This window comes from Glycine max, chromosome 8 (genome assembly GCF_000004515.6).
Source record: "Glycine max cultivar Williams 82 chromosome 8, Glycine_max_v4.0, whole genome shotgun sequence".
NCBI lineage: Eukaryota > Viridiplantae > Streptophyta > Magnoliopsida > Fabales > Fabaceae > Glycine > Glycine max.
In genome coordinates, this window is record NC_038244.2 from 36,169,058 (window position 1) to 36,241,146 (window position 72,089).

At 36.1% G+C, this 72,089-nt stretch overlaps 1 pseudogene; it reads left to right on the forward strand.

Moving 5' to 3' along the window:
- Positions 24,739-28,347, forward strand: LOC102670445 (probable mannitol dehydrogenase; annotated as a pseudogene).

The following is a 72,089-nucleotide window of genomic DNA, read 5'->3' on the forward strand; positions in this document are numbered from 1 at the left end:
AAAATTCTAACAATTATATAGTGCATGATGCGATTATCAAAAGTTAATGATTCGGCCAGCAATCTATCGGTCATTTCAGCCTGATCACTGCAGACCATGCGGCGAGCATCATGACTAGAATAATCAAATTTCCAGTCATCAACAATGGTGCCCTCAAAAGGTGCACCTTGACTGGGTAAATGAGTTAAAGAAAAGAATAAAGACTAATCAATGATCATAGGAATACCATGCACCTCAGAGGAAATAATGTCATCTTGAATTTTCAAATTGCAGTAGAAGACCTTTACAAGTTCAGGATAATGTGGCAATTTTAATGACATGAAATTAACAAGGCCAGAATTTTGAAACACTTGATAGCAATCAAACGTTTCATCATTAAAAAACTCTACATCTAGGTACTTAGGGTCTAAGATGATCCTAGAAGAAAATTGAGAGAGGTACCGTAGACGCTGATCATCAGAAGAAAACAATGTAGATGATCTTGGAGATGATAAAGATGGATGAATAGGTGTTGTGGATGCTTCAGATGGTCCGTGGCGGCGATGGGCAGCAGCAGCAGCGGTGGAGGATGATCCCTTTCTCTTCTTCGATGGCTCTTCCATTTGATGAAGTTTTAGTGGATTTTAATCAGTGGAAGTCAAAGAGGAATGAAAAAGAGGAAGATTGGGCTTTACGGGACGTGATTTGGTGAAGAATTGAGTGAGATTCGAAGATTTAAAGTTTTAGGTATGAAGGAGGCGTGAGAGGAGGCCGTAGCTGCGCAGCAGCTCTGATTTCGTGAGTATTTATAGACGAGGACGAGTTGTAATCGATTACAAGGCTTGGTAATAGATTACAAGAGTAATGAGCCTTCTGGTAATCGATTACAGGATGTTGTAATCGATTATAGGCTGTCTGTTCTTGTGTAATCGATTACAATGGATGGTAATCGATTACCAGAACATAACCTAGGCTAGTTTCTAAAAAAAAATATCTATGTCTATTCTAAACACATCTAATATGATTAATCATCACTACTAATGCACTTTAAATCAATCATTCAACTATACAGCACACAGGAATACATAAATTCTATCATAATAACAAGAATTTAAGCAAAATTAATCAAAGTAACATATAAACAATCAATCATAAGAGTAAATTAATCAATCAATCATAAAACTTTACCTATCCAAATCACTAAGGTCTAAAAGTCCTAATTCTCTTCTTATTGAAAAGAATATATCCTTTGTGAGAGGATTTGTAAAGATATCAGCAAGCTGATTCTTTGTATCAACAAACTCTAGCAAACAATCTCCCTTTAGAACATGGTCTCTTAGAAAATGGTGCCTAATTTCTATATGTTTCATTCTAGAATGTTGTACAGGGTTTTAGGATAGATTTATGGCACTAGTATTATCACACCTAATAGGTATACGATCAAGAAGGATACCATAGTCAGATAATTGTTGCTTCATCCATAAAATCTGTGCACAACAACTGCCGGCAGAAATATATTCCGCTTCTGCAGTGGATAAAGCAACACTGTTTTGTTTCTTACTATGCCATGAGACAAGAGCGGATCCAATGAATTGGCAAGTTCCACTTGTGCTTTTTCTATCAGTTTTAGATCCGGCAAAGTCAGAATCAGAATATTCTATTAAGTTACATGTTGAGTTCTTAGGATACCATAATCCTAAATTTATTGTACCTAATAGATATCTCATGATTCTCTTAACTACACTCAAATGTGATTGTTTGGGGTTGGATTGAAACCTAGCACACATGCATACACTAAACATAATATCAGGTCTACTAGCAGATAAATAGAGAAGAGATCCGATCATACCTCGATACTGTTTCATGTCTATAGATTGACCAGATTCATCTTTATCTAAGTAACAGCTAGTGCTCATCGGTGTAGCCATGTGTTTTGCACTTTCCATCCCAAATGTTTTGATCAATTCCTTGCAGTACTTAGATTGATTGATGAATATACCTTCTTGAGTTTGCTTGATTTGTAATCCCAGGAAGTACTTTAGTTCTACCATCATTGACATTTCAAATTCACTTTGCATATCAAGGGAAAACTCCTTGCACAATGAATCATTAGTGGATCCAAAAATTATATCATCAACATATATTTGAACCAACAAAATATCATTATGCTTTCTCTTTATGAATAATGTGGTATCCACTTTTCCTCTAGAAAATTCTTTTTCTAAGAGAAAATTACTTAAACGTTCATACCACGCCCTAGGGGCTTGTTTCAAACCATTTTCAAACCATAAAGAGCCTTTCGCAATTTATAAACATGATTTGGTTTATCTGGGATTTCAAAGCCTGGGGGTTGTTCAACATATACTTCTTCTTGAATTAAACCATTTAGAAAAGCACTTTTAACATCCATTTGATAGAGTTTAAAATTCATTATGGATGCATATGCTAAGAGCATTCTAATTGGCTTCTAATCTTGCAACTGGAGCATATGTTTCTTCATAGTCTATTCCCTCTTCTTGATTATACCCTTTTGCTACTAACCTAGCCTTATTTATAATAATTATGCCATGTTCATCTAATTTATTTCTAAAAACCCATTTTGTTCCTATGATAGGATAATTTTCAGGTTTTTCTACCAATTTCCACACATTGTTTCTTTCAAATTGATTCAGTTCTTCTTGCATGGAAATGATCCAGTTATCATCTATTATGGCTTCTTTTATATTTTTAGGTTCAATCATAGATACAAAAGCCATATTATTGCATAAATCTTTAAGAGAATGTCTAGTTGTTACCCCTTTTGATATATCACCAATAATGTTGTCGAGGGGATGATCTCTTGAGGCTTTCCATTCTCTTGAAAGTTCATTATTTGCTCTAACTTCATTATCTTGAGAATCTTCATTGCTTCCTTCATCTTTTTCTTTAGAGTCATTTCCATGAATATGTGTATCTTCTAAGGAATCTGAAATATCATCTAAAAAATCCTTCCTTGGAAGAATGGCATTAGACTCATCAAAGGAAACATGTATAGACTCTCAATTGTCATTGTTATTTTATTATATATTCTATAAGCTTTACTATGCAGAGAATATCCAAGGAAAATACCTTCATCTAACTTAGCATCAAATTTTCCTAAGTTATCTTTTCCATTATTCAATACAAAACATTTACAACCAAAGATATGAAGATGTGAGATGTTTGGTTTTCTGCCATTGAACAATTCATATGGAGTTTTCTTTAAAATGGGTCTTATTAGAGCCCTATTTAAAATATAGCATGCAGTGTTAACGGCTTCAGCCCAAAAGTATTTTGGAAGAGGAGTATCATTTAATAAAGTTCTAGCAATCTCTTCCAAAGATCTATTTTTCCTTTCAACAACACCATTTTGTTGAGGGGTTCTTGGTGCAGAAAAGTTATGCTCAATCCCATGCTTATCACAAAATAATTCAAATTCTTTATTTTCAAACTCACCCCCATGATCACTGCTAATAGATATAATCTTGAGATTTTTCTTATTTTGAATGATTTTTGCAAGTTTTCTAAATGCTTGAAATGCATCATTCTTATGAGTGATAAAAAGAGTCCATGTGTATCTAGAATAATCACCAACTATAACAAGAGCATAGTAACTTCCTCCAAAACTCATGATTCTAGAAGGACCAAACAAATCCATATGTAGTAATTGTAAGGGTTGAGTAGTTGAAACAATATTTTTAGATTTGAAAGAAACTCTAGTTTGTTTTCCCTTTTGACATGCATCACATAGCCTATCTTTTTCAAATATTAGTTTTGGCAAACCAACAACTAAATCTTTTGATATTAATCTATTTAAGTGTTCCATGTTTATATGTGCAATCCGTTTATGCCACAACCATGGATCATCATCTTTACTAAGAAAACATTGATTATTATCTAGTTTTTGACTTAAATCTATCATGTAAACATTGTTGACTCTAAACCCTATATGCTTTATATTCGTATCATGTTTATGTTCAATGACACACTTTTGAGAATCAAATGATACCAGATAGCCTTTGTCACATAATTGACTCACACTAAGCAGACTATGTTTAAGACCTTCAACAAGTAGAACATTTTCAATGGAGGTTGAAGCATTTGTACCTATTTTTCCAACTCCAAGAATTCTACCTTTGTTATTGTCACCATAAGTTACATGTCCGCTTTTCTTGGGAGAGATATGTGTGAATTTTGATTCATCTCCCGTCATATGTTTTGAGCATCCGCTATCTATGTACCACTTTTTCCTCAAGGGTTCCTACAAAATCAAGGTTGTGACTTAGGTACCCAAATTTTATTGGGTCCTTGTGTGTTAGTATGAATAAAGGATCCTTTTGGAACCCAAATCATTTTAATATTGTTACAATTTCTTCTAAAATAGCATGTAGATGTGCCATGCCCTTTTCTTCCACAGTAAAAACATGTGATAGAACTAGAATTATATTTTTGTGTGGAAGTAGAGAAGTTTTTATGAAATTTTTGTTGTTTTTCAGATTTATATCCTAGTCCAGCCTTATTAGAGACATGTCTTTGTTTTCCTAATATGACATCTAAATTATTTTTACTATAAGAGAATTTTGCAAGTGAGTTTTTCAACTCTTTGATTTTTTTTTCATACTTTTCACAACAACTACAAGAATCTGACATTTTCTTGTTAGAAATAGTAGAAATATGAACTTTTTCATTTGTTTTAGAAATTGAGACTTGATTTCTAAGATGATCTAATTCTTTGTTTAATTTTGAAATTTCATTTTCTAAATTTGAAATTGTTTTCTTTGAAGATGAAACTAACTTTGCAAGTTTAATTGACTCTTTATGCAGATCAGCAAATGCATCTTGCAATTCATCAAAAGAAATAGATAAGTTGTTTGAAGATGTTACCTCTTCATCACTTTCATAACTTTTAGCCATAAAGCAGAGGTTTATTTCTTCATTTTCTGAATCTTCAGAAGATTCCATATCGTTTTCATCCCATGTAATGTATGCTTTCTTCAATTTCTTTTCATTGATATTTTTCTTTTCAGACTTCTCCATCTTTTTCTTGAAGATGGGACAATCAACCCTCAGATGTCCAGGTTGATTGCACTCAAAGCATTTTAGAGTAGAGGATGAAGTTTTTGTCCTTCTTTTAGGTTTAAAATTGGGTCGCTTTTGATTTCCTCTAACTCTCAGGAACTTGTTGAATCTTTTTACAAAAAGACTAATATCTTCATCATTATCCAAGTCAATTGAATCTTCTTTATCACTGTCTTCTTGGATTGCAGATGAGGCTTTAAGAGCGATTCCCTTCTTCTTCTTATCAGTTTCTTCATGTTGATTTAATCTCAATAATTCCATTTCATGCTCCTGCAATTTTCCAAATAACGTAGCAAGAGACATACTAGACAAATCTTGAGATTCTGTGATGGCTGTTACCTTTGGTTGCCATTCTCTATTAAGACATCTTAAAACTTTATTTACTAGATCTTCATTTTGAAAAGTTTTTCCTAGAGATGGAAGATGATTAACTATGTGTGTGAATCTCTTTTGCATGTCTTGTATACTTTCATTTATATTCATCCTAAAAAGTTCATATTCACGAGTTAAAGTGTTTATCCTAGATCTTTTAACATCTGTTGTGCCTTCATGTGTTACTTGTAGTGTATCCCACATATCTTTAGCACTTTTACAATTTGAAACCCTAAAGTATTCATCTATTCCTAGGGCAGATGTAATAATATTTTTGGCCTTTAAATTATATTGTACTAATCTTCTTTCTTCCTCAGTCCAGTCTGCTCTAGGTTTTTCTATTGTTGCACTTCCGGCTATTATAGAGGGAACATAAGGTCCTTGTTCTATGGCTTCCCAAATATTTAAATCTATTGCCTCTATAAAGATTTGCATGCAGGTTTTCCAGTAGTGGTAACCCACTCCATTAAAGATAGGAGGTCTATTTATAGAATTTCCCTCGGGAAACAAGTAGTTTGATGAGGCCATAATTCTTGAAGCTTCTAAACTTTATACAAGAATGAAGCTCTGATACCACTTGTTAGACAAGTGGCCTCAGATATCTTAAGAAGGGGGGTTGAATTAAGATATTACAACTTATTTCCCCAATTAAAAATTCTATTTCACTTTCTATTCAAGTTATAAATTCCCTTAATAATGAATTTCTTAAATATTGATTCAAATAGAACAATTTGAATATGAATATAAAACAATAATAAATAAAGGAGTTTAAGGGAAGAGAAAATGCAAATTCAGATTTATACTGGTTCAGCCACACCCTTGTGCCTACGTCCAGTCCCCAAGCAACCCGCTTGAGAGTTCCACTATCTTGTAAAATCCTTTTACAAGTTCTAAACACATAAGGAAAACCCTTCCTTTGTGTTTAGAATTTTTTCACAACAAGAGACCCTCGGTCTCTTAATCCCTTTTCAGAATGAAGAAGAAGAAAAGAAGAAATCTCTCTTGAAAGAGATAGATTGAACAATTTGAGCACTCAAAAATTCCTTATTGAATCACAAGTAATTTGGCCAAGAAATTTGTAAGAGGATAAAACAATTTTCTTTATAAGAGGATAAGACTTTTTTTGTTCTGAAAAACTCTTAGCAAATTCGTGTCTCAAGTCACATATATATAGGCCTTTGATAGCCATTCAAGAACCACATAAAAAGATGTGACTGTTGAGAATATTTTCTGAAAATCTGCTCTGGTAATCGATTACAGTATATGTGTAATCGATTACAAGCTTTAAAATTTGAATTAAAACGTTCAGAAACTGCTGGTAATCGATTACCATATATGTGTAATCGATTACACAATGCAAATTTTGAATTCAAATTTTAACAGCTGTTGTAAATCAGTTTTGGCCACTGGTAATCGATTACATCCTCTGGTAATCGATTACCAGAGAGTAAATTTGTTTGAAAAAGACTTTTTAACTTAAATTTTTTGGCCAAACCTTTTGCTACTTCAATTGGAATTCCCTTCCTATTTAATATACCCTTTCTAAGACTCTAGAGACTGTCTTGATCATCCATCTTGAATATCTTTAATTTCTTTGTCTTGAATAAGGCTTTGAGACGCATGTGAACCTTTGGCATCATCAAAACATTCAGCTTGATCCTTTGTCTACAATTTAGTCTCAAAAAATGCCCCAATAATGACCTTGAAAGAACAAAGATGCAAAAGATTTCTTATGCGTCAGCAGTAGGAAGTCTAATGCACGCTCAAGTTTGCACCCGTCCTGATATAGCATTTGTGGTAGGATTTCTGGGCAGATATTTGAGTAATCTTGGAATGCAACATTGTAAAGCAGTAAAACGTGTGATGCTTTACCTAAAGAGAACAAAAGGATACATGCTCTCTTATCAAAATTCAATGAATTTGGAAATCATTGGGTACTCAGACTCTGATTTTGCTGCATGTCAAGACAACAAACACTCCACATCTGGATACATATTTATATTGGCTGAAGGAGCTATCTCTTTAAAGTCTACTAAACCGACTCTCGTAGCTTCTTCAACCATGGTTGCGGAGTTCATTGCTTGTTTTGAGGCTTCCAACCATGGGATATGGCTGAGAAATATTGTCACTGGTTTGCATGTGGTGGATGGCATTGAAAGACCATTGAAAATTTATTGTGACAATAAATTGGTAGTTCTTTAATCCAACAACAATAAAAGTACAATCAAATCAAAGTTTATTGACATCAAGTTTTTGGTTGTTAAGAAAAGAGTTAAGAATAAACAAATTTCCATAGAACATTTAAGGACTAATGATATGCTAGTTGACTCACTCACGAAAGGTTTGGTACCTAAAGTTTTTCATGAGCACATTGCTCATATGGGTGTGGTTCCTTATAGCATCTTAGTTTAATGGGAGTCTCATTTATGTTCTATGTTTTATGTTTTTTTAGATATTTGTATAGATTGAATTTTCTATATAATAAAGTTAAAGTTTATCATTTCATTATGAGCTTGTTTTGTTTGCAATATTTATGTTGTGCTTGGATTGATCTCTATAAAGAATAAAATTTAGACTAGTTGGAAATGAACATGAATAAGATCAAATTACATGTTATTTTCATGCCGCTTATCCATATTTGATATATGTCATCAAGTATATGTGACATTCGTGATCATTATAGCTCAATCATGTTAGATAGTGATGAAAACTGGCACAGTTCTGTGTTATTATATAAGATGGACCATATTTTTTAAGAAAAATCTAAAAGTAAATAGCACATGGTTGCACACCTAAAGACTTTTGTAGTATAAATGACTAAAGTTAATATGAAGCCTAAGTAGGAGAATGTTAGGAATTTTATAATTCCTAATTAATTAATTAATATGGGCTACATATTATATTATAACATTTATATTAGTTATTTACATTTTTTTGGGCTCAATATAAGTGATATAATTTGGTGAGCCTATTAGACTATCATCAGAAAATTAATATGGGCTTAATAAGCAGAAATCGCTTTGGCTCATTAGGGAATAATGAGAACTCTACCAGGTTAAAAATCTAAAACACGGTTGTACTCCCCAATATACCAAATCAAGAAACTGTATGCTCGTCTCCCTATCTGACGAGAAAATGAAGATCCCAACAAAGGAAAATTGTGGTTTGGTTGAGAAAGATCACCAAACCAATTGCTTCTTATAATTGTTAATTTTGCTGCATACTATGGATACAGGTATTCTTCATAACCCCTCTTGATAATCTAACATAATGTGTTCCTGGTTGGTTATTGATATTTTATAAGGATCCCCTAAAATTCTAACATATCCCTCTGGTCAGATGTTGTGCAGCAAGTATTAGTTACCCCTAACAGCACAAAATTGTGACTATATATAAAAAATTCCTAAAGTTCTTATTATATGACTTATGAAATGTAATTTGATTATGTTCTACAACTAATCGAAAATCTAAAGAAGTTAGAAGTTGGTCTTACGATTTTCCTAAATAAGTGGATTTTATTCCACCGAATCAAAAGGGAATAGTTTTGGGAAGATTATTAGTCCAAGATAGGTAAATGTCAATGCCTTGTACGTACACTTTATTTCTTCAATTTCATACTATAGATATTAATATAAAAATGGATAAAATCAAGGGATTGAACACAAGTGGTTAATAAGTTGAAGTTAAGGTTGAATCATTTGGGTATTATCTGAGTTCGATCCTTAACGAAAACAATTATTGACCAGGCTCTTCTTACCTCTCGGCTGAACTCCAGATTAGTCAATGTTTTTCCCCTAATGAACCGAAGGGTTAAGACCAATAAATATAAAAGTCGCCAATGTTCCTTTTATTTCCTTGCTTTACCAGGTACTTCAGAGGAGGTAGATTTCTATATGCTAGCAATGCTTATGTTGGGCTAGCTTTGCCTGGAGATGAAGGATCATGGCAGAGAGAAAGCAAGGCATATTTGGAATAGGAGCCAATGAAACTTATTTTTACTTGTAACACGTTTGGATTAAATTCAATTTTCCCATAATCAATTCCAAAACCACGTTGAAAGCCAAACCAATAAATAGTTGTTTCCAGTTTTTCAACTTTTCACCGTGATTTTGAGTACCATAATCAATTTTGATAGTTATCCAAACACACTATTAATTTCTTTATTTATTTTATATCAAGGTACTTAAAAAGGGTTTGAAAATTTTATGCCAGTCACAAGGCTATCAATTTTGGACTCAAACTGATACAAAGGGTTTCTTCCTAATAAATAATATTGTGCCTGGTGACTATAATTTTTATGCATGGGTTCCTGGCTTCATTGGTGATCACAAATATAATGCTACAATCACCATCACACAAGGTAGAATTTATTCCCTTACTCTCTTGTGTGTTAAGGCCAAAATTAGTTATTACTTTGCCCAATTGAACAATTACTTGTTAGAACCTCTAGGAGGAGTCATCAAATTGGATTCACTCGTGTATGCTCCTCCAAGAAATGGACCAACCATGTGGGAATTTGGGTTTCTAGATCACACATCTGCATAATTCTATGTACCAAACCCTTATCCTACGCTCATGAACAGATTCTACAACGAAGAGCACAGAGCCAAGTAATCCAAAACCCATTATTAATTTACAGTTGTTGTTTTTGTATGCAAGTCTTTCTTCTTTTCACTTTTATTGATGTATGGCCAATTGTTAAAATAAGTGTTTATTTTAATAAAATAAATAACTTTTTATTTTTTCGTATGTTTGTTTAATTTGTTTAAAAAAAATAGATTTCTGCTTATTTTAGGAAGAAAATCTTATTTGTTTCTTAAAAAACTTATATTTTTTAGACCTAAATATTTTTGGGTCCCTGTAATTTAACGTTTTTTCATTTTTGTCCCTATAGAAAAAAATCGTTTGTCCTTCAAAATGTGTTTTTGTTTTTTATCATTGAAATGTTTTAGATAGTATTTTTAACAATAAAAAAGTGTTTTAAACAGTAAAAAATTGTTATTTCAAACACTTTAAGAACACAAAATAAAACAAACACATTTGATAAGGACTAAAACAAAAAAAATTGAAAAAATGAAATAAAAAATACTAATCTGTAAATAAAAAAAATATATTTAAACCTATTTTATATTTTGAACGTGTTATGTTTCGAACTTAAGACCATTAATATTATTGCAATAAGAAAATTATTAGTTCAGGTTGAGGATAGTAAAAATAATATTTATATAAAAAATACTTATTTTAAAGTTACTTTTTAAGTTTAAACATAATCGTAATAATGTATCTCTATTTTTTAAAGCTTTAGGCAATACGGGTTGTGGGAATGTTATATTGATTTATACCCAAATGATGATCGTGTTTACTGATAGACCCAACAACATCAGCAACACACCAGCAATAGCAAAAGCAAGACCCAAGAGACAACACAATACCCCTACATACCTAAAGGATTTTGTGTAACGACATAGTGCTGAGTTGGCATTCCTGTCTGCCACTACCTTAACGAACCTTGTCTACCAATTTCCATTTTGTTAGGATCCTTGTCATCTTGTAATAATATAATTATCAATTTTGTTAGTATAGAAGCATTATAAATACCAACCTCTTGTAAGAAGGAAATGGCAATGAAAAATCTCTTCATCTTCTAATTCTCTTCTCTCATTTTTCTCAGGAGGTACTGACCCTTGAAGTCCAGTATAGATAGTAGGGAGCCTAACATTTTGGTACTCTCGTTGTCTCTGCACCATGGCTGAATCAACTAGATTAAAGGCATCTTCTGATCGATTAGAGGACGGCCTTGTGAAACTTACCGCGAACCATTTATCCTTGAGTGAATCCATTCAGACCATGACCTTGAAACTTGATGAACTGATCCATAACCTAGTCACCAAGAACTCTATTACCTCTTCCCCTTCAGCTTCTTCCATTGTTCTGCCTTCCTTCGCTTCTTCTGTGCATGCCCATTGTCTGAAATTGGAAGTTCCTTGTTTTGATGGCAGTGATGCTCTCTGTTGGATCTTCAAAATCAACCAGTTTTTCGAGTACCATTCCACTCTAGAGCATGAGCGTTTAACCATCGCTTCCTTCTACATGGATGGTAGCGCTTTACCCTGGTTTCAGTGGATGACCAACAATGGTTAACTCACGTCTTGGACAGGATTCCTGCAAGCTCTGCAATCGCGGTTCACCCCCTCTCAGTATGAGGATCCCACTGGCGCTTTATTCAAGCTCACCCAATGCAACATAGTTGCCGACTATCTTTCTCAGTTCGAGGACTTAGCTAAATGTGTTATCGGTCTTCCTCCCCCATTTCTCTTAAGCTATTTTGTATCTGGACTCACGCCAGAGATTCGTCGTGAGGTCCAAGCCTTATAGCCATTAACACAGGCTCTGGCGGTGGGGCTCGCTCGCCTTCTGGAGGATAAGTTACTTGAGCAGTGCCGAACATCACGCGGTCGGGTTGCCCTGATACCAACAACCCCACCTTTAACAGCCTTGACGACGTCACCTCCACCATTGTTGCCTGCTCCACCAAAGCTTGAAGCTCTCATACCCCTTAAACATCTTTTGCCGGCGGAATTAGCCACGTGCCGCGAGGGCGACCTTTGCTTCAACTATGACGAGAAGTTCCACCTTCCACCGAGGACACAAGTGTGCCTCTACAGTTTTCCTTCTCATCATGGATGAGGATGATGACACTGAGGCAGATAATCCCATTATACAACCACTTGACCCACCCGACATTCATAGCCCGACCCAGACCCAAATTAGATTTCATTCTCTGTCAGGTCATTTGGTCCCCGAAACTCTGCGACTACTGGGTTCTATGGGTAAGCACTAGGTGGTGATCTTAGTTGATGGGGGTAGCACCCACAACTTTATCCAGGAATCCTTGGCTTCTCAGTTGGGCCTTCCTTTTCGACCTACCACACAGCTTCGATTTATGGTTGGCAATGGGCAGTACCTCCAGTGCCACCGGGTTTGCGAAGTAGTTCCAATCCAAATACATAACCTCATATTCCTGGTCGATTTGCACCTCTTACCCTTGCATGGCACCAACTTAGTCCTTGGAGTTCAATGGCTCAAATCATTGGGTCCGGTCCTCATGGACTATAATGCTTTATCCATGCATTTTGTTCACAGTAGGCATATTGGGGAACTCAAAAGTAATGTTGATTCCACCCTTCAATTGCTTACTATACCTCAGCTACATCGCATGTTGCACAACAAGGGCGCTGATGCATATTTCCACATCTCTATTACCCCTGCCGAGCTTTCTTCAACCCAAACAGTTCCCACCCCACTTCCTCTAGAAATTCAGCAGCTCCTCACCAAATTTGATGCCCTGTTCTAACCACCCCAGGCCCTTCCCCCTTCACGCCCCACCAACCACCATATACATCTCCTCCCTAATTCTGACCCAGTTAATGTGCGTCCTTATCGGTATCCCCATTATTAGAAACAAGAGATTGAAGCTCAAGTTGATTCTATGTTACAGAGAGGAATCATCCGACCCAGTACCAGCCTCTTCTCTTCCCCTGTTCTGCTGGTTAAGAAACATGACGGCACATGACATTTCTGTATGGACTACCATGCCCCTTCTCTTCCCCTATTCTGCTGGTTAAGAAACATCACTGGTTCTCCAAGTTAGACCTACTACAGGGATACCATCAGATCCTCATGCACGAAGGTGACATATGTAAAACTGCTTTTCGCTCCCACCATGGGCACTACGAGTTTTGAGTCATGCCATTTGGGTTTTGTAATGCCCCATCTTCGTTTCAGGCCACTATGAACTCCATCTTTCGGCCCTACCTCTATCACTTTGTCATCGTTTTCTTCAACGATATCTTAATTTATAGTCGCACTTTCGATGAACATTTGTGCCACTTGGAGAAGACATTTCAGATATTATTGATAGGGCAGTTTGTCCTTAAATTATCAAAGTGTTCTTTAGCATAGAACCAAGTGGAGTATTTGGGCCACATAGTATCGTCACAGGGAGTTGCACCTATAGAAGACAAGGTTCTTGCCATACAACAATGAACAACACCACGCTTTACAAGAGCCTTGCGTAGTTTTCTGGGTCTGGCTGGTTTTTATCGCAAGTTCATTAGAGGGTATGCCTCTATCACAACACCATTGCACAAATTGATCACCAAGGATCCATTTGAGAGGACTCAAGCAGCCCAACAGGCGTTCACGAAGTTAAATGAGGCCCTTACTACTGCTCCTGTTCTTATGCTGCCAAATTTTTCTCTTCCATTCACCCTAGAAACTGATGCATCAGGTGTTGGCATGGGTGCAGTCCTATCACAGAATGGCCACCCCATTGCTTTCTTCAGCAAGCCTTTTAGCCCTAAATTACTACGAGCTTCGGCATATGTAAGGGAACTCTTCGCGATTACTTTCGTTGTTAAGAAGTGGCAACAATATCTATTGGGACACCGCATCATCATCCTTACTAATCATCGAAGCCTCAAGGAGCTGTTGACCCAGGTGGTGCAAACTCCGAAGTAGCAAATGAACCTACCTTGACTTTTGGGTTATGACTATTGCATCAATTTGGCCGTAGATGCTCTATCTCAACTACCTGAACCACCTACAAGTACCCTGATGTGGTTATTTGTTCCTTGTCCTACATTCATAGCGGAACTCAAGCGAGACATCGTACAAAATCTGGATTCATTCAATTCCGACAAGACATACTCACTAAAGCAGAGGCTCATCCAGACTGTGTTGTCAAAAAGGGGTGCATTTGGCTACCACCAGGATCTAGTTTCATACAGACATTGCTCCATGAATATCACTCCACACCTATCGAGGGGCATATGGGCAGCAACAAAACCAGAGCGTGCTTAACAGAGAACTTTGATTGGCCAGGGCTTCATAGGGATGTTGAGCAGTTCGTAGCTACTTGTTTGGATTGCCAACACACAAAGTATGAAGCTAAAAGAGTCGCTAGTTTATTGAACTCGTTGCCGGTACCATGTCAGTCGTGGGAAGATCTCTCACTTGATTTTATCACAGGCTTACCATCTTTCCACGGTAATACCGCCATTCTTGTGGTTGTCAAAAGGTTTTCATAAGGGATTCATTTGGGGATGTTGCCCACCCATCATACGTCTCTTATAGTGGCCATTCTATTCATCGATATAGTCAGCAAAATTCATGGCATGCCTCGCAGTCTCATCTTTGACCGGGACCCCTTATTCATTAGTGGTTTTTGGCAAGAACTGTTCAAACTCAGTGGGACTCGCCTGAAGATGAGTTCGGCGTATCATCCCCAGATGGATGGACAAACTATGGTTCTAAATCGTGTCATCGAACAGTGTTGTGTGTATTTGTTCATAAGAAACCAACTTTGTGGGGGAAATTACTTCATTGGGTTGAGTGGTCATACAATACTTCGAAACATTCAGGGTCAGGAGTTTCACCGTATGAGATAACCTTTGGGAAGAAACCCATTACTCTCCCACAGTATATCACAAGCACTTTGAAAGTGGATGCGGTAGATGACATGTTCACTAATAGAGAAGCAGTCTTTGAGGAAGTTCGCAAGAAGCTTATGAAAGCCCAAGCAGTTATGAAGCATTTTGCTGACCATAAACACAGGGATGTAACTTTCCAGGTGGGTGATATAGTGATGGTCAAACTCAGACCATACAAACAGACCTCGGTAGCTGGGCCTCAATCAGTTCCTCCGAAATTAGCTAAACGCTTCTATGGCCCATTCTAAATTTTGGAAGTTATTGGCAAAACTGCTTATAAGATGCAATTACCCGAAGGAGCCTGCATTCACCTAGTCTTTCATGTTTCTTTACTCAAACCCTTCCATCAAGCTTCTTCTAGTACCACCCCTGCGCCCTTATCACTACCAGCTACTGCCAAGGATAATCAACCTATTATTTCTCCACTGGCATTCATTAGCACTCACAAGGAGTCAACTTTTTCAGATTCCAAGTTGCAGGCCTTCGTGCAGTGGACAAGCTTACCTCTTGAAGACACCATCTGGGAGGATTGGGAGCAACTGCGTTTGACTTATCACCTTGAGGACAAGGTGCTTTTGGAAGCCCATGGGAATGATAGACCCAACAACATCAGCAACACACCAACAATAGCAAAAGCAAGACCCAAGAGATAGCACAATACCCTTGCATACCTGAAGGATTTTGTGTAACGACATAGTGTTGAGTTGGCATTCCTGTCTGCCAATGCCTTAACGAACCTTGTTTGCCAATTTCCATTTTGTAAGGATCCTTGTCATCTTGTAATAAGAGAATTATCAATTCTATTAGTATAAAAGCATTATAAATACCAACCTCTTGTAAGAAGGAAATGGCAATGAAAAATAACTTCAACTTCTAATTCTCTTCTCTCATTTTTCTCAGGAGGTACTGACCCTTGAAGTCCAGTGTAGATAGTAGGGAGCCTAACATTTACACTATTGGTGTTAGCAAGCATAGATGAAAAAATATTTAATATAAAAGTTAATAAATTTGTCATTCATGACTACTTGTGATTAGAATTGTAAAGTTTTGACTGTAAATAGCACTGTGTGCAGAAGCACAGGAAATAAGACATACCAACCAACCACATAGCAGATTGTATTTGAACATCCAAATCAAATAATACGAGGAAACTACAAATTGCAACTTGCCTTGGCATGTATTACTTATGTTGACCTTTAGGTACATACCTAGAAATTTTACATAATTAATTAACCATTTCCATTATGACTATAAGTTAATGATTTTATAATTGCACTTCTTAATTAGGATGATCACATTAGGTTCGGGTCAATAACCCTAGTGCTAATCCACCAGACTTTGCAATGGGGAAAATAGGAGGATATAGTGCCATAGCAAGGCATGGTGTGCATGGATTATATAGGCTATTAAGCATTAACGTACCAAGTGATCGTTTTGTTAAAGGAACCAACACCTTCTATCTGAGGCAGTCAAGAGCCATGAACCCTTTTCAAGGAGTTATGTATGATTATATCCATTTAGAACGACCTCCACTAACACTGATTTGATTATGTTTAACTTCCAAGTCTATACGGTCAAAATAGTTGTGTATATAAACTCTAGGAATTTTTTTTACTCTTTTGAACAAATTACATTGGCCTCCCTTCATATTTGCACTTATTACACGGACACCCTCTTTAAATTACCACTACACATAACCCCTTAAATTTTACAACTCTATTACAATTGCACCACTATACAGTCACAATTAAGATTCTGTTAACAAAAATTTATCATGTGCCTTGCACATGTTGCTTTAATAAAACTACAATGAAATTTAATGACAATTTTACCATTTAATTTCATCTTCACATGACCTGCTAGAAGCCAAGACTGTTTCTAGAAATGCAAAAATTGAAGCCACTGAAGGTAGATTTCTCCTTTTTTCTACTATCTTCTCTTAAATGTATCCAACCAAACATCCCAACAAAATTAAAGTTGACATGAGCACGTTTAGGTTATGTCCATACAAAATTAAGACTGCATTTATAATTAACAAATTACTAATAATGACGTAATGGAAATGACAAAAGTTTAAGATCATGAAAATGTTCATTTGATCATCATCATAAATATATACAATATACAAAACAATGGATCTTCACACATTATAGAAAAAGCAACCAAAAATGAAGTACTAGAATTCATGATCCATGTAAATTCGTGACGATATTAAGAGGGAAAAAAAGATAAATCCGCGAAATTGTCTCTAGTTTCTTTACATGAGCAAAGGCGGAGCAAAAATGACAACAACAGATCTAGTGACGGTGAATTTGTTTAAAGCAATGTTGTTATGAGAGGAAAAGGGAGGTTGGTGCTTTCAGACAAAGGAGCAAAGATTAATGAAGGAGTGACGAAAGGAACACCAGGCGATGACTCGAAGGGAGCCAGAGGAGGAAATGGTGGAGAGTAGACAACAGTAGGTGAATGAGACAGAGCGTGCACCAACTACAAGCATGTCGAACTTGCTACGACCCCACCTTTGCACTCGAACCACCACCAACTACCAACAAATTCCTTCAATCGGCCAATAAATAAAGGAACCCTAAATTGTAGAACACGGTATCGGTGGCAATGTCAAACCACTGTACAATAGCAATAGTGTCACATGAGTTTGGGATTGAGGATAAAAGGCATCCTCAACGTTCACACCGCATCACTCAAGCAACCACTTTGTGATCAATCAACTCAACTTTCACAATCCCTAACACAACGTATTGGGGTTTTTTAGTTTCTCTCAAAATACAAGAAGGAGAATGACAGTGTGTGTGTGTGTGTGTGTGCTTAAGTGATAAAGCTAATTTGGGTAAATAAAAAAAAATTAACACTATTATTAATGGCGATAATTTAAGGGAAGTAAAAGAAATGCAATTGAAGTAGTGGGTGCCCTTGTAATAAGTGTTGATCCAAAGGGACACTACTAAAAAAATGATATTTAACATCAGTTCTTTTGGACATTCAACATCGGTTTTGAACTGATGTTGAATCCACCAACGTTAAAGTATCACCATTAACATTAGTTATAAAAAACCGATGTTGAAATCCAATATACAACATTGATTTTTATGAAAGTCGATGTTGTATAGTACGAAATATAAAAAAATGCAAAAACAACATTGATTTTAGGAGAAACTGATGTTGTAATGCAGCTTACAACAGTTTTGGAAGAATCGATGTTGTAATTGCACCATACAACATCGATTTTGATATAATCGATGTTTTGCACCTTACAACATCAGTTTTGTCAAAACAAATGTTGTTATGCACCTTACAACATCGGTTATGACCAAAACCAATGTTGTAAGTTGCATTACAACATCAATTTTTTCCAAATCCGATGTTGCTTTGCTATTATGCAACATCGGTTTTGGTCAAAACCAATGTTGTATGGTGCATTACAACATCGGTTCTTCCAAAATCGATGTTGTTTTAGCACTTTTGTTTAATATGTTGTATGTTTTGTTAATTATTCCAAACCTACAAATTAAAAACAGAACCAATGCAGGCAGTACAAAAAACAAACATGAGCCTCATGAAAAAAGTGATTATGATATGTTTATTTTTTCAAATAATATTAATTATTTAAGTAATGATCACTTAGTTGCTACAAATTTTTCCACTTTTTATTAGAGATATAAGTTTTTTTCTTCTTTAATTAACACCCTTCTAATTTTTTGAACTGCAGGAACTAACTAAATGATTCAAATTTCATATCTAAGAATTAAATTTTTTTTTGACCAGTTTAAATTTAAGTCTTATGTGTTCCATGTTTAAATAAATGGCAGGTGATTTCATTCCAATAGCAATTTTATTAAGAATAATGTTGTATTTGTTCTCCTATAAAAGAACATAATTGAAAAGATTGTTGCCATATATCTTTCAGGAAAAAAATTAGACCTTGGAATAGAGGTTGTTTCCAAGACCTCTAGGTCACAACATATAATCCCGCATCCTTACTATTTTGCCAAAACTAGCCCACATTCAACTAAAAACAGTTAAAATAACAAAATATACATACTTCCAAACTTATTTTAAATGGATAGGAAAAACCTAGCTAACCTCAATGTCCTGGTTAATATTATATATTCAGGTTAGGTAATAGCTGATACCTTATATTTAACCATTGCAAATTCTTGAATGTCTAACCAAAGAGCTTCCAAGCTGATACTTGCATACAAAGGTTGAGTCTTTCTTAAAGATGCCCTGCCTTTCCACCGAGCTTGCCCTTTGGAATGTTTCCCTGGAGACCGTTGCCCAGCATGTTTCTGTAAATAAAAATAACAGGACCATTGATTAATTAACTGGAACTTAAAAGCTTATAAAATTAGACAAGAAAAGAGAATATGTTCCGTACAAGCCTAAAAGGAGAAGGAAAAGTTCACAAATTGATTGAAGTGATCATAGCACAAAAGAACAAGCAAATTAAGTTGAAGCTATCTTGATAGATAACCATAAAGCACATGCCTCTTTAGGATTTTTCGAATGCGTGCCATTAGCAGGAACTTTTCCATTGGGAGCTTGACAATTTCCAAATAGGAAATTTAAGAAATGAATACCCAATGTACTAAATATCTTTTACATATTTTTGATCCCACATAACTTGAATAGATAAAGTGTATGCATTATGGTATCATGCAATAACATTCAAACAAAATAGGGACCGAAAGCAATTAACAATAGAGATACAACAACTAAGGAAAAAATCACTTTCCTATTGAAATTTTCAAAACCATGGCATTGAACGAGAAATTAGGTTTAGGGGGAAATCGAACAAGACATAGGATGATTTTGAAAGTGAGGTGAGGCTTGTGTGCAACATTTGTAGAAGCAAGCTTCATGATTGAATCAAGATTGATTCATGGTGATGAATCAAGATTGATTCAAGGTGTTTTGATGATAACAAAGATGATGACAAAAAGCCCAAGAGAATGACTTCAAGATTGAGTCAAGAACAATTCAAGAATCAAGAATCAAGAATAATCAAGATCAAGATTCAAGACTCAAGATTCAAGAATCAAGAATCAAGAATCAAGAAAATACTCAATCAAGATAAGTACTAAATTTTTTTTCAAAACATTGAGTAGCACATGAAGTTTTCACAAAAGCTTTTACCAAAGAGTTTTTACTCTCTGGTAATCGATTACCAGTTTACTGTAATCGATTACCAGTAGCAAAGTTTGTTTTCAAAAGCTTTCAAACTGAATTTACAATGTTCCAATTAATTTCAAAATGGTGTAATCGATTACAAGATTTTGGTAATCGATTACCAGTGTCTTTGAACGTTGAAATTCAAATTCAATTGTGAAGAGTCACATCCTTTCACAAAAATGCTTTGTGTAATCGATTACAATGATTTGGTAATCGATTACCAGTGATAAGTTTTGAATAAAAATCAAAAGATGTAACTCTTTCAATGATTTTCAAGTTTTTCTAAATGTTATAACTCTTCTAATGGTTTTCTTGACCAGACATGAAGAGTCTATAAAAGCAAGACCTTGACTTGCATTTTAGATATTATTCATAACAATTATTACAATCCTTTACAATCTTTGAATCTCTTTGAACATCTTCTTCTTCTTCTTCCTTTGCCAAAAGCTTTCTAAAGTTTTCTAGTTTTCTAAACCTTGAAAACAAAAGTGTGTTATTCATCTTTTTCATTCCCTTCTCCCTTTGCCAAAAAGAATTCGCCCAGGACTAACCGTCTGAATTCTTTTTGTGTCTCTCTTCTCCCTTTTCCAAAAGAACGAAGGACTAATCGCCTGAATTCTTTTGTGTCTCCCTTCTCCCTTGTCAAAGAATTCAAAACAACATAGTCTGAGAATTATTTTGATTCTTCCCTTTCCCTAAAGCAAAAGATTTCAAAGGATTAACCGCCTGAGAATTCTTTTGTTTCACCCTTCACAAAGTTTCGAAGGACTAACCGCCTGAGAACTTTGTCTTAACACATTGGAGGGTACATCCTTTGTGGTACAAGTAGAGGGTACATCTACTTGGGTTGTTGTGACTGAGAACAAGAGAGGGTACATCTCTTGTGGATCAGCTTTAGTGAAGGGTACATCTACTAGGTTGTTCAAAGAGAACAAGGGAGGGTACATCCCTTGTGAATCTTTGCTTGTAAAGGAATTTACAAGGTTGAAAAGAAATCTCAAGGACGCAGGTCGCTTGGGGACTGGATGTAGGCACGGGTTGTTGCCGAACCTATATAAAACTCTTGTGTGTTTGTCTTCTTCTTCCCTACTCTTTTAATTTCCGCTGTGCACTTTAATTACCGCTTTAACTTTTGGTTAAGTTTATATTTCTGTTCTTTACTTTCTTAACAATATAGTAAAAGCCTAAGAAGGACAAATTTTAATTAGTAAAGGTCATTAATAATTAATTCAACCTCCCCTTCTTAATTATTCCGAGGCCGCTTGATCCAACACATACAAAAATACTCTCATACACTACTTCAAAAGCTACTCATAGAATATTAATTCAAGGTAGGTTGAATATGTTTTGATAGTTCAAAACAATGAATAGGTATATGCATTTGGTTGTGTAAAAACATATTGAGCAAGCTTAAGAGATTTTCTATCAAAGATATAGTCATTTAAAAATCAAGTTGCTCACGAAAAGGATCCAGAAATGTACAGATCAAAAGCAATAAGAAAGATAAAGCACACAATGGAATTATCCTGGTTGGCCCCACCTAGGCTATGTATAGTCCCTACAGCTGTAGCCTTTCCACTAACACAAGCAACAACCATAATTTTTTTTCTTTCTTAAAGCCTTCCCGGGCTCCTACACCTCAGTATTCTCTAAGCCTCTGTAGGTTCCCTCAAGTACTCTTTCAACAAGCCTTTCTAGGATTAGCATTCTCTAAGCCTTTATAGGCTATCTACCCAAGAATTCACTCATAAAACCTCTTTAGGATTCAAATCCTTAGTAACAACTACTACTTGACTCCCATAGTAACACACTATGGTCACTTTCAACCTTCAGAAGTAGCAATCCCAAATTACTTTTCTAAGGTTCCCTATGCTAAACGAGTTTTATTTGGGTAGGTACCTAATACATTTTAAAGGGAAAAACTCATCAGTAAGCTAGGAGGCCAAGAAGATCTATAGTGGGTTGTCTCCATCACACAAATGGTCCCACTTCCCTCCTTAGTTGGAATAGCTTGCATATAACTTTGAAGTTTGAATTTTTGTTTATTAGTGCCTACTTTGGTTCAGAACTCATGACTTCTGTTTTATTCCAACTCAGTCATGACGTTCGCTACTTCTTAAGAAAAGTGAGTCATTCGCAAAAATGGTGTTCATTCTTTTTTACTGTTGTAGCTTGTAAATGAATACAGTTATTTAAATTCTTCAATTTTCTATTAATTCAATTCTTTAATTAATTATTCAAATTGATTGGTTACACGGGACTTTTTCATTGTCCTCAGTTTCATTCTTGTTATTTTTTTTATAAAATTAGCTAGAAGTGAGAAAGTTAAGCTGGAAATTGAAAATGTAATTTTTTATTAAATTATTAGTTGTTGAAATTATTAAAAAATATAAAATAACAGAAAAAATCATAATTTATTTTTAAAATAATCAGAAAATTTGATAAATGTTTAAGGATAAAAAGAAAAAAATGTATAAAAAACTGAAGCCAACGTTTAAAAAAAAAACTAAAAACTACTAAAAAAAATTTATTTATCGTCAAAGCTTTTCACCTAATAAAAGCTAGTAGAAATGTTTTTTCCAGCATAACCTTAATATGTAATTGCCTAAGCAACCTTTATTTCCTGAACCAGAAGTGTATTTGAAATTGATGTTCTTGCACTTTTTTGTGGAGATGTATGCATCTCAGTGGAGAATACCAAATACGCTTAAACTGCGGTAAACCTCCGAAGATCAAGATCTTTTTAAAAATATCTTTAGTTAATTAAAAAGGCTTACACCAGCAATCCATAAAGGATTGAACCGTAAAAACAAGAATAGAAGAAAAGAAATAACAGTATCTGCTAAGAGACAAACCGTGCCTGGCAAAGGACTGAAGGAGTCAAGTCAGCCAATTGGTTAGACTCTCCACAAACATGCGGAAAAAAGGCATTGATGAAATTCATCCTTCAATTTGCAAATCTCCTCTCTTAACTCATGAAAATGAGTATGCTGTGAATGGCCTTCATTAGTAATCTTGACTCCACCAACAAATTTTGAATACCATTATCACACAGAGCAGTTACCAAGCCTTCGAGCTTGGACAAAATCTCCCATGCTACTATGAATAACTCCACCACAAGAAGCAACACCTGCCACTTGAGACAATTACATATGAGCAGGAATGATCCAAGTATAAAGCAACTAAAGTTTGAACTTTAGATCCAATATTTATTATTAGTTTTCTAAAGTAAAAAAGGTCACATATGTTAACTAAAAGATTCCACGTATAATTATTTTCCTTAAAGTAAAAAATATATATTTTAATTTTCATTTTAGAACTCATTGGACTGACCTTGTAGTTGAAATTAAAAGTTTCATTAGGAGAATAGCTTCAAAAGTATTTGTATTGTAGCATCACTAAGAGCAGTGTGTCCATTGGCTGCAGCTCACTAATAGGTATTCACAACTATTCTTCATGTCCCGAATTAGTGATTTGATAAAAACACTAATCAGCATAGGCGGAGATATAAGGTGAGAAGAAAGATTATGATTGCGAGTTGTGGTGTTTATGTTTTAAGGGTAACGAAAATATGTTGAACTTATTGGTATTTAAATTTGGACAAAACAAAAACATTTTATCCATAACTTTTATCTTGGTGTCACTTTTTTTTTACATTGTTTTGAAATATTCATTTTTTCATAATAAAAATTGAGGGAAAAAAATCAAAATAACTTTTTCTCATCATTTATTATCATAAAAAGTGAGTGAAGTCTAAGAAGTGTAAAAGTAGAAAAAAAAATATTTTTGTATTTTATTAAAATACATGAAGTTTGTCTCACCTTAAACAAGAGATTTTTTTTCATTTTATGTGTAAATTTTTTTAAACTAACAGAAATCATGTACCACAAATAAGATTAATCATTGATCAAGTGAGATAAGAAACACTCATGATCTCAAACTCTAAAAAAAATTAAGTTTCTTTTATTTCCATTTAAGGTTAAAATTAGCATATTCTAGGTAGGATCATAATTATAGTAAAAAAGCATATAAAATAAAAATCTAAATGTCTTCTTCAACAACAAAAATAAACTTAAATAAAAAATATATTAAATTGATCAAATCAAACGTTAAATTCATATAATTATGATTAAAAAACTATAGTAAGTAAACAGAAGCTTCAAATTGCGTTTAATCTTAAAGTTTGACGTGCTGATCAGTTTTTTTTTTTTCCGGGGTTAAGAATACGGGTGTCTTCCAAATACACATATTTAAAAAGAATATTTTATTAAATACACTAACGAAAATTATATTTTAACAAATTATAATTTGAATATATTTTAAAACCATTCAAAGCGCTCGACAGTAATTGCTCGAGAACCTTCATGGGCCATCAAGAAACCTCATTGGGAAATCGATGTTACCCTTGATAGCAAGAAAGTGAAGAAACTAATTTCTTTTAGAATTTTTTATTTATTGAAAACCATACAAACCACATTACCCGCTTCCTTTCTAAGTAGCATACGTGAAGCACCGTGTGCCACATAACTCTGGGGTCTCTACTCACTCTCTTGTGCCTTTGAGTTAAATCAATTCTCACTTTTAGTTCCTTCCCAATTAATTTATAGAACAGATTCAAATGGCAGTTCCACCAGAAATGGAGCATCCCAGGAAGGCTTTTGGATGGACAGCTAGAGACACATCTGGGGTTCTCTCCCCTTTCAAGTTCTCAAGAAGGTGCATGTAGTACTCATTTCTTCAATTATATTTTTATTATTGGGTCAGTTTAAAATCATGTTTATGATATTACATGTTAATTAAATAAAATTAGTATTATCTAATGCTTATATATTTCAGTTAAATTAACCGGATTTTAATTTGTTATAATGGGACAGGGAAACAGGAGAGAAAGATGTAGCATTCAAAGTATTGTACTGTGCTATATGTCACTCGGACCCTCATATGTTGAAGAACGAATGGGGCATTTCCACTTATCCCCTCCCCTAGTACCCGGGTATGCTTCGTAATATAATAGAGCATTTACAATTCATAGTTGCATACATGCATTGTTCATCTTAATTTTATGGGCTTATAATTTTTCAGATTTAAACACTTTATACAAAAATTTACTTTAATGTTACGATATTTGTGTGAGTGATTAATTTTATTTTACGGATCCTATAATACTTAAAAAATATATTATTTATGGTATAAATGTTATAAAAAACAATTATTTATACAAATAATTCATGTTATCTATTTCAATAACAGAGAAAAAAAAAAGTAAATCAATTTTCCTTAAAGTTAATCAACTTATGTTGGAGATGCTTTTTTTTTTTTTATATACCGTCAACACATGTTCGAGATGCTCTTACCATATTTAAAGGTTAATATAAATATTGTTTTATTTAATTTTGACTTTTTTTTTAAAAAAAAAAAGTTACTCTACAATGCATATTAATCTTTGAATATGGTAATTTCAAAACTAATTTATTAAAATTTAAACTTGTACTTAATGATCTTCTGCACATTTAGCTAATTTCTAAAAGGTTTGATAAACTAATATTCACTTTTAGTTTTTCTAATTTTTTGTTTTGTTTATGATTTTGGTAAAATTCTGAATTTACTTTAGAACGAAGCATAACAGGGTTTTGGTGTTTTGAATTTTTCAAGCATCACAAGCATTGCATTGTTCTTTTCAAGTTTGAATCCCCAATTTTTCAGCAGGGCTAGTCCAATAAAATCATAAAGAAATTAAGATATGTGATCCAAATTATGGTCGTGTTAAGATCACAAATAATTAAAAAAAAATCTTGATGTTATAGTTCAAAACGGTCACAAACCGTTTTTTAAAACCTTGGTCACATTGTATATTTGTATTCTAATTTGAGTACCAAAACGTAGGCACGAGATTGCAGGTGAAGTAACAGAGGTAGGAAGCAAGGTACGGAACTTCAAAGTAGGAGACAAGGTGGGTGTGGGATGCATGGTTCTATCCTGTCGCTCATGCCAAAGCTGTGAAGACAATCTTGAGAATTACTGTCCAAAAATGATTGTGACATATTCATTTTTTTGGTTAACTAAAATTCATTTTTTTGGTTAAAATATTTTTCATCCTTTTAAATATGAAAATATTTAGAATTTATTATAAATTCGTTATAAAATTGAAATATATTGTTTTTTGTTTGAAACAAGATTTAGACTTCTTAACCTATGTGTATCACTTTTGATATCAATTATATACATAATTAATATAAAAAATGTCACATTTATATCAATATATATCTAACTGATGTAAAAAGTTATCATTACTAGTTTGAAGTTATCATTATTAGTTTGAATTTATCCGAATCTATGTTTGGGTCAAAAAATAATATATTTTAATTTTGTGAGGATGAAAAATATATTAAAAATTTTACAAGAATGAATTTTAAATATTTTCATATTTTTTAAAACAAAAAACATATTTTATCCTCTTTTTTTAGAATGAAATTTAAATTTAAGACCTCTTACAAATTATTAAAACCTGCACTAGATTGTTATAGTGGGTTAATTAAATTAAAATTAGTTTGAAACCCGTTATGTATTTACAAAAGTTTGCTTTAAACTATACCTGTTTTCAAACTACAACCATTTGTTAAACCAAGTAGTTTGGTTTTAAAATATGTTTTGCATTATTGTGAATTTTTAGCATTGTGTGTTTGGATAACACCAGCGAATTGATTCTACTATATAAAGTCATGGAGATATTATGAAAAAATAGAAGCAACTATTTCTTACTTTATTTTCACCGTGAAAAATTAATTGATTTTTCTCGCCGTAAATTTATTCCAAATAGACTTGTGAATATGTTTTTTTTTTCTTCTTTTCAAATAAATTGAACCAAACATGCTTAATATGTACCCCCATGAGAAACAATTATTGCTCAAATTCTAAGGCCCCTTCTTTTCTGTTTAGGCTGCAATGGGCACCTTGGATGGTATAATAGACACAGTTTCTGCCATCCATCCTCTGCCCCCTCTGTTAGGTATGTTGAAGTCTCAAGGGAAACTCGTCATGGTTGGTTTACCAGAGAAGCCTCTAGAGCTACCAATCTTCCCTTTACTTGCAGGTATGCATATGGAAAAAGAATACCATGTGTTTTAGCAAAGAACCTTCATGCAATTCAGAATTGACATAACTTGCCATTGATATAAATTTTGCATCTAGTTTTTGTATGCTAATAATTTGCACAGTAGAATGATTTGAATATTGTTGCAAATGAAAGTGAATTACAAATATATTTAAATATTTTTTTAGTCCTTATAATTTGATATTTTTTTATTTTTCATCTTTGTAAAATTAATTTTTTATTTTTAGTCCTTACAAATTATGTTTGTTTTGTTTCTTGTCATTTTATTGTTTTAGATAGCGTTTTTTAGGCTTAAATACATTTTTTGTTGTTGTAACTTAATGTTTTTTTCATTTCATATTTTTGTAATTTTTTTCATTTTAATCATTACAAAATGTTTATTTTATTTTTTGCCCTTAAAGTATTTTAGATAATACTTTAAGCAGTAATAAAGAATGTGCTTTTAAACAATGAGAAAAACACTATCTAAAGTATTTAAGGAAGAAAAATAAAACAAACACATCTTATAAGGATTAAAATGATTTTTTTTTACAATAACAAAAATGAATAAAAATACTAAATTACAGGAAAAAATATATGGAAGTCTTTTTTATTATTCAAAGTATTATATAATATGATTTAAAAAATAAAAATACTAAAAGCAAAATATAATTTTATAAGAACAAAAAGAAAAAAATATTAAATTACAAAAAGACTAAAAGGTATTTAAATTTTACAAATATTGTATTTGGTTTGCAGGGAGAAAAATAATAGCTGACAGTGTCATTGGAGGAATTAAGGAGACACAAGAAATGATTGATTTTGCAGCTAAACATGATGTAAAACCTGCCATTGAGGTTATTCCTATAAATTATGTGAACACGGCATTGGAGTGCCTCCTCAAAGCAGATGTAAAATATCGATTTGTTATTGATATTGGGAAAACACTAAAGCCAAGCTCTTAAAATTTGCATCAATGAAAATTGGAGCTTAGAGTTTATTGTTTTGATTAAGCATAGTATATGTGTTGTAAAGTGAGTATTATTTTGATAAGGTGATTTACCTTGTTTATTGATTGACGTAGTTAATGCACATATATTTGATTTTGAGCGGTGATTAGTGAACACTACAAAGTTTGTACCATTGCCACAAGTTTATATAATCATTGTGCTATTTTTATCTTCTTCTCATTTTATCTTTAATTATTTTTTGCTTTTACTGAACGAAAACTAGTCTCATATTAATTAGAAAAAAGATAAAGATAAAATATATAATTGAGGATAATTCTTACCTTTGAGTTAATTTTTTGTTTTTTATGTTGAGTTAAACACAAACTTGCATTCTTTGAGTTTGAGTTATTGGTATATTTATTGGTTTAATTTTTTTACTCTCCAAACATGCATATGTACGTAGTGTATGAAGGCTTAATTTTTATAAATTTCTCATAAATAATTATTTAGTCCCTATAATAATAAGTTATGTTTGTTTTGAGCTTTTTAAATATTTTTAATGTTTTTGTTTTGTTGTCCTATAGTTTTCTTGTATTTTGATTTTTTTTTTATCCATAAGAATTCAACATGGTATCAAAAGATTTATAACACTCACATGTCTTGTTTAAGCAATTGAATTAGACTCACTTGATTTATTTTTATTCCTATTATTGTTTTTTAGTTACATAATTAATTGGCTCAATTTAGTAGCAAGATGATTATGAAACAAAGAAAAAAAACGGATGAAAAGCAAAACACTTATATTATATGAAGTTGAAAGATATTTAAGTCATGTTGATATATAACTTGGGATCATTGAAAGTAATTTTTTTTCTTATGTAACTACCAGAAATTGGGTCTATGCTCAATTGATTGTTTTTGCACGTTTTATATGTAAGTAAATATATATTTTTTTATGGTCCATAAAGACATTGCAATGAGAAGAAAACTTTCTAGTAGAAGCAAATACGATGAAAATTGTATATTAAAAAACATGATACCATACAAAAATAGAAGTAGTCATGGATGAAGTTCAAACTTAATATTACAAGAAGCAACAAAATGACAGAGGATAAACTATTTGTGTATAATAATATGTTATATGATCAATTGATCTAATAGACATGTGAATGGATTAAAGTATTTTTTTAATTTAGAAAACAATTAAACCAAAAAATAAAATAATTAAAAGAATAAAAGATATGTTAATCCTAACCAAATTTGTAATTATTTAAAACAAAAAAAAAACTAGATAAATAATGATTGTAAGTAGGTATAACGATAGGCTAAGACAGACACATCCACAAGTAAGTTATTTTTCATCCCCACTCAACAAAATTAAAATAAAAAAAATGATCAAAATCTATAATTATTCAACACCAAAAAATGTATAAATCATAATTGTGAATATGCATGACAAAGGGTAAAATGAGGATGAGTTTGTCATTTTTTGTCTTTATCCATGTTCTCATCTTAATAAAATTAATTTTTTTTTAAAAAAAATATTTTAATTTTATCCAAATCTGTAATTATTTAACACAAAAAAATTATAGCAGTAATAATTGCAAATAGACATAATAACAACATTGGATGAGATTAATCGAGAATGGATAGATTGTTCAAAATAGATAGATAATTCAAAAAAAAATATTTCATTCAATTTATATATTAAAAGAGTAATAGAACAAAATAGATAGATATATTTAATATAAATAAAATAGTAGTTAATATAAAAAATATTTGTAAATAAAAAAGATAAAAGAAAAAGAAATGAAAAAGAAAATGACAGGGAAATAGAAGTACATAAAAAAAAGAAAAAAGTTAGAAAGGAAGTAGAGAAATTTTGGAAAAAAAATTTACCACATGTTGACACGTGTCCCAATCAAACCTTTGTGATTAATAATAATAATTAATAGTAATAGAATAAACAGATAATAGAATCTTGGGGCAAATAAATTCATTCCTATTCATATTAATGAAGAGTGATAAAGTGAAAACAGTGAGTATGAAAGAAGCTAGCAAGCGTGCGTGAGATCTGAAGGACAGTGCAATAGAGAGCACGCTCATCACTCTTCACACGTAAGTACGTTCTCCTGGACTGATTTTTCTAAAATAGTAGTAAAACACCATTTTGATAGATTTATTATTAGTTATTATTATCCAAGATTATCAGTATTTTTGTGTGGTTTAAATATTTTATATGATTTAAGATTTTAAGATTAATATATTATTTTAAATTGGTTTAACTACTGTTTTAGTTTTTGAATTTGAGACCTGAAATTTAAAAATATTTTTTTAGTCTTTGAATTTTGAAAAATTAATTTTTTTTAGTATATGAGATAATAAATTCATATTTTGCAACGATTTTTAGTAATTTGTGACAGTTTCTTTTAATAGTCTGTTACCATTTTAAAATGCAAATTTTAGTAGTTAAAAAATAAAAGGCTAACATATATATTTTTTGTTCTTATAAATATGAAAATGTTAGAAATTCTCCTGAAAAATTTCTGTAAAATTTTTAATATGTTTTTTGTCAAATGTATTGTTTTTCTTACTAGGAGTACCGTGTAAATTTTTGAATCTATGTGCATGACTTTTTACATTGGTTATATGTATAACTAATATAAAAATATTTTACATCAATTATGCGCATAACCAATATAAAAAATATTTTATTTACATTGATTATATATATAATCGATGTAAAAAGTTATCGTTGTAGGTTTAGATTTATATGTCTAAGCAAAAAATGATATATTTTAATTTTATTAGAATGAAAAACGTACTAAAAATTTTACGAAAATAAATTCTGAATATTTTCATATTTATGAGGACACAAATATATTTTAGCCAAATAAAAATTTGTTTATGGCAACTAAAAATTGTCACAAGATATCAATTTATTATGTCATGGACTAAAAAAACAATTTATCAAAATTTGGGAACTAAAAATAACATTTTTAAATTTCAGGGACTAAAAAAAATATTTCACAAATTTAGAGACTAAAATAGTAATTAAACTTTTTAAATATTTTGTATTGTCAAATATTAAAAGTTTACAAGGAAGTGGAACTAATTTAATGTGATTATGTCCCTATAAATTTTCATTTTTCAGTGTTTTTTTATTGTTGATGGAATATGAATTTTGGTAAAAAAAATTATTTTTTAAAGGAAGGACTAACATGTGTAATATGTTAAATTTAAATGGGTAGACCAAAATAGGCCGAACGAATCAATTCTAGGTTTTTTTTTTTTTCTGTGAATACACCTTCTCTCTCTTGTTTTATCCCAACCTACGTCACTTTGCAATTTAATTTCCAATATACTCTCTTGAACCTTTGTGCTTTGAACGTGGTCAATCTACACTATTTTACAAATCAATGTGGCCAAGAGATTACTTAGAACAAACAAATTATATAGCTATGTCATGTATACCTAATTCTCTCTCCTTTTTTTTTAATTTAAAATATTATAAAATATAAATATTATATTATATAATTTTTTTAATTGATTTTAAAATTACTTATTTATTAAATTAAATTTTATAATTTTTTTAATTTTTTTTTACAGAAAATGATATTATTAAATATAATTATTTTTGTTTTATTATTTAATTTACTTAACATATTTTTTAGGTGAATATTTTTATTTAAAATCTGAATTTTCTAATATAATTATTTTTAATATAATTATATTACTAAATATAATTAGTTTGTTTATATTAGGAATGAAAGAAATGAACGATATTAGGAATGAAATATATTAGGAATGAAAGAAATGGAAGATAGATGAAAAGTAGTTTTATGATTCATTCAATTCATTCATTCATTCATCAAAGTATTACAAAGTTGATATATTTATACAAAGATAGAAAATAACTAACTTGAATAACCAACACTAACTTACTCAAATAACTTCTAGTAACTATAACTTGAGTAACCAACTAATTTACTCAAATAACTTCTAGTAACTAACTAAATTAATTTTATGTCTAATACCCCCCCGCAAGCTGGAATGTGTTGAAAACACTTCTAGCTTGGAGAATACAATGCATCAACATTAAAGAAGAAAGAAAAAAGAAAAAAGAAAAAAATTGAAAACAGGAAATAGAGCGAAACATGTCGAAAATACATTGATCAAAATAAAAACTTCGAGAAATCTTCGACCAGCTTCGACGGCTTCCAAGAGTCCAAAGCAAACATCAAAGCTTGTTGGCAAAAAACTTTGGAGACAAAGGACAAGAAATTGTAACCAACACGCTTGAAGAGGTATCACAATGCGGTGGCATAAACGAGCACCGCAACCACTCCACGCCAATTCATCCACAACACCACATTAGCAACTAAGCCTTTGCCGAAAACACGATGAAAGGATGAGAAACTAAGACAATGCCAATATTTTCAGAAGAATGAAGAATGAAGGGGTTAGAATCATCAATGGCAGTCATGGCCATGAGAGAGAAAAAAAAGAACCAACCAGGCATCCGAAAGGTCCCCTTAAAAAAATGATTCATAAGGAGGTGGCCTATCCAGTTATATAAAAACTTAATCATCAATGATATCCATGGCCATGAGAGAAATAAAAAAAAGAACCAACCAGGCATCCGAAAGGTCCCCTTAAAAAAATGATTCATAAGGGGGTGGCCTACCCAATTATATAAGAACTTAATCATCAATGGCATCCATGACCATGAGAGAGAGAAAAAAAAGAACCAACCAGGCATCCGAAAGGTCCCCTTAAAAAACGATGCATAAGGGGGTGGCCTACCCAGTTATATAAGAACTTAATCATCAATGGCATCCATGGCCATGAGAGAAAAAAAAAAAAGAAATCAGGCATCCGAAAGGTCCCCTTAAAAAATGATTCATAAGGGGGTGGACTACCCAGTTATATAAGAACTTAATCATCAATGACATCCATGGCCATGAGAGAAAACAAATCAATCAGGCATCCGAAAGGTCCCCTTAAAAAATGATTCATAAGGGGGTGGCCTACCCAGTTATATAAAAACTGAATCATCTTCGTGAACCACCTGATGTGGGACTCGCAACACGCCCCCTCGAGTCAGGGCTCGGCGCCACAAAGCGAGGGCTAGCAGCACTATCCACACCACCAGGCAGAACCATAAATAGTTTCAGTAGGAAGCAAGAGACACAAAAGCAAAAATCTCTGATACCATATTAGGAATGAAAGAAATGAACGATGGTTTTCAAATTCATTCAATTCATTCATTCATCAAAGTATTACAAAGTTGATATATTTATACGAAGATAGAAAATAACTAACTTGAATAACCAACACTAACTTACTCAAATAACTTCTAGTAACTATAACTTGAGTAACCAACTAATTTACTCAAATAACTTCTAGTAACTAACTAAATTAATTTTATGTCTAATAGTTTATGTCATTACATTTAATTAAAAATGAGAAGACTTTTTGTTTAACAATTTATTTATAGAAGAACATTATATTACATTATCAATAAAATACTTAAACAATTACATTTCGCTAAGGAAAAACTTAAGATGGAGATATGTTAGGACAATTGTTTTTGTTATGACCATGTTGCCGGCAAATTTCACATTTTTTTCTACTTTCCCGTTTACTTTCTTCTTGGTCCATCTTAGTAGAAATGCGAGTTGAAACGAGACTATCCTTTATAGTGTTCTTTCTCCTTGGATCAGGACCCCATTGATCTCGTTCATATTCTTGTCACATTGATTCGGGTGGCAGTAAAACCAATTAAAAATAAGTAATTTTAAAAATAAAAATATCAACAACACATAAATTTTAAAAAATAAAAAATAGAATTATAAAATTTAATTTAATAAATAAGTAATTTTAAAACCAGTTAAAAAATTATATAATATAATATTTATATTTTATAATATTTTAAATTAAAAAAAAACAAAAAGGAGAGAGAGTGTATTCACCTTCATACAAAGCACAAAATTGTTCACGGAACTAGTGTAGATTGCGTTGTAAATTCACCAATTCCAAACACAAAGTCTGAAGTAGTGTAAATTGAAAATTAAATTACAAAGTAGTATAGATTGAGAAAAAAATAAGAGAAATGGTGTATTCACGAAAAAAAAACCTCACTTTTGTCATCCTTATAATATACATAGGTATTTATAGTTTAGTTGATCATATAACTTTTTTTTTAATAAAACTCAACTTATGAGATTTTAAATTTGAATCAAAACATATTCATATTATCAACTTTGAATTAGAATATATTTGTGTTGTGAATTTAAATGTTTAAATTATGAAAATTATATTGATTACAATTTCCTTAATTAAGATAATTACGCATTTTAATAATTAAAAATGCTTTTATGCTAGTTAAAAATATTTTCTAAGTTGGCAGGTGGCATATTTTCTAAGATATAAAAAGAAAAGTGCAAGTCATAATAGTTGTTTGTTAAACTTTTAGGATATTCCTAACTAAGAATTAAGGATTAATCCCTTAAGCTTAAAGTATTAAGATGTCGATAAGGAATTAACATCTTCAAAAAAAATATTTTTATACACTGGAATTTGGGATTAAATTCTTAGCCACATGCGTAAAGAAGAAAGTTAGTTAACTGTCAACTAAGCATTACCAATTATGCTTTTTAAAATACTTAGAAAGTGAAAATAGAATAGAGTATTAAAAAATAAATAATACAGTGAAAAATAATAAATAGTGTAAATGACAATATATGATTTCCATTAAAAAATGATAATATATAACTTGAGGGTTTAAAAAATATGAAATTAAAAAAAGGTTACTTTTTATACATTGTTAACATAAATATTTTTTACACTATTAAATAAATTAAAAATACTTTAGATATAAATTTTAAAATAATTAGTATAATAGATAACAATTCATCTTAGAAAGTAGTATAATCTTTTTTTCACTCTTATTATTTAAAATCTATATTTTGACAGAAATTTTTTGTCTCTAATGAACAAATATAATTATAGACATCATCTCACTTTAGAATAAGAAAAAATATTTTATTTTATTTTACATGAGTGGAAGAATAAATACACATGCTTTAACTGATTGGGAAATTAATGATAAAGACATTATGCTTATAAATTTATTTCTATTTTTTATTTAAAATAAAGTAACGTAAGACTATTATATTGACGATAGGATATAAAAAAAAATATTATCCGAAGCTTATAAATGTACCAACCGGTGGTAGAATTAATTCCAGAATAAGAAAAAAAATATTTTATTTTATTTTACATGCGTGAAATAATAAATACACATGCTTTAACTGTTTGGGAAATTAATGATAAAGATATTATGGTTATAAATTTATTTATTTATTTTATTTAAAATAAAGTAACGTAAGACTATTTTAATGAAGAGATAATATAAAAATTAAAAAAATCACTTAGAAGCTTATAAATGTACCAACCGGTGGTCTAATTAATTAGAAAAAAACAGTTGCATTTAATGTAAATTAAAGAGCACTAAAAATAAAATGGTAAATTAATAATATAAAATAGGGAAATGTAATAGGGTTTAATTTTTTTCTTCAGTTTATTCTTTGATGCATGGTTGTGATATAGCACAAGTAAGTTTTTTACTTTTAGATAATACGATGTTCAATGGACATAAATATTCGATAGAAGAATGAACAACTTTTACTACACCATCATCTATTATTATTTTATGTGTAATGAATAACCTATTAAGTCATCATGTAATTGTCGTAAAAAAAAGCCGTCATTTAACTTTTTGAATGAAAAAATTATAAAGATAGTGGTAGTAGTGATGGTTGTCAACCATAATTAGGTATATCAAATGGGTAAATTTAACCCACCCTCTCTTAACTTGTCAAAACTCATGTTGAGTTGAAAATTTCAATTCAACCCAATTGGGAATGGGTTGATGGGTTGGGTTAAGTTGTCAATCATTTTAAAAAAAATAAAAATATAAAAATTTTATAATTGTCTTTGCCTTGATTTTTCTCTAAATTTTATTATCAAATATAATTAAATATAAAAATATTATAAAACTAGTAAATCAAGAAGCTCACTAAGCTCATCGTCAATGGAAGATGCTTGACCAATTTCTTAGGATAAAAAGTTATTTTTTTATTTTGTTTTGTTGTTGGAGCAAGTCTAATTGGTATTGTGAGTTTCTTAAGTTTTGGCATGGCTATCTTATATAAACAACCCATCTCCAAAGTTTTTTAAGAATAAAAAATAATTTAATATACTCTAACATACTCAAAATGGGTATCTTAAATTTTGGCTATTGGAGATGCCTTAAATATTTGATACTTAAGAAATGATCATAAACTTTAAGTTAAGATGTTTATTTGTTTGAAATTCTAATTACTACAAAGATTTGCTTTCATGGGGATTCACAATTTTAAACAATAAGAAACTAATCAAGTTATAATAAATTACTCATTAACTTTAAGGAGTGAACTTTAATTCAGTGTAAGAAAAAAAGGTCAACCAAACTCTTCCTGACATTTGATCATATTGAGTTGGTGAGAGAATTGAATGTCTTAACTCAACTTAACCCATTTGGGCATGTTACTAGGGTTGACCCGCCATGCCAAACTAGTTTTAACACCCACTAACCACAATATCAATGATATTAACATAAATGATAATGGTAACAATGGTATCATAAAAAAAATGTGACAATATCAATGTAGTAGTGATGTTAGTAATAATATTACCTCTTTTCATATGTTTTTATGTTTAAGGTTAATGCACAGAGATTAAGCAATACTTAATGAAAGTAGATACTATCATGTTTGGACTAAAATAATCTTATTTAATACCTTAACCCTTGAAGTCAATACTAGTAGTGAGTTATTAAATAATGTATTCGAGGGAAAAAACATTAATTAGAATTTGAAATTCTAAAACGCTGATTGTATTGAGATATAAAAAGAAAGTTAATAAATTTAACGATATATGAATGAGATAGTAATAGTGATAGTGGTAATTGTAATTATAGAAGTCACAATGGTAATCTTGGTAATGACAATGATTGTAATTACAATGACGATGAGGCAATAATAATGGTTTTGAGTGATGATAATGATGATGATGATGATGATGATGATGATGATACTTATTCTTAATTGGACTTGAGCTCAATTTGTGTAATGGGCTACCTTATCCAAACACTAGATCAACCAAAATTGCAAGTGTTGAACAAAGGCAACACCAGGTACAAGATTCATAATATGTATTTGTTGTAGAAATAAAATGGGTTAAATGGTGCTCAAGAAAAGAGAAAAGGTGAATTAAGTATTTAGAAATATTTTGCCAATACTAATTTACCTTTTTTTGAGAAACTCTTTCGAGAACATTTATTACAACCCACTTTCAATAGACCATGGAATATGATATTCTTAGTGTTGAAGCAGAACCCTTAATGAGATGAATGTTTTAATGACAACAAACTTTTAGAAGAAAATTTTAAATATGTTAGACTTTTGTTACTAATGTTTTGCCTTGAGTGCTTTCAAAGAAATGTGACTTATCAAGAAACATAGAGAACAAGGTGTAAAGCTTTTTCCGACAGACTTGGTTTCCCAACCCTGAAGCTTGTCCAACTTTAGAAGCAAGAAACCAAAAGAAGAAGGGCAGTCATGTTTTCTATGTCAAAGTGCATATATTAGAAGTTGTATATGACTAGAAGTATCATTTTGGAGGTAGTTTAAGTCAAGGGGCAGATATTGGAAGCTGCACATGACTTAAGAATCATTAGAAGATGCAATGGTTTGACTACAAGTGAAGATAAACATGTCTACATAGTCAAGAAGCACACATTGAGAGTTGTAATGGTCAACACCATGCATCAGTGTATTGATGCATTACCTTGATGAAGCACTCTTGATCCAACAAATCTAATTCAAAATAAGAGAGATAAGCTCTACTTTAGCAAGATAACCATGAAGAAGAAATGTAGTCATTCACAAGCTGCAAATAGTAAAAAAGAATGAACACCATTTCTGCGAATGACTCACTTTTCTTAAGAAGTAGCGAACCTCATGATTGAGTTGGAATAAAAGAGAAGTCATGAGTTCTGAACCAAAGTAGGCACTAATAAACAAAAATTCAAACTTCAAAGTTATATGCAAGTTATTCCAATTAAGGAAGAAAGTGGGACCATTTGTGTGATGGAGACAACTCACTATAGATCTTCTTGGCCTCCTGGACAAGGTGCAACAATCATCTTCAAGATAGTCTATATAAGGACATTGAAGTGCAATTGAATTTCTATGCTAGGAAGGAACACAATTGAGAGTACATAGGTCAAAAGCTTCATCAATTTCTAATACTAGACTTCCTTAACCTAAGCTATCTTTATTTGCATAGCCAAATTTATCTAGTAATAAAGATTCTTTAAACATATTCTCAGGGGGGAGCTTACTGATGAGTTTTTCCCTTTAAGATGTATTAGGTACCTACCCAAATAAAACTCGTTTAGCATAAGGAACCTTAGAAAAGTAATTTGGGATTTCTACTTCTGAAGGTTGAAAGTGACCACAGTATGTTACTATGGGAGTCAAGTAGTAGTTGCTACTAAGGATTTGAATCCTAAAGAGGTTTTATAAATGAATTCTTGGGTAGATAGCCTATAAAGGCTTAGAGAATGTTAGGGTTAATCCTAGAAAGGCTTGTTGAAAGAGTACTTGAGGGAGCCTACATATGCTTAGAGAATACTGAGGTGTAGGAGCCTACTACAGCTATAGGGACTATACATAGCCTAGGTGGGGCTGTCGCAACCTACCCTTCGGCGGGAGGGCGACGCGTGACTCGTGGGATGCGTGTTCCACGAAAGGAATACGCGCGGAGTCGCCACCAACGTTTATTTGAGGAAAACGTCGGAAAAACCGGAAAAGACGCGATCTACGAACTTTTAAGTGAAAGGTTCGGGAGTTGTATTTACGCACGGGGAAGGTATTAGCACCCCACACGTCCGCCCTAAGGGACGGCAGCCTTTAATCGAATGTGCAAACATGACTTTGATTTTTTATGTTCCCTTTTTATGTCTCTATATCCTTTATACCCTTTTTATATTTTCTCTTTTTGTGGTCGACAAGGGTGTTTCCCTTTGCTCCTACGTATTCCTCAATTTGGGATGAGAAAATCAGACCTACGTAGTTCTTTTTTATCAAGTGATTCTTTTTACTTTAAGAGGTGATCATTTTAAGGCGTTGGACCTTAAAAATGATCCATTTTACTTAGTGAGAAAATGAAATGACAAACTTCAAAAGCCTATTTTTATGGACGAGCTTGACTAGGCGAATTGATTTTAGCCTTTAGTTTCACTTTAGTTATTAATCAATTCGATTAAGAATGAGAAATCCCAAAGAGAAAACGTCCGATTGATTTTCCGCTTTATTTTACTAAAAGATGTCTTTTTGATTATTATATTATTTTTTACCTCTTTTTGATTTCCAACGTGGTTACGGCACGACCGAACGGTCGGAATTTATTTTAATCGAAGTTAATGGATAATATAATTCAAACGTTCGGTGGAAATTTATTTTATTTTTAAGTTAAGCGAGAAATGACTTAAGTAAAATGGCTTAAGCACGTCAACAGGGGGTATAAAAAGTAAACAAAACGAGAATAAAAATGCACGAAACACAATGTGGACCACTACGGGTACATAGAATAAATCGAAAAGCTTGGTTCGAGGTACTTACCCGTTGAAGATCGAAGAACGATGAAGAACGTCGAAGAACGGTTGAAACCTTTGCGAAATTCTTCACGGAAGACGTTACGGAAACGTTTCGGAAGCGCCTCGGCTTAGATTTTCTTCACGGAAACGATTTTTTCAAGCAAATTCGAAAGAGAGAGAAGTGCCAAAGGGGCTGAACCCTTTTCTTCTTCACTTCCTCCCCTATTTATAGCAAAATAGGGGAGGTGGTTGCCGCCCAGCTCGCCCAGGCGAGCTCAGCTCGCCCAGGCGAGCCAGGTTGCTTCCTCCAGAAGCAACAGCCTTCTGGAGGAATATTCTAGAGGGCCCAAGTGGGCCTGGGTGCTATTTGCACCCCCATTTTTACTAAGTACACCCCCCTCTGCTTTTTTTGGTGATTCTTTTTTCGTAAAGTTACGGAAACTTACGAATTTCGTAACGATACTTGTTTTCTTTCCGTAATGTTACGGAACCTTGCGGATTACATAATCATCCCCCTTTTGACTTACGGAATGTTACGGAACCTCACTTAATTATGCAACGATGCTTCCATTTGATTTCCGGTGTGTCACGGAAACTTACGAATTGTGCATCAATATTTTTTTTGGTTTTTCGGCATGTCCTGGAATTTCACAAATTGCCTAATGATGGATGCCAAGCACCTCACAAGGACCAAAGAATGGCCGCATGTCATCAAGCAAAGGTCCCCGGACGAAAATCAGTGTATGACACTAATTTCGCTCCTCTCGGTTGACGAGAGTCGCGGGTGACCATGAAATTTCCACATGTAAATGACTTGTTGTTCCCGGAGGAACAAAAGGTGCAGAAGACTATGTCAGCCTCTGCATGCTATCAAGCGTTCTGTCTTACAGATAGCAAAAGAATGTTTATACGGATAACCACTCGGGTATTTCCGCGTATCATCGGGCCCGCCGCCTCTGGATGATACAAGGGTGCAGAATGACCAAACTTGGTCTCTGCTTGTCATCGGGCCCTCCGTCTCTGGATGACAAAAGGGTGCGAATAACCGTAAGGTATCTCCGCGTATCATCGGGCCCGCCGCCTCTGGATGATACAAGGGTGCAGAATGACCAAACTTGGTCTCTGCTTGTCATCGGGCCCGCCGCCTCTGGATGACAAAAGGGTGCGAATAACCGTAAGGTATCTCCGCGTATCATCGGGCCCGCCGCCTCTGGATGATACAAGGGTGCACGTCACATGACCTCAGGGTCAGTATGACAAAGATTATGGGGCGGCCGACAAAAGCAAGGCTCTTGCTCCTACGTATCCTCCAATGAGGAATTCAGACCTACGTAGTTCTTGATAACTTGTGAGACTTGAAAAGTCTCCATCGGAAAATGCTGACATCTCCGGAAAGGGCGCAGATGACCATATTGGTCTCTGCTCGTCAATCACACTTGGGATCACTGAATGACGAGGTGCGGATAACCGTAAGGTGTCTCCGCGGGCTACCAGCTCTTGAGTCATGGCAACAAAAGGCGGTGTGGTCGACAAAAGCGAGGCTCTTGCTCCTACGTATCCTCCAATGAGGAACTCAGACCTACGTAGTTCTGGATAACTTGTGAGACTGGAAAAAGTCTCGGTGTTTTCTCCACTAAAATGCAAACATGCTCTAGCAAAGAGACAAATATTCCAACTGATTTAGAGCAGCATATGCTTTTTTTTTTTTGAGTGAAAAACAATGCGTCTACCGGGGAAGGAGAGTCTGCTGATGAAATCTCCCATAACCATAAATGAGATTTTGGATGTTAGCATTTCGTTTCTAAATGACCATTTAGAGGAAACACTGGGTTCAACAAAAATAGAAGAAATCCACTCAAAGTGTATCAATCTCGCACAGGTAAGTGTTTCATCCTAATTCCGAACCATAGATATGTCATGACTTGACTTTGCAAATCACTTCCTATCAAATCAAAAATTACATGCGTGATCATGGATCAATAGGACTTCCCTTGGGAATGGGTTCTTTTTGGTGATTTTTTTCGGCTTTTGTGTGTTTTTGGCTTCTGATTTTTCTGGCTTTTCCTTTTTCTGTTTTTTTTTCGTTTAGCGTGGGGCGAGGAAAAAAAGGGTCGCTAGCGCACGGGATTTTGGTTGGTAATCAAAGGGAGAAGACCATTTTAGGTCGTGGTTTCCTTTCCTTCTTTTTTCGTTCATTTGGTGACAATTCTGTATTGTTCAGATATTGTCCGGTCCAAAGACCTCTCTGCATATTTCTTCTGTTTTTCCTTCGATCCCCGATCAGGGGCTTTCTTTCCTTCTTCTTCTTCTTCTTCTTCTTTTTTTTTCTTTCTCCCATTCTTTGATTGGGAATTTTCTTTCTTTTCTTTTTGCTTTCTCCCACTCTTTGATTGGGAATTTCCTTTCTTTTCTTTTTTGCTTTCTCTTTGATTGGAAATTTTCCTTCTTTTCTTTTTTGCTTCCGAGGGTAAGGATTGACATTCTCACCCTAGGTCAAGGTTTATGGTGAGTCAGGATTTTGGCTCAAGGTTTGTAGAATGGCTAGACATGATACATGTCGGGGTTTGGTTTGGTTCAAGGATAAAAGGGATGCCCCACATTATTTCCATGACACAAATGCAAAACTGATGATTTGGAAACTTTATGCAAAACTGGTCATGCATGCACCTATGCGGACACTCAAGTGTCAAACTTTTATGGTCATGTGATGCTAGGGCTCAGGATTCATTTCCTCTATTTTAAATCAACCCAATGTTTCCAAAATATGTTCTTTTATCAATTTGTGCGTTCATCCGAGTCCATTTCGGGCGTCCGGGAAAATCTTCACAGCATTCACCCTTCAGGTGTATACACATTTTTTTTTTAAAAAAAAACTAGCTATGATCAGCGAATTTTTTCAAAGAAAAGTTGGAAGTGATCTCTTTCAAAAGCATGTTGGTTTTTTAGCTAGATAACTTATTTTTTTCTTTTTTCTCCTTTTTTTTTTATCATTATCATTTGTTTATTTCTTTTTCTTGTTTGTTTTTTTTTCTTTTTTTTTTCATGAGGTATTTTGCTACCTAAACATGTGCATATTTTTGTGAGGTATTTTTGCTATATACATGCATATCCAAGGTATCTTGCCACCTAAACATACATATATATGTTTTGCGAGGTATTTTTTTGTTTACATACACGCACATCTAAGGTATATCTCTACCTAAACATACATATATATATTTTGTGAAGTATTTTTTTGTTTACATACATGCATATCTAAGGTATCTTTCTACCTAAACATACATATATATATTTTGTGAAGTGTTTTTTTGTTTACATACATGCATATCTAAGGTATCTTTCTACCTAAACATACATATATATATTTTGTGAAGTGTTTTTTGTTTACATACATGCATATCTAAGGTATTTTCACTACCTAAACATACATATATATATTTTGTGAGGTATGACTACCTTTCGAGCTTGCGCTTGTTTTATTTAAATCCCCAGGATCATGAGCAACTAGGTGCGTCCTACTATAAAAAGTGATCAAATAACAAGCATAGATTCAAAAGGTACTAGGTTGCCTCCTAGTAGCGCTTCTTTAACGTCTTTAGCTGGACACCTTATGACTTGTCGGTCACTGACCTAGTACTTTGCTTACCTTTGGCTTTGGACTTGGTAGCCCGCTGGTCGGCCATGTGTTGTAGGCAACGCTCTAACCTTTTTGCGGATGAGCTGAGGTGAACTCTAGAGGTGGTGGCGGTGCGTCTGTTTCCCGCTGCCGACCATCCCAATGCTGCTGTGGTATTTCGCCCTGCGCCTGTCTGGGGCGCAGTACTTCTTGATGAAAGCTCGATTAGTAGGGGGCCTGATGCCCTTGCTGGAGGTGACAGGTACTCCGTAGAACTGACAGAGACCCGTAATTAGAGCTTGACAATTCCAAGACCCTGTTGGACTTCTTCGGGTCCACTAGGTGTCTTGTAGTCGCGATCCCTGCAAACAATAGATGAAATCAGAAATCAGTTGAGCGATGTGCATACTTACCTATGATGACGTGACCTTGCCGGGGGGGTACGGGCACCCTGTAGGGCCGACAAAGGCCCGTAACCAGAGCTGGAAACCCCAGGGCCCTGTTGGATTTCTTCAGGTCCACTGGGTGTCTTTGTGGGTGCGATCCCTGCAAACAATAGATGGTATCAGAAATCAGTTGAACCATATGCATACTTACCCATGTCGGGACGACACAGACCAACTGATACTTTTGCAAGGGGAGATTGGCATTGCGGTCGCTGGGCAGAATGTTGCTAAGTAGCAATGTCATCTATATCTATGTAAGAGTGGTCATGTTGGTGCGCATGATCCGCACTCGTCTCTTTGCAGCGGCACGGGTGAAATCTTGCCCCGGTATACATAGTAGCTGTGTGATAGCCTCCCTCTCTGGTTGTGCTCGCACAGTTGGCCATCCTCCAATATCAGGGGGTGGCCCAGGAACCGTTAAAAGGAAACTACTTGTCCCTTAACCGGGAGTGCAAGTCTTGGTTAAGCATTTAAGGATAGAGGACCTTAAATTCTCTTAAGGTGCGGATGTGGAGCACACTGAAAATGAGGACACGTAGCCCTCTAAAGGTGAGGGCGTGCAACCCTCTCAAGGCGAGGATGTATAGTCCTCTGGAGGTGAAGGCGTGTAGTCCTCTCAAGGTGAGGGCGTGCAGCCCTCTGTTGGCGAGGACGTGTAGTCCTCTAAAGGTGAAGGCGTGTAGCCCTCTGTTGGCGAGGACGTGTAGTCCTCTAAAGGTGAGGGCGTGTAGCCCTACGAAGGTGAGGACATGCAGTCCTCTGATGGCGAGGGCGTGTAGCCCTCTGAATGTGAGGACGTGTGGTCCTCTAAAGGTGAGGGCGTGTAGCCCTACGAAGGTGAGGACATGTAGTCCTCTAAAGGTGAGGGTAACTAGTACCCAAGGTGAGGGCGTGTAGCCCTCTCAAGGCGAGGACATGTAGTCCTCTGGAGGCGAGGACGTGTAGTCCCCTCAACGGTGAGGGTAACTAGTACCCAAGGTGAGGGCGTGTAGCCCTCTCAAGGCGAGGACATGTAGTCCTCTAGAGGTGAGGGCGTGCAGCCCTCTGATGGTGAGGACGTGTAGTCCTCTCCAGGCGAGGACGTGTAGTCCTCTCAACGGTGAGGGTAACTAGTACCCAAGGTGAGGGCGTGTAGCCCTCTCAAGGCGAGGACAGGTAGTCCTCTGGAGGTGAGGGCGTGCAGCCCTCTGATGGCGAGGACATGAAGTCCTCTGAAGGTGAGGACATGTAGTCCTCTCAAGGCGAGGACGTGTAGTCCTCTCAACGGTGAGGGTAACTAGTACCCAAGGTGAGGGCGTGTAGCCCTCTCAAGGCGAGGACGTGTAGTCCTCTGAAGGTGAAGGCGTGCAGCCCTCTGATGGCGAGGACGTGTAGTCCTCTCAACGGTGAGGGTAACTAGTACCCAAGGTGAGGGCGTGTAGCCCTCTCAAGGCGAGGACAGGTAGTCCTCTGGAGGTGAGGGCGTGCAGCCCTCTGATGGAGAGGACGTGTAGTCTTCTCAAGGCGAGGACGTGTAGTCCTCTCAACGGTGAGGGTAACTAGTACCCAAGGTGAGGGCGTGCAGCCCTCTGAAGGCGAGGACATGTAGTCCTCTAGAGGTGAGGGCGTGCAGCCCTCTGATGGTGAGGACGCGTAGTCCTCTCAAGGCGAGGACGTGTAGTCCTCTCAACGGTGAGGGTAACTAGTACCCAAGGTGAGGGCGTGTAGCCCTCTCAAGGCGAGGACATGTAGTCCTCTAGAGGTGAGGGCGTGCAGCCCTCTGATGGTGAGGACGCGTAGTCCTCTCAAGGCGAGGACGTGTAGTCCTCTCAACGGTGAGGGTAACTAGTACCCAAGGTCCACCCTTATGAGAAAGCAAGAGATCGACTCATCGAGAGGGCCGGTCATCCCAAATCCACAAGATTAGATGTAGGAAATCTATGCAGTTAACATGATTTTTAGGGATGCAGATGCATGCAACCTTTGTCGTGAAATTTGGTAAATGCGGACTTCATTTGAAACAATGCAATGTAATGGAAAGTTGTACAATGTTCATGACATTCTTTCCCTATTTTGTGATTTTGATTTTGATTTAATTTTTTTTGGAAAACACAGATTGACTGTCCTTTTGAAAGAGGTGATAATTCATGCAACCTCATCCTATCTTTTTTGCAAACCTCTCCGGGAACTCCCTCAGAGTGTGTGTTCTGTTTGATTTAGTCACTTGACCATTTTGGAGTGATGGCAATAGAGTCGTTTGATGTTTAATCAATCCATTGAAATCCTAGGGTTTGTCCCCTTTTTTTTTGTTAAAAACATCGATGGGTAAGAACTTTTGATCGGCCCCTATGTTCACTTGAGGCTCATGCACGGTGCCCCTCATTGCCCCAGTGTAAGGCTTTGAGGTACCAATCGTTGTCTTTCGTCATGACCTTGTAGCTGGGAACCTATTGAGTGAGAACTTCTAATCTGCCCCTAGGTTCGTTTGAGGTTTATGCATGGGGCCTTTCATTGCCCCAGTGTAGGGCTTAGAGGTACCAATTGTTGTCTTGTTTTCACAACCTCGTAGTGAGGAAGAATGAAGTGAGAACTTCTAATCTGCCCCTAGGTTCGTTTGAGGTTTATGCATGGGGCCTTTCATTGCCCCAGTGTAGGGCTTAGAGGACTCCTATGTAGAAGCAAGATGTTTTGATGTCTTGATGATGCTAAAGGATCAAGTGCTTCTAAGTTTTATTCAAGACAAGAACGAGAAATAGTTGAAGGATTTTTCAGCTGATGGATTAAGTCAAATGACTCCTATGTAGAAGCAAGATGTTTTGATGTCTTGATGATGCTAAAGGATCAAGTGCTTCTAAGTTTTATTCAAGACAAGAATCCAAGAAAATCAAGATATATGATCAAGTTGATCTCTAGAATCTTAGGAAGAAGTTTCCAAACTGAAGAAGCAAAAGGTTTGACCAAGGAATTCTATCCTTTCAAATTGAGATTTGCTCTCTGGTAATCGATTACCAGTAGTTGAAAATGTTTTAATTCAAATTTTTAAAACCTGTAATCGATTACATAAGTCTTGTAATTGATTACCAGAGGGGATTTTCAGAAAATAATTTCCAAGAGACATATCTATTCAAATGTTTTATGAATGGCCATTCAAATGCTTTAAAGAGAGTTTTTATTGCCCAAACAGTTTTATCCTCTCGAAAGATCAAGAGTTTTTCTGAACTGAAATGTCTTATCCTCTCAAAAAGATTCCTTGGTCAACCACTTGCTTATTCAATAAGGAATTTTTGATTGGTCTTCATTGTACAATCTATCCCTTTTAAGAGAGATTTCTTCTTCTCTTCTTCTTACTTCTGAAAAGGGATTAAGAGACTGAGAGTCTCTTATTGTAGAGGATTCTTGAACACAAGGGAAGGGTTGTCCCTGTGTGGTTCAGACTTTGTAAAAGGAGTTTTACAAAGAGAGTGGAAAATCTCAAGTGGGTTTCTTGAGGACCGGACGTAGGCGCGGGAAGTGGCCGAACCAGTATAAATCAAGTTTGCATTCCTCTCTTCCTTTAAACTTCTTTTATTGCTATTTATCTTTTGCTTTAAAGAAGTTTATTTTGATTTGTCTTTTGAGTAATTCCTGTTAAGGGTGCATTGTTAATCCAAAAAGAAAGAGTGATAGTTCAATTGGGGAATAGTCTTTGCATCTTAATTCAACCCCCCTTTTTCTTAAGGTAACTGAGGTCATTTGTCCAACATCCTATTCTTGACAACTCGCTTCTCTAAGAAGACAAACTTTCTGGAATGATAAAATGAAGTCACATGAACGTCTATATTTTTACTTGAAAACACAGTCAATCAAATGCCTTTTTATTTATTTTTTTTTTAAACTTATTTTTTTATTTTGAAACTTATTTGTTTTGAACTTTACTCGTTGTTTTACGGCACCCCCACCAACGTGCAAGACGAGTAATCTCTGATTGAACAGTCTTGGAAGTCAACACTCAAGAGCGCAGGTCGCTTGAGCAAATAGACCAATGGCTTGCACCCACATTCCGGTGAAAGTTGAATAAGCAAACATGCGTTTGTGAGAGGATGAGGGACAAGGATGTCCATTTTATCCATATCATTTAGCATTGTAACTGTGGTTCATAATAATGGCATAAACTTGAAAATCCTGATGAGTCATAACAACAGCTTCCAGAATTGCCCCATGTATGGTGTTGCTTGTCAATGTTATGATTCAACAAGCGATTCTCCTCAAATTTCAGCCAGCCCGTATCAATTAGACTTCACACTTTATGCTTCGGGGTCATACAATGCTCAATGGAATGCCCCAGGGCTCCTCCACGATAAGCACACGTTGCGTTCGAGTCGTATCCTCAGAAAAATGGAGGTTGAGGAACCTTGGTTGGGGTTATGGCTACCATTGAATTATTGAGTGGATATGGGATCAAGTTTAGCATATGACAACGGAATTTGGGGTGAACCCTACAGGCTTTTTGCTGCAAAATTCCTTTTTGTTGGTGTTTTTTTGGTTTGTGCTAAAGGTGGTCTTCGTCATTGGAAGTGCAGTAGACAGGCTTTGTGGTTGATTTAGGGATGGCCTTTGTGGATAATTGGGTGGTGGGTAAGGAGGAGGTTTGTTATTGGCTGAGTAAAGATATTGTTGGGTTGGTGGGAAACTTGGCCGTACAGGAATGGCAGTCACAGCATGGGTTTCTCCCTCATCCTCACCCTCTTTATTTGCCCCAGTTTTCTCAGTCGTCCTAGTAGGATGATCAAATTTGCCTTTTTTCAGACCCACATCGATCCTTTCACTGGCAAAGACCAAATCCTCAAAGCTTTGAAGGTGTGTAGCCCACCTTTTTCCATAGTAGAATACTGGTAATGTGTCTACTATCATTGTCATCGTTTTTTCGTCATTGAGGTGCCACTTTGAGCTGCCAGGTTCTCCACCTTTGGGTGTATTCTTTGAAAGATTTGTGCCCCCCCTTTTGCACATGTTCTGTAGTTGCATCCTATCCGAAGACATTATACTGACACTGCCTAACGAAGGCCACCACTAGGTCCTTCCAAGAATGGACTCGGGAAGGTTCCAAGTTAGTGTACCAGGTAACAGCTACCCAGTAAGACTTTCTTGGAATGAATGTATCAGTAATTCCTTATCTTTTGCGCATGCCCCCATCTTCCGATAATACATCTTTAGATGGTTCTTGGGGCAAGTAGTCCCCTTGTACTTGTCAAAGTCCAACACCTTGAACTTGGGAGGGGTGATGATATTGGGTTCTAGGAACAACTCTTTTGGGTTAGCAAAGGCATAATCTTCACCTCCTTCAATGGCCCTGAGCCTTTCCTCTAAATGATCCAACTTTCCCTTTTTGGCCATAGCAGGAGGGGCTCTTCCCACCGCAAAATGCAATGGTTGTAGTTGCGGGCGAAACTGAGGGCCCTCCAAAGTGTTTTCAAAGGGTATACCACCAACTGCTTGCCCCTCAGTGGCATATCCGAGCCAAGGCTCGAAGTCAGCTAGATTGTGGTGGGGAATTTCATGTGTCTCCCCCATGGTTTGAGAGATATGTGCCTGATCAGATTGAGGTTATTGGTTCTCAATGAGTATCGGAGTGGAGTTATTGAGATTTTCATTGAGAGTGTACGCCACGTTGGGTGGTGTATAGTTGGGAGGCAAGCCATATGATGGGAAGGCGTGCTCGTTTTGAATTTGCACATCATGGGGTCGTCCGTACTTCCTAAATCTTTGCCTACCATATTTGAGGTTGGATGATTCATTTGCTTGAGGCCAGATGGGAGCATCGGGTTCACCTTAGCGACAGCGCTAATAGCGGCAACTATAACCGCATTGGCTTCCATTATCTTCTTCATGCTCATCATGGCCTTCATCATTGTGGCCATTTGCTCTTTTATGGCCTCCATTTTCGGCCTTCATCTTCTCTTGCACCTCCTCTGCTTCACCCATTACTCTAGCTCTAGCACGAGTTCGGTAAGGGCGCCGTAAAGCGTGTCCTTTTTTGATAACAATGATTAAGTTCATTTTATTTTATTTTATTTTTCAAGGAAAGAATGCAATGAGCAATGCAACCAATGAAAAGCATGGATGTATGCGAATGATGTACAGTTGAAGTATTGCGAATTTTTACGCAGGATATGGGGTCGAATCAATTTAGATTTTCAACATGGTCCATGACATCTTTGTCAAGGTGAAACTGGAAGTAACAAGGACATCAATAATCCTAAATATGTTTGGCAGTAGACGAAGCAGTGATGTGACTCGATTCATCTTTTGCCCCAATTTTGCAAGACGGTTACTTCCATATTTCAACTTGACTTGATGAACCTTTTTGTAAAAACATGAGCTTGGTTCAACCCTATAATCCAAGGAATGGCAATTCTGGTCGCCAATACTTCAACAACATCTCATAGGGATGAATGACTCGGGCATACTTTAAGCTTATGCACGGAAAATGTAATTATGAAATTGAGATGCCCGAAGAAACACCATTTCCTAGTTAACCATGCATTAGGTACCATGTTCAATTATTTTGTTTTTAAGTGAAACGGGTTTATGATCCCAACATGGTTGGCTCGTGGTGCCTAACACATGAAACTAAGAATGTAGTGTGAAGTTTCACGCTTCCCCCTTTTTTGTTTTTGTTTTGTAGAGGAAAATGCAAGGATGAGCAAACATGAAAACAAATGGTATGCAATTTTGCAGATCAAAAAGTTTGTTGAACGCATATGCATGATGATGCCATGACTCATGCAAAATGTGAGGCTGGAATATGATAACGGACAAATGCAGGATATGTCCATTATGATGTTATGAAGAGATGCTTATGCGATGCATGATATGAATGCATTTTACGGACACGAGAGCCCGAAAAATTATCTCTTCTTACTTGCGCTTTTGGGGGCGCAGTGCCCCATGTGTACAATTAAGAAGGTGATATGGACCTTCCGGCTTCCCGTGACAAAGGACGAGACCAACATACAATGCATGCTAGAGATAAAATGCGGGAGTGACTTGATTCGCACTGATTTTTGGAGTAAAAACGTGGGATAAACTCATTTTATTCAAAAAGTTATAACTAGTCAAGATCTGAGCGACAATACAAACTTCCTAGCGGTTTCTAATCATATGGTCCATTAAGTCTATCATATGTTGACAATAGCTGAGAAGTCCGTGGATCTTCTTGGGGGCGGAGTAGGTGTCCGCCATTGCTTTGGCCTTGGCTAGCAATCGGGGAAGTTCTTGACTCCTGTTCAAAGTAAGAGCAAATCGGTCCGTCCACATTGTTGCCTCTTGGTGCCATGAATCAATTACCCTCTCCCTTGCTTCGCTTTCTGCTGATATCTTGGCGTACTCATCCTCTAGCCTTTGCTCGTGAGTCGCCGCTAGATTTAGCTTCTCTTTGCACTCATCGATGATGGCCCACATATTCCCTTCAGTCTCGCTTAACTGTTGGGACAAATTTCTTTTCGACCTAAGGCAAGCCTTTAGCTCGTCCTTCCAGATCATGCCTTTGACCCATGATGATTCCTTTCACCTCTTCAGAGTTTGAGCTCACTATTGCTGCCCTATAAAGCCCCTCAAAACTTTGCTGGCACGTGTTCTTCCTTTCGGGCCTTCTTGGTTTCTCGTTCCAAGGCTTCAGCGGTGGCCATATTGACGTCCCTTAGTTCATCATACTCTTTTCAGACTTTTGATGGCTATGGACTTGAACTTCTCTTCGACTACTCGGGCTCTTTCAAGCTCTGCCTTTAGGGCTTGTACCTCATCACTTTCTTCCGAAGCTTTAACCTCATCGTCCCTCACAGTCTTTAGATTTGGGAGCCAATCCAATCCTTGTGTTCGGACTCTCAGCCACTTATGATAACCGCCGATGATCCCATTACTGCTTCCCCTAAGCTCTATGTCCTTTCTTCACGCCGCATCCCATGCCTTGCAAACTCCTTGGAGTACCCTCGCGTTGTGGTCACTAAAACCCCGTGCGATGAAAGGCGTGATGCTTTCGTCTAATGGCGCTCCTCTCATGGGGTAGCCAAGCTGTCTTATGGCGAGAACGGGATTATAATTAATACAACCCCTTGTTCCCATCAAGGGAACATTTGGACATCCTTCGCATGAAGATAGAATCTTTGATTCTTCCTTCCTTCTAGCGAGGGAACCAATTAACAGACGCCCCCCCATGCTAGCCAAGAGTTGGTCCCAATTCGCCTTTCCTTTTTCGACGCACGAGCGGTAACCTTGTAGCGGATAGACGGGCCTACCTTCTTGGAGAAAAAGGTGTGAAACCAGCCCCACATAGAGAGCTGGAGTACAGCAAACAATCCTTGCATTGCTTTCTTCACATCTTCGGTCGAAGGTGTCATATAGGTCGGCTAGCATAGCGACAACCGGACTTTCCTTGTGGTTATGATAGGCGAGAAAAACGTCGATCGCTGCCAGGTCCACCAACCCATCCACATTTGGAAAGAGGACTCCCTCGAAAATCAACAGTGTGAGAATATCTATGAATGGGGTCCACTCGCCTTTATCTGCCAAGATTCTTGCTTTTACCTCCAAATATTTTCTCAGTATTCCGACCACCCCATTTTCGACTTGCCTTTGGCGGTCTAATTCCTGCGCCGAGATTTGGACTTTTTTAGAAATTCTGGCCAATGAGGGGTAGAACCCTGAGAAGAGGTATGGTTTCCTTCCCCCTAGAGGACATCCTAGGATCTCCTCAAATTCTTCCACCATTGGTGATAGCTGGAAGTCCCCAAAGATGAAGCACCTCAACGGCTGATCATAATACTGGGCGAGGGAGGCAATTGGTTCCATGGAGACTTCTACCCTAGCTAGGTCCCAAATGCTTACCATAGGCTTTGCGGAAGGCTTGCCGTTGAAGTTGACCCATTAATTGCCCCAACTTTCGTAAACTGGTGACCTCTAAGCTCTTGATTTTGACTTGATAAAACCTCTTTTTAAGCGAAGGCTTTTGACTTGATCCCATGTTTTACTAAAGTGAAATAAAATCTAGTGCGAATCAAAACTCCGACATCTATCATGGGTGGAATGGATGAATGCATGAAGGAATGCATATGACACGGATGCAATTTATGAATATGGGAGCTCGGGAAATTGTCTCCTTCTTAGATACAACGTCTTGGGGGTAGCAAAGTGCCCAACGTATGTATTTAAGAAGGTGACACGGACCCTCCGTTGGTTTGCCCAAGAGAGGGGATTAAGACGGAACCCACACATGATGCACATGCGAAAGGTACAATACGGGGATGTACATAGTATGATAATATTCACTGAACATAAGCAAACAGGTATATGATACTTATGCATGGCAGTGTGAAAAATGGCACGCAGCGTGTTTGCTTCGTGCCCCTATTTAAGGGACCTATAAGGGAGAGAACTAACTAGGCTTTTAGCAATAATCCCCAAGGTAGTTATATCTCTCTTGATGGTTTCTAGAGGTATCATCCCCTTTGAAGAACATATTGTAGCAGTAGGGACTACTAGCAACAATAGGTTTTCAAAGAGAAAAGCTCTAGATGAGGGTTCACTGTAATCAAGCAAGTCGGAGACCTAGCATGATCACAGATTCACCTCCACTCCTTATGTTCCCATGAACCCGGGTATAGGGCCCTTTTTCACTCACAGTGTGTGCAAATAGTGTTAGTGTTTGTGTGCATCAAATGAATAAATATTTACCCCATGCATACATTTTAAAACACACTAAAAGCAACAAAGAGTTTATATACATAAGAACATAATGAAGGAAAACCAACAAAGGGATAAGTCACGGTAAAACATTGCACAAGATTAAATGGCCTAACTCTCTAAAAACATTCCCCAGTGGAGTCGCCAACTGTCGCAACCTACCCTTCGGCGGGAGGGCGACGCGTGACTCGCGGGATGCGTGTTCCACGAAAGGAATACGCGCGGAGTCGCCACCAACGTTTATTTGAGGAAAACGTCGAAAAAACCGGAAAAGACGCGATCTACGAACTTTTAAGTGAAAGGTTCGGGAGTTGTATTTACGCACGGGGAAGGTATTAGCACCCCACACGTCCGCCCCAAGGGACGGCAGCCTTTAATCGAATGTGCAAACATGACTTTGATTTTTTATGTTCCCTTTTTATGTCTCTATATCCTTTATACCCTTTTTATATTTTCTCTTTTTGTGGTCGACAAGGGTGTTTCCCTTTGCTCCTACGTATTCCTCAATTTGGGATGAGAAAATCAGACCTACGTAGTTCTTTTTTATCAAGTGATTCTTTTTACTTTAAGAGGTGATCATTTTAAGGCGTTGGACCTTAAAAATGATCCATTTTACTTAGTGAGAAAATGAAATGACAAACTTCAAAAGCCTATTTTTATGGACGAGCTTGACTAGGCGAATTGATTTTAGCCTTTAGTTTCACTTTAGTTATTAATCAATTCGATTAAGAATGAGAAATCCCAAAGAGAAAACGTCCGATTGATTTTCCGCTTTATTTTACTAAAAGATGTCTTTTTTATTATTATATTATTTTTTACCTCTTTTTGATTTCCAACGTGGTTACGGCACGACCGAACGGTCGGAATTTATTTTAACCGAAGTTAATGGATAATATAATTCAAACGTTCGGTGGAAATTTATTTTATTTTTAAGTTAAGCGAGAAATGACTTAAGTAAAATGGCTTAAGCACGTCAACAGGGGGTATAAAAAGTAAACAAAACGAGAATAAAAATGCACGAAACACAATGTGGACCACTACGGGTACATAGAATGAATCGAAAAGCTTGGTTCGAGGTACTTACCCGTTGAAGATCGAAGAACGATGAAGAACGAATGAAGAACGTCGAAGAACGGTTGAAACCTTTGCGAAATTCTTCACGGAAGACGTTACGGAAACGTTTCGGAAGCGCCTCGGCTTAGATTTTCTTCACGGAAACGATTTTTTCAAGCAAATTCGAAAGAGAGAGAAGTGCCAAAGGGGCTGAACCCTTTTCTTCTTCACTTCCTCCCCTATTTATAGCAAAATAGGGGAGGTGGTTGCCGCCCAGCTCGCCCAGGTGAGCTCAGCTCGCCCAGGCGAGCCAGGTTGCTTCCTCCAGAAGCAACAGCCTTCTGGAGGAATATTCTAGAGGGCCCAAGTGGGCCTGGGTGCTATTTGCACCCCCATTTTTACTAAGTACACCCCCCTCTGCTTTTTTTGGTGATTCTTTTTTCGTAAAGTTACGGAAACTTACGAATTTTGTAACGATACTTGTTTTCTTTCCGTAATGTTACGGAACCTTGCGGATTACATAATCATCCCCCTTTTGACTTACGGAATGTTACGGAACCTCACTTAATTATGCAACGATGCTTCCATTTGATTTCCGGTGTGTCACGGAAACTTACGAATTGTGCATCAATATTTTTTTTGGTTTTTCGGCATGTCCTGGAATTTCACAAATTGCCTAATGATGGGTACCAAGCACCTCACAAGGACCAAAGAAAGGTCGCATGTCATCAAGCAAAAGTCCCCGGACGAAATTAGGGTATGACAGGGGCCAACCAGGATAATTCCATTGTATGCTTTATCTTTCTTATTGCTTGTGATCTGTACATTTCTGGATCCTTTTCGTGAGCAGCTTGATTTTTAAATGACTATATCTTTGATAGAAAATCTTTTAAGCTTGCTCAATATGTTTTTACACAACCAAATGCATATACCTATTCATTGTTTTGAACTATCAAAACATATTCAACCTACCTTGAATATAATATTCTATGAGTAGCTTTTGAAGTAGTGTATAAGAGTATTTTTGTATGGTTATTATTGAAAAACTATTTTATGAAAAGGATATTGTTTTCTCTCAACAACTCTTCCTGAAATTGGTTCTTTGATATATCTTACAACTTCAAATGTTGAGTGCTCTTTTGCAAGAAAAAAGTAGCATAGTCAATTAAGTGTCACTATTCAACCTCATTTTCTAGTGACCTTTTGATCCACTTCACTTAGTTGGTGTAATTGATTGATAATGTATGAATATGCCCAACCTTAAAAAGACTTAACTAATAGTGCAATGCAAAGCTTATTTCCCTCTATTATGAAATGTAAATGATATGAAGTGTTTGGGTATGATCAATTACAATAATACTCAATGTAATAACAATGCCCGATATCAATTGAAACAATCACAATTGGGTCAATTTTTCATTTCTCATATTCATTATTAATTCAATTTCAATTTATCACAATTTAATCAATGAAAATTAAAGATATTGGTTTAAGAGAAAGAGTGCACAACAGATTTATCCTACTTCACTCAATACCATTGAAAGCTCCAATCCCCCAAGGTTATACCCTTCTACCTCGACAGACGCATAATCATGATAGCATTACATAGTTAATTAAAGGAATAAGTGTGACAATTTTCTTAAAAACGTATCTTGTAGTAAAAGAACATCACATACTTGACTTGTCTCAAAACCAAACTTAGAAGTAAACATAAATGGTTTAAACATCATTGCCACTCCAAAGACCATACAAATTGTTAAATAAAACTACTATAAACACATACCAAAATTCAACATGATAAATACTAAACTCAAGCTTTGGTGTCACATTATATTAGAGCTTTACAACCCATAAGAAAACATAAAATAATTGTCACTAATGAGGCCTAATTCTCTCCTCCAACATCATTTTTAACATGGTGCTAAATCTCACCTGCAAATGGTGATTTACCCAAACAAAAACAATTCAAACAAAAAAGTAGTGAGATACATCTCATCACATTGCATATATATAGGAAGCATGCATCATTACACATGGCAATTCATTTGTAGCATAGTCACTCAATCATGTACATTATATAAATACATATGTATTATGATGCAAATTTAGCTTATGACTCTATATGCATGTGATACCAGTTAAAAATATTTTGAAAGAAGTCCAGGAGAGAAAGATTTTTGCACCATAGGAAACCTAACTTCACACTCCCACTAAGATGAGATTATCGATGACGCATCAGAGCTACCCAGTCTTGTAAGGATACTCCAACCCATGGAATCAACATGAGCCATATGGAGATTCCAAAATGGATAACACCCTAAAGGATCAACTCATAGTTCAACTTATTCATGCCCTGCTTGGTTAAGCCAAACCACATCTCTTGAAAAACTTATCATCATATGATGCATGAGGCATACAAGACCATGGTCTTTTCACATTTATCATAACATGGTGGTCCCTGCCCCATAGGTACTCAACCTATACATAAATCTTTTCGAAGTATTACCATGAAATTATTTGATTCACCCCATGTACATATGAGAATCATTATCTAATATCACACACTTCATACTTTTAACTCAAGCATATAAGCTAGGAATCACAAAATCTCATAATTGAGGTATTGCCTATACACAAAATTGTCAATCATTGTGTTTCATAAAACATCTTATACAAAAGTGATTAAATTATATACAAGAAATACATATTAAATTTGTCCCACTCACCCATTATGACTACGATTTAGATATTCATTAAATTTTGGGTATTATCTCTACTTTTTCCTATCATGTGTCTACAACCTTTGCGAAGTGTAAACTAGATATCTAGAGTGGTACAAATCCTACCAAGTTGATTATTATCTTTTTAGAAATATAAGACAATTATCTTCAACATCTATGTTGACCTTTAAAGCTAGTTCAATCTTTTTTCTATGCCTAAAATTAGGGAAAAAAATACAAACTGACTACATAATTGTTCGAATGTGGTCGACAAGTGTACCGATTCACACAAGTAGTATAAAATGGTAAGACCGAGTATCATATCCACAAGGAATTTGTTTCACCTAGACTATGTATATTCAGTATGTGAACACTTCTTGGAAATAAGGTAAAGATTAAGTGATGAATTAGGTTTCTGCACTATTAACTACTTGGACAAAAGTAAGATAATCAAAGTTGTAAAATGTGATAAATATCAAGTTAAAAGCGTTGGGGAGTTTCCTACTAAAATTTCTCTTGCCGTATGAAAGGGTTTTTCTCTATTTAACGTATCCAAGTGTTCTTACACTGAGAAAATACTCAGACCATGATTCCTCACATGAATGAGCCTAACTCTTTTAGCTTTTGTTCTTGATTCCTCAACAAATTTGTTCTAAAAGAGTTGCACTAAGCACACAGTGTAAAATATACTAGATCATTGCACTCCATTCCTAGACATACAGATTTCTAGCTTTCTCTATCAAGTTCTAAGGTATTAAAGCATTTTCCAATACTAAAAAGCCTAACTAAACATACAAATGGGTGATCAAGCCACAAGCATGTAAAATAAGCATAGATAGAAGTAAAGAACACCAGAAAATAACATTAAATAGATAGTAAGAGCATTACATCAAGAGTTTTAGAAGTTACTCTCTAACAAAGAGGTTCTAGCCTTCCATTACAAGCAAAGCTTCAAAATACAAAAAAAAAAATTGGTGAAAGAAAATGGAAGAAGATGAAAGAGAATGTCTTCTCCAGCCTCTCAACCCTGTTGGATCGAGTGGCCTCAGAATAATTAAGAAGGGGGGTTGAATTAACTATTCCTAAACCTTTACTAATTAAAAATTACTCTTTTAAGGCTTTTACTAAATTGTTAACAGAAAGAGGAGTAGAAGAGAAACTTAACAGAAAGTAAAAGCGGAAATTAAATGCACAACGGAAAGTAAAAGAGTAGGGAAGAAGGAAACAAACACACAAGGATTTTTATACTGGTTCAGCACAAACCCGTGCCTACCTCCAGTCCCCAAGCGACTTGCGGTCCTTGAGATTTCTTTCAACCTTGTAAAAATCCTTTTACAAGCAAAGATCCACAAGGGATGTACCCTCCCTTGTTCTCTTTGAACCTAGTGGATGTACCCTCCACTAGAACTGATCCACAAGAGATGTACCCTCTCTTGTTCTCAGTCAAACCCAAGTAGATGTACCCTCTACTTGTACCACAAAGGATGTACCCTCCAATGTGTTAAGACAAAGATTTCAGGCTGTTACACCTTTGATACTTTGTGAATGGGGATACAAAAGAATTCTCAGGCGGTTAAACCTTTGAACGTTTTTGTATTAGGGAATGGGAAGAATCAAAAGAATTCTCAAACTGTGTCGTTTTGAATTCTTTGACAAGGGAGAAGGGAGACACAAAAGAATTCAGGCGGTTAGTCCTTCCTTCTTTTGGAAAAGGGAGAAGAGAGACACAAAAAGAATTCAGGCGATTAGTCCTTGGTGAATTCTTTTTGGCAAAGGGAGAAGAGAATGGAAAGGATGAATAGCACAAGTTTTCAAGGTTTGGAAAAACCAGAAAACTTCAGAAAACTTTTGGTACAAAGAAGAAGAAGAAGTTCAAAGAGATTCAAGGCTTGTAAAGGATTGTAAGAGATTGTTAGAAAGACTTGGAATAATTGAATTCAAAATGCAAAACAAAGCCTTGCTTTTTATAGACTCTTCATGTCTGGTCAAGAAAGCCATTCAGAAGAGTTATATCTTTTAGAAAAACTTAAAACCCATTTGAAAGAGTCAAAACCTTTTTGAAGAGTTACATCTTTAGATTTTTCAGAAACAAACATTGGTAATCGATTACCAAATATGTGTAATCGATTACACAAAGCTTTTGAATGAAACAATGTGACTCTTCACATTTAAATTTGAATTTCAACGTTCAAGGACACTGGTAATCGATTACCAAAACATTGTAATTGATTACAGCCTTTTGAAAATATTTGGAACGTTGTAAATTCAGTTTGAAAACATTTTCAAACTCATTTTGCTACTGGTAATCGATTACAACAATATGGTAATCGATTACCAGAGAGTAAAAACTCTTTGGTAAAGGTTTTGTCAAAAACTCATGTGCTATTCAAAGTTTTGAAAAACTTTTTAATACTTATCTTGATTGAGTCTTTTCTTCATTCTTGAATCTTGAGTCTTGAATCTTGATCTTAATTCTTGAGATCTTGAATCTTGATTCTTGTTTGTAGGCTTTCTTCTTGAGTCTTGAATTCTTCTTGATTCTTGAACTCTTTGACTTGTTCTAGATTTTCTTGAGATGGATGTTCTTTGATTCTCTTGAGCTTTTTGTCATCATCTTTTGTTGTCATCATTATTATCATCAAAACACCTTTGAATCATTGTTGATTCATCATGAAGCTTTGCTTCCACAAACCCTATTTCTCTTTGTTTTTCACGTAGCTAGCCTCTGGTTATGGTTCTTGATGGTGATCCCCCCCTTTTGTTTTTCGCCAATCTTAGTGTTTTAAAGGATCTTGGACTTTTCAGCTCTTGAAGGCTCGCTTAGCGAGCATGTCTCACTGAGCGAGAGTAAGTGAAATTCCGCTAAGCAAGAGTGGGCGCGCTGAGTTCGAGAAGAGACAACATCCTCGCTGGGTAGGCTGGCTGCATGCTGAGTGTGCAGATCTCTGACTTATCCTCTTGTAGGGTTTTCCATCCGCTAAGAAAGCTAAATGCCTTGCTAAGCGAATAAGTCTCGCTTAGCCAATTTGTCTCGCTATGCGAGTCATCGGCAACTTTTTTCACCTTCTCTTCTTTGGCCTAAAAATTGAATTGGATTCAACATTAGGTCACAAAAATGGAGTTTCTACTCTATAAAATCACACAAGAAAGATAATATATACAATTTCCACATAAAGAACCATAAATTGGAGGCACATTGCTATTTTCTTACAAATTTTCAATACAAAACTAACTCATGGATAACAACTAACAAACTCCCCCAAATTTACAGTTTTGCTTGCCCTCAAGCATAGAAAATAACAGTTTACTTGTACTCAAGTGAAAGGAATCAACAATGGTTAACCAAAATTGTGTTTGTTTCAAATGTATCAATCACACAAACAGACAAGACTAAGCAATGCTTCAACCAACAACCTTTCACAATGATATGCAATATTTTCAAAGATATGAGCATGTCTATTAAGCAACACAAATGAAATAAGCCAGCAAGCATGACAAGTATCAAAGAAGGTTAACCAAGCTTAATCCTCACGGCCACTATTTCTCTCATATGCACAAGTGTTTAAGTTAATTCCTCAAATAAACAACCTACACAAGTTCCAACTTTTGCATTTCATCTCATTCCATACACTCACAAACACACAAAATGAATCTGAAGGACTTTCTTGGCTTGTAATGAGGCTTGGCTACAAACAATTCATGGTTTTTCTTGGATGCAAAACTTAGGTTCTAGGAGAGCATTCATCCTTAGATCACCTTCTTCTTTAAATCCCAGCTTCTATTGATATGCCATAAGCATAATAAAGTTACAACTCAAGTAACAACACACAGAGCTTCACTTATTCTTGAAATTCTTGGTTTTTTTTAATTTTATTTTAGCATTTTATGATTATTGCTACTAGTTATTTATATGGCTCTCCGTGTGGCCGTTACTTTCCTTCCTGCAATCAAGATCAGCCAAACACACTCCCCCAAATTTGGAACAAATTTGTCTTAAACCATAATGCTCTCCTATAACCTAAGGAAAGGTAGATAGAGATCAAAATTGCATTTAAGCTCAGGGTTGAAAGACTCATTCAATCATATTCAAGCTCAAAATGGGTGCAAGGGTTTAATCATTCATGAATAGGGTAAGGCTATTTGGCTAAGTGGCTAAATCAAATCAATCATGGCCTTCATCATTTCCAAATCATGCATTCATTGAGTATTCAAAGATTCATGCAAAAATTGGTACTTGATGCTAGTCATTCTCTCATAATTTAGGATTCACACATCCCACCGGGTTACAACAATTGATTACCTTCGCTATTTATCTGCCAAACAAACTAACATTTTCACTCACACCCCTAATTTTCATGTTCTTTCTCTTCTAGATACAACATACTCATTCAAGGCATATGATCTAGTATCGTAAGTCACTCAATTCATGCAATCAATTCAATTCAAACCATATCATCAAACACCACTAGTAATTAAAAACCAAAAAGTGTTTCAAAAACCACTGTGCATAATTCAAAACCAATAAACTGTTCAAAAAGCAATAAAAGTATGCTAAATAAATAAATAAAACTAAACTAAAATTGTAAACTGTTCAAAACGTAGAATAAGTAAATCAAATCCTATTGTCACTCCTCCTGAGCCGGAGTTGGGTCATCATGAGGTGGTGTGAGGGCATCCTGAGCTGGCATAAGAGTATCCTGAGCTGGAGTGGGCCATGGATCCCAAGTCCCTTACGCCACAATGACGTCCGCTACATAATCCTCATCAATATCGATCTTTGCTGCACCTTCCTCGCCAGGCTCCTCCATAGGCGTGTCTGCTGGAGTCTCCTCAGGTGTCTCCTCTGCCTCTGCCTCTGCCTCTGGTGCCTGTGGCTGCGGCTCCTGGGCTGTAGGAGCCTCACCTCCCCCCAAAGAGGAAGGCTGGACTCCGGGCCAGGCCACCTAAGCCATAAAGGCCTTCATGCTCATAATGGGCCTTTGCTGAGCCAGATCATGAATGCTCTGCATCATCAGGTAAAGGCCGTGGTGAAGGCTCTGCAACATCGACACTAGAATGTCTGTGGTCTGCATAGAGGGGTCGACTGGTGCTAGAGCTGGTGCTAGTGCTGGGATGGAAGCATCTGAAGAAGCCCTAGCCCTGGCCTTGCGGGACCCAGGGAATATAATCGTCAGATCATCTGGGTTCCACCAGTTCTTGCTAATCTAGGCCAAGTTAATGGCCAGGCTGAGGGACTCAAAAGTCAATGAGTCAGATATGACTCCTCTGGCTATGCATAAAGCAGTGCTAAGAGCATGGAATCCAAGCCTAAAGGAGTTGGACTAAGCCATCTGGGAGATCTGTCCAAAAATTATCGATCCCACGTCCATGTCCATCTTCATGACGAGCCCATAAACCAACCTCGCCCTGTCCATGTTAAGGTCAGAGGTGTGAGAAGTGGGGGGAGGTTGGAGTAGGAAAGGACACTCCAGGTCTGTGCGAGTGTAGTCAAGTCCTTCCTCAGGAGCTTCCATGGTGCTCCCTCAGCATTCAACATAAATCCTCGCCCTGGAATACATAATCTGACATGAGCTCCTGAGGGTCTGGATGAGTGCTGCAGAATCTGGAGTAGGTCGAGTACCTCTCCCCAGGCTCCAAAACCACTGGGGTCTCCAAGAATTCATTCAGAGTAGCAGCATCAAATTTAATGAGCTTCCCCCGCACCTTGCACTGCCTCGGGGGGTGGTCTTCAGGATCATATAAATTTGCATAGAACTCCTTGACCAGGGCTAAGTCAATATGATTATCTGGTTGCCTGGTCAAGGCTCTATGCCACCTGTGCCTCTTGAGCTCCCTTAGAAACTCGTCATAATGTGAGAAGGCTAGCTCTATATTCCTCTCTGGGAGGATATTCCTGTGGTGGACATTCTACTCGTATCGCTCCCAGGTGACCTCTGTCACAAACCAAGATGTGTCATAAGGCTCCTGAGGTCTAGAGGTGGAAGCTCTTCTTTTCCTGGAGGTCATCTGCACCAAAACACAACAAAGGAATCAAGTTAGATAGGTTTTATTGAAAAACAGATAACAGAAAAAACAAGCTGTAAAAAGGGTTGGGCGCTTAGCGAGACACCCACGCTTAGCACACCTTCAGAAATAACAGGCATGCGCTTAGCGTGACAACAGAAAAACACAGACACTGGCTAAGTGAGACACCCTCGCTTACCTAAAACACCACTATGGATAAGCGAGCATGGCTCACTAAGCCTTATTCTCTGACAGAGAGCTAATTGTGCTTAGCGAGCATGGCTCGCTTAACGTGACACACTATACAGGCTTAGCCCTAATGGGCGCTTAGCGGGACTAACTACTGCAACACTAATGGCTTAGCAAGACAGGCTCGCTAAGCCTTATTCGAAGATAGAGAGGTAATTGCGCTTAGCGAGCATGGCTCGCTTAGCACATGCACAAAAACCTACAAAACTAAATTACCTTGGGCTTAGTGAGACAGGCTCGCTTAGCCCAATTTAATTACAGAGGCACTTTTGGGCTTAGCGAGCATGGCTTGCTTAGCCGCGATAGGAATGCAAAATGTCTCTTAGTGACAAACTCAACTAAGTGTACTCGCTAAGCGCGAATGTCCGGCTTAGCGAGTTCATGCAAACTTAGAAGTTAATTACAGAAATTTAAAGGCTCGCTAAGCCGTAGTGCAGTGGCTTAGAAAGTTCATGCGAAATTGCAGAAATTTAAACAAAAATGATGGACTCTCTTAGCGAGACAGGGCTCGCTTAGCGTGTTCATCAGAAAACCTAGAAATTCAACAAAAAGTATGAACTCACTTAGCTGGCAGGGCTCGCTTAGCGAGTTCATCAAAATTTCTAGAAATTGGGGCTTCACAGCCTCAACTTCCTAACCACTTTACAGGCATAGGAAGCCTAAGGCTTAGCTCTACAAACAATACACATTGCAACCTAAACTACAGTCTTAACAACCTACTAACTAAACAACTAACTAACAATCAACACAACAAAAACATCATAAAAGCACAAAATAACTCCTAAAGTCATCTATCCTAGGGTTCAGAAATTACGATAACAAGAGAAGAAAGAGGGACTTACTTGGATTGCAGAGAATTCAGTGACAAAGCAAGGAGCAGAGAGCAAGAATGAGCACAATGCAAATGATTGCAGAGAATGAAATATAGATGCAATTAAATGATTGTGGAGTGGAACTGCCCTAGAGCAGTTATGTTTTTCTTTGGCAGTTCGATCTGCTCGCTAAGTGCGAGTGACTCGCTAAGCGAGCACTCTATGACGTTTGAATTTTCTGAATTTAAATTCATGCGCTTAGCGAGACTGACTCGCTTAGCCCAATTTCGTAAAATAGGGAACCCGAGAGGTTTTTGGGCTTAGCGCGCAGGTGTGCGCTTAGCGAGTTATGTAGCTCTGATTAGTCTATAACTTTCACTAAGCGGGCCATGGCTCGCTCAGCGGATTAAATGCCTGAAGATGCAGTAGTGGGGTCACGCTTAGCGAGATGGTCTCGCTTAGCGCTATTTCCATTCTAGAGAGGGTTTTGGGCTTAGTGAGATGGTCCGCTTAGCTCAATTACTATGAAAGCCCAAACAGAGAGCCTTTTGCGCTTAGTGCATAGACGCGCTTAGTGGGAGATCATGTCACACTTAGCGAGCTGACTCGCTTAGCCCAATTTCAATAAATGCACAAGCCGAGAGGTTTTTGGGCTTAGCTCAACTGTCTCGCTTAGCGAGACCCCAACAGCCAATGGATGGGGGTTAGTGTGCTTAGCGAGAGATGCTACTCACTCAGCGCATAGGATATGGCTCGCTTAGCGCGGATGGCGCGCAGAGCGTGTTGGATGACTGGAATTTTTCTAAGTTCTTTCCTCATCCAATGCTTCAGAGAAGCTTTTGGGCCAACCCCTTTTTCACTAAAATCATGCTTAACACTTTACTCTAGCAGTCTCAAGTGAGTCAAAACCTAACTATATGCATTAATCAACAGAAAAATGATTGAGAAAAGTAAGAAAGAGCTGGGTTGCCTCCCAATAAGCACTTCTTTAACGTCACTAGCTTGATGTGGGTTACCTCTAGGGGTCTTTTAATTGTAGAAGCAAAGCTTCATGGTGAATCAAAGGTGATTCAAAGGTGTTTTGATGATAACAATGATGATAACAAAAGATGATGACAAAAAGCTCAAAGATCAATCAAAGAACAACTCAAGTGAATCAAAGATCAATCAAAGAACAACTCAAGTAAATCAAGAAGAATTCAAGACTCAAGAAGAGAGTTTAGAGTCAAGAATCAAGATTCAAGGTTCAAGATCTCAAGAATCAAGATTCAAGGTTCAAGATCTCAAGAATCAAGATCAAGATTCAAGAATCAAGAGAAGGCTCAATCAAGATAAGTATGAAAAGTTTTTCTCAAAAATTGAATAGCACATGATTTTTCTCAAAACATGTTTACCAAAGAGTTTTTACTCTCTGGTAATCGATTACCAGATTGTTGTAATCAATTACCAGTAGCAAAAATTTTTTGAAAAAGTTTTCAAATTGAATTTACAACGTTCCAATTAATTTCAAAAAGTTGTAATCGATTACAATGTTTTGGTAATCGATTACCATTGCCTTTGAACGTTGAAATTCAAATTCAAATGTGAAGAGTCACATCCTTTTACATAAAAGCTTTGTGTAATTGATTACACTGATTTGGTAATCGATTAACTATGTTTATTTCTGAATAAATCAAAAGATGTAACTCTTCAAAAGGTTTTTGACTTTTTCAAATTGGTTTTAAGTTTTTCTAAAAGTTATAACTCTTCTAAATGGTTGTCTTGACCAGACATGAAGAGTCTATAAAAGCAAGGCTTTGATTTTCTTTTCAATACATTCATTCGTTCAATCTTGAACACTTATTCTTACAATCCTTTAGAAGCCTTAAATCTCTTTTAACTTCTTCTTCTTCTTTGTACCAAAAGCTTTATGAAGTTTTCTGATTTTCTAAACCTTGAAAACTTGTGCTATTCATCTTTTCATTCTCTTCTCCCTTTGCCAAAAAGAACACGCCAAGGACTAACCGCTTGAATTCTTTTTGTGTCTCTCTTCTCCCTTTTCCAAAAGAACAAAGGACTAACCGCCTGAATTCTTTTGTGTCTCCCTTCTCCCTTGTCAAAGAATTCAAAATGACACAGTCTGAGAATTCTTTTGATTCTTCCCATTCCCTAATACAAAAGTGTTCAAAGGACTAACCGCCTGAGAATTCTTTTGTATCCCTATTCACAAAGTATCAAAGGTTTAACTGCCTGAGATCTTTGTCTTAACACATTGGAGGGTACATCCTTTGTGGTACAAGTAGAGGGTACATCTACTTGGGTTTGACTGAGAACAAGAGAGGGTACATCTCTTGTGGATCAGTTCTAGTGGAGGGTACATCCACTAGGGTTTCAAAGAGAACAAGGGAGGGTACATCCCTTGTGGATCTTTGCTTGTAAAAGGATTTTTACAAGGTTGAAAGAAATCTCAAGGACCGCAGGTCGCTTGGGGACTGGATGTAGGCATGGGTTGTTGCCGAACCAGTATAAAAACTCTTGTGTGTTTGTTTCCTTCTTCCCTACTCTTTTACTTTCCGCTGTGCATTTAATTTCTGTTTTTTCTTTCTGTTAAGTTTCTCTTCTACTCCTCATTCTCTTAACAATTTAGTAAAAGCCTTAGAAGAGTAATTTTTTAATTAGTAAAGGTTTAGGAATAATTAATTCAACCCCCCCTTCTTAATTATTCTGAGGCCATTCGATCCAATAGTAATACCTTAGCTCTAGCCATCAGAGCTACCTCATTCTCAACGTTCTCCACCTTGGAACATACATTTTGGTCATTTGGGTGCTTCATTGCGTCAAATAGATTTAAAAGTAATCTTTTGATCATCTACACTCATTTCAAGGTTACCCTTCCCCATATCAACCACGCATTTGGCTGTCAATATGAATGGATGGCCTAGAATCAATGGAATCTTAGCATCTTCTTCAATGTCCATAACCACAAAATCTACAGGGAATGTGAAATGACGCACTTTGACCAAAACATCTTCTACTACACCATATGGCCTTGTGATTGAATGATCCGCTAGCTACAATGTCATTCTAGTTGGTAGGATTTCCAACTCTCCTATCCTTCTGCACATGGATAGGGGCATTAAATTTATGCTAGCCCCTAAATCAATAAGCATTTTTCCAACTAACACAACACCAATTGAGCAAAGGATGGTGACACTCCCTGGATCCTTATATTTTGGTGGAAGAATCCTTTGAATGACAGCACTACAATTGCCTTCCACCACAATGTTGTCACTATGTATGTACTTGCCCTTCTTGGTCAGCAGATATTTGATAAACTTTGAGTAGAGCGGCGTCTGTTGCAAGGCTTCTCCAAAAGGAATAGTAATTTCCAATTTTTTTGAAAATATCAAGGAAACGAGCAAAGTGTCGCTCCTTGTCCTTTTTAGACGGCACCAAAGGATATGGTGCTTCCTTTCCAGAGTTAGGGACAACTTCCTTCTTCTTTTCCCTCACCATCTCACTCTTTGTCTTTTTCTCTCCATTCTCTCTTTTTTCAGTCCCCTCACTATCTCTCTTTTTTGTATTTTTTTCATTTTCTTCTTCCTCAACTTCATTTATTTTTGTCTCCTCCATCTGAACTCCTTCTTTTTCTTTTTCTTTCTTAGCTCCAAATCCTCTTCTTCATTTTTCATTCCTTCACTCTCCACAACTAGTTCTCTTTTTCTTCTGGTCATAACAGCCTTGTACTCTTCTTTGGGATTTTTCTTAGTATTTGCTCCAAATCCTCCAGAAGAATTCTCAGCTATTTGCTTGGTCAGCTGCCCCACTTGGATTTCCAGGTTCTTGATGGCTGACTCAGTGCTCTTATGGTTAGACATTGGAACCTGCATAAATTGAGCCAAAGTTTTTCCAGCTTGGTGGTCCTCTCATACAAGTTAGGCCCTTGATTAGGAGGTCTGTTGGAAGGTCCTCTTTGATCTTTGTTGAGCTGATTGGCTGGATGTGATCTCCATCCTTGCCCTTGATTTTGATTGAAGTTTCCTCTTTACTGGTAACCTAAAAAGCCACCTGAGTGAAATCCTTGTCTGTTTTGGTTCCCCATGTAGTTTACCTCTTTATCTGAATCATCTTGGGGTATACAATAGCCGGATTCATGAGCTCCTCCATAAATACTGCAACCTCCAACTTGCATAACAGCTGAATAAAAAGGTTGAGCCGCTTGTAGCTATGTTGGCAATCTACTGAGTGTCTCCGTGAGTGATTCAAGTTGTTTAGCTAACAACTTGTTTTGTGCCAATAGTGCATATTGTGAAGAGAGTTCCAACAGGCTTCTTTTAGTGGGTATGTGTGTTCTATCACGCAAAATAGCATGATCACTTGCTACCATATTCTCAATAAGTTCCATTGCTTCCTCTGGGGTCTTCAACTTGATCTTCCCTCTAGCTGAAGCATCTAAGAATTGCTTGGATCGTGGCCTCAAACCATTAATAAATGTATTCAGCTGAATAGGCTTAGTGAATCCATGAGTCGGTGTCTTCCTCAGCAAGCTACGAAATCATTCTAAAGCTTCACTCAAAGACTCATCTGGAAATTGATGAAATGAAGAAATTGTTGCTTTGCCCTAATCTGTCTTTGATTCAGGGAAATATTTCTTCAAAAATTTCTCTACCACTTCCTCCCATGTCTTCAAGTTGTTCCCCTTGAAAGATTACAACCATCTCTTAGCTTCACCCGCTAGAGAGAATGAAAACAAGCTCAGTCTAATAGCATCTTCCGGCACCCTTGCTATCTTAACTGTGTTACAAATTTCTATATAAGTTGCAAGGTGTGCATAAGGGTCTTCATTAGGCAGGCCATGGAAAAGATTTCCTTGAATCAGCTGAATCAAGGAGTGTAGATAAGAAATGTTGCGTGCTTGGACTTCCGGCCGCACAATGCTTGTGAAAAATTGCAGTACAGTGGAGTTGGAATAATCCTCAAGAGTCACCCTCTTTGGTTGATCATCTGCCATTATGTGAGCTTCCGATGCACCAACTTCAGATTCTCTCAAGCTTGCTGGAAATGATGATGAAGATTCAGATGACATAGTTCTCTCGATGCTTGGATTGACTGTCCTCTCTTGTAGAGCTTTTCTCCTCCTTTGTGTGTTGTTTCTCTTGCAAGTAGCTTCAATCTCTAAATCTAATGGAGCTAAATTCCCGCTGAAGTTTTACCTCGCATACAAGAAGCAACTAAACAGAGCAGCATTTAACCAAGTCAAGAGATAAAATTTGAATTCTAACTATTCACAAGAAACAATCAAAGAATAAAGAATGAATGTTTCCAAACTGAAGTATACTATCTAAGTGGAAAGAAATTTCCCAGCAACGGTGCCAAAAACTTGTTCGAATGTGGTCAGCAAGTGTACCGATTCACACAAGTAGTAAAAAAACGGTAAGACCGAGTATCGTATCCACAGGGAATTTGTTTCACCTAGACTTTGTATATTCAGTATGTGAACACTTTTAAAGCTTGTAAATAAGGTAAAGATTAAGTTATGAATTAGGTTTCTGCACTATTAACTACTTGGACAAAAGTAAGATAATCAAAGCTATAAAATGTGATAAATATCAAGTTAAAAGCGTTTGTGAGTTTCCTACTGAAATTTCTCTTGTCGTATGAAAGAGTTTTTCTCTATTGAACATATCCTAGTGTTCTTACACTGAGAAAAAACTTAGACCATGATTCCTCACATGAATGAGCCTAACTCTTTTAGCTTTTGTTCTTGATTCATCAACAAACTCGTTCTAAAAGAGTTGCACTAAGCACACAGTGTAAAATATACTAGATCACTGCACTCCATTTCTAGACATACAGATTTCTAGCTTGCTCTATCAAGTTCTAAGGTTTTAAAGCATTTTCCAATACTAAAAAGCCTAACTAAACATACAAATGGGTGATCAAGCTATAAGCATGTAAAATAAGCATAGATAGAAGCAAAGAACACCAGAAAATAACATTAAATAGATAGCAAGAGCATTACATCAAGAGTTTCAGTAGTTACCCCCCAACAAAGAGGTTCTAGCCTTCCATTACAAGCAAAGCTTCAAAATACAAAGAAAGAAAAAAAATTTGGTGAAAGGAAATGGAAGAAGATGAAGGAGAATGTCTTCTCCAGCCTCTCAACCCTATTTCTCTCTATTTTTCATGTAGCTAGCCTCTGGTTGTGGTTCTTGATGGTGATCCCCCCTTTTGTTTTCCGCCAATCTCAGTGTTTTAAAGTCTCTTGGACTTCTCAGCTCCCGAAGGCTCGTTGAGCGAGCATATCTCGCTGAGCGAGTGTAAGTGAAATTCCGCTAAGCGGGAGTGTGCGCACTGAGCGTGAGAAGAGACAACATCCTCGCTGGGCAGGCTGGCTGCACACTGAGTGTGCAGATCTCTGACTTATCCTCTTGTAGGGTTTTCCATCCGCTAAGTGAGCTGGATGCCTCGCTAAGCGGATGAGTCTCGCTTAGCCAATTTGACTCGTTAAGCAAGTCATCAGCAGCTTTTTGCACCTTCTCTTCTTTGGCCTAAAACTGAATTGGACCTAACATTAGGTCACAAAAATGGAGTTTCTACTCTATAAAATCACACAAAAAAGAAAATATTTACAATTTTCACAACAAGAAGCATAAATTGGAGGCACATTGCTATTTTCTTGCAAATTTTCAATACAAAACTAACTCATGGATAGCAACTAACAATAATCTTGATTGTTTGACCTTTACTCACTAAAATGGAAATATTTGGAGTTCTAGACACCATTTTTTAGTGAAACCAAAGCCCTTAGTTAGCTAACATCTAGGGTTATATCTTTCACACACACACATAAACACTTCACTTTTTCCTAATTTCGTCATTTTCCTACTTGTTTTTGCATGCAAAATTGACAAATGATGCCAGGGAAATCAACATGGTATTCACATGAAAGCATGAATTAACACATCCAAAAACAATTCACATAATTCAATTTCAACTCTCATCATTGTAGCCTCTTAAATGTGTCATCATGTCTCTTTGCAACTCACCACAGTTCGAACCCTAGTGGTGAGTTTTCCTCTTTTCATTATTTTGAACCCTAGTTTTGAGAATAAGGCCAAATCTATCACCAAAATGCAGGACGAGTAAGTGAAGGACAGGTTTAGTGACATGGCACTATTGCAGAAGCTTGAAGCGGCAATTGTCGTGAACGCTGATGCAATTCAAGAGCCTTCTCCTAGTGTGGATGACCAAGGGAATGATAAGTTAAGTTGTTGGAGAATTGGTGTCATACCCTAATTTCGTCCGGGGACATTTGTTTACAACCATTTGAATTCTTGTCAACCGAGTTGAGATGCTTAACACTCTTCGCTGCGTAATCCATAAAGTGTCGCGACGTTTCGGAAGGAAATGAGCAAAATACGAAAAATGGGGGTGAACTGATCAAACTGGGGGGTGTCCTTCAACACTGGGCCCATTAGAAAGCTTCATCAGGAAGCAACCAACTCGCCTAGGCGAGTTGGGCGGCAAGCACCTCCCTATTTTTGCTATAAATAGGGGAGGGAGGCTGAGTATGAAGTGTTCCGCATTTTGGATATTCAGTTTTCACTTAAAATTAGTGAGGAGAAGAAGAAAGAAGAAA